Source organism: Benincasa hispida, chromosome 11, assembly GCF_027475165.1.
Source record: "Benincasa hispida cultivar pf3 chromosome 11, pf3_genome.v1.1, whole genome shotgun sequence".
NCBI lineage: Eukaryota > Viridiplantae > Streptophyta > Magnoliopsida > Cucurbitales > Cucurbitaceae > Benincasa > Benincasa hispida.
Genome location: NC_143488.1, coordinates 81816310 through 81888398, shown reverse-complemented (window position 1 = coordinate 81888398; position 72089 = coordinate 81816310). Strand labels below are relative to the sequence as shown.

The 72089-nt window shown below is 36.4% G+C and overlaps 1 protein-coding gene across 2 annotated transcripts; it reads left to right on the top strand.

Moving 5' to 3' along the window:
- Positions 1 to 26397: 26397 nt before the first annotated feature.
- LOC120090407 (protein NRT1/ PTR FAMILY 3.1-like) lies at positions 26398 to 34302 on the top strand. Of its 2 annotated transcripts, none has more exons than XM_039048044.2 (4): positions 26398 to 26557; positions 30633 to 30782; positions 31015 to 31574; positions 33111 to 34302. In XM_039048044.2, exons 1-4 carry the CDS (start codon positions 26480 to 26482, stop codon positions 34006 to 34008), a joined length of 1686 nt encoding a protein of 561 aa, XP_038903972.1. In that variant the 5' UTR covers positions 26398 to 26479; the 3' UTR covers positions 34009 to 34302. The 2 variants fall into 2 exon arrangements, with proteins under 2 accessions (XP_038903972.1, XP_038903971.1); XM_039048043.2 differs by having other exon boundaries at positions 30565 to 30782.
- Positions 34303 to 72089: the final 37787 nt, after the last annotated feature.

The following is a 72089-nucleotide window of genomic DNA, read 5'->3' as shown; positions in this document are numbered from 1 at the left end:
ATAACGCATGCGACAATGCGTTGGAATTCATGCGATTGAAGCCATGCATTAAAGGATGTGGAGAATTCTTTCGTTGTAACTGCGCACCGAGGAGAGTTATTATTGCACCTAAAAAGAGCAAACGTACTACAACCAAGGAAACAGCCGCATATCCAAAATAACAATAAATAAAAATAATAAACTAAACTAAGAAATCAATGTAAAAGATAGAGTAGAAGACGTCCATGGAGAAATTGGAGTGTTGTCACCGCAAGGAGTCTCCCATGCAGGAGATGGTTCTCAACTGCTCGGGTCAAGGAGTTGCCCTGACCATTGGAGCTTCTAGCAATTGTTGGACGTATGATGCGCCTAAAATTGCTTCCAGCTCATGCGACAGATAGCCTTTTTATCTCGGGGTCAATATTTGACTTTCGACGCATAATCTATACTTCAAATATTATTTGCAGCTTAGTCGCACAATCTACAATACGCCTAAGATTGAAAGGGTGCCTGCGAAAACACAAAAACTTCACAAAACATTAGCTGCTAAGTCCCCGACAACGACGCCAAAAACTTGTTGGCTGGAAAGATTATTTATTATTATTAAGGACGGATGGGGTTGTACATGAAATCATGCATTAGACATGGCTTATACGTTTGCACCCATGCGTCTGAGGTCATACATGGGAATGAAAATGCGTTAATCTAGTATGCAATGATCACGCGTTCCTATCACAAGTTTTCTTATGCTCGCACCAAGTATAACGCGAACACAAGTTTTTCGGGTAAACTGAGGTCGAACACAGGGACTTGTCACTCAATAATGCTATTAAAGCAATGCGTTTAAGACGATGAATAAAAAAAATAGAAAGAAGTTTAATGGATTTACACACTACTCCAACTTCTAACTAAACAGATTTGGCAGTAGAAGACTTGTGATGAGAATAGGTAGAGACATAACAACCAATAACACATAGTAATGTTTATTATCTTAAATCGCCCGAGTAATCCCAGCTCATTGCACTAACGCATCGCACACCTCTCGGTGGTCAGCCACATGACTATATCTCTATAGTGCATGGTTGCATCGAGCATAAGATTGTGCCTATCTCTTGGAACAATGCGAACTTTGCTTTAGTGCATTCCATCTCTTACCTTCTCAGGCAGTTAGACGCGGCTATTTAACTTATAGACAAGTAATGCAACATCCCATAGACAAGCGTTGCTACAGCCTTTCACCAAGCAAAGAGGATTAACTCACTATACTCGTACAACGCACACCTCTCGGTAGGTTGCTACATGCGTCCTATCTCTAGGCTACACGATTAAGCATGCGATTGTCTTTGATTAATAAATGCTGATGATAAACTATGATAGAGATGAAGATGATGAAGAAGACGATAATGAATGAGTCAAGATTTGCATTGATCACAAAATGTCTTAATATCTTAAGCTAAAATGTAATACAATATAGAGATTAGAAGAGAAATGAAGAACTCTGCGTCAAGGCTGCCGGTGGTGCCATGGATGAATGGTGGAGATGTCTCTCTCGAGCTTTATCTTCGGCGAAAGCTCTGGTCGTCACTCGGTCTAGTTTGTGGAGATGAAGAATTCTCACTGAAAATCTCGTTCAAGCTCTCATCTGTGATCATAAACATCTGCCTTGAGGCAGAAATTCAGATGTCTTGAAATGAAGGTCCAAAGGCTATTTATAGAGTTTAAACGCCGACAGCTATCATGATTGTTTTATGGCTCACTAATGCTTTTGTCGCGGTATAGGCAATATCACATCGTCTTATCTGGTTGATACTCCCAAGGTATGCATTCGAGCTTGATTCAGCTGAAGCATCCACGCGTTCTACCCATCTTGCGATCGTCCTTCTATTATGGTTGTCACTCCATGGCCGCAATTTCTAATTGATCACCGCATTCGCTTCCATGCGATAGATGCATATGATCACCGCAACTTCCATGCGCATACGTTTGTCTTTGCGATCGCCTGGTTTCAGCGCATGCGTTTGTCTTTGCGATCGCCTGGCTTCAGCGCATGCGTTTGTCTTTGCGATCGTCTGGCTTCAGCGTATGTGTTTGTCATTGATTGCTTATTTCCAACGCACGCGTTTGATTCCTGCGATAACTATAAAAATAGACACTTTGGCATGGAGTAATGCATAATATTGGGGTCAATGAGGATTTAGATGCTAATTGACGCAAAACTCAATTTTTCGCAAATTCTAAGTATTATCACCACATTTTCTACTTATTAGCCCTCATGATTCTAAATAAAAGGCTTATAATAACTGGCATTTCTGCCAGTTATCATAACCGAAGGGTTAAAAATGAAAAAAGATTTCATTTTGAATCGTGCAATCGATATTCATTCTTTTACCCAAAAAGATTTCGTGAAACGATCGCCCGAGAGCCTATACGATAGTTGCTTTTCCACTTAAACGATCGTCCACCTCGCGATTTAACTAAACGATCGTATACGTTTTTCCTAAACGATCGTTTAGCATTTACTACACGATCATGTAGCTCCTCTATGCGATAAGCACTTCTGCTATATGATAGCATTGTTTATTATCCCACTTTCTTATCTCCTACACGACTCGTTTCCTCCGTCCTTTACCAAATTCACCAAAGCCCACTGTTTGGGTTTTCACTCCGAGAATACCCAGGGCTCATTAGTGGTGGTGTCGTCCTCATTGCGGCGTTCGTGTTCATGTTGATCGTGTTGCTGTAGTTGATGTTCCCGTCGGGTGTTAGTAGATCTATTGGAGGGATCCGCTACGTTGGGGTTTTGAAGTTCGAAGATAGTCTTCAACTAGTATGGAACCCTTTCCCTGTTATTTATCTGGTTCTGAGCATGCTGATTATTAGATTTATTTACATAACTATATGTGTTGAATATATATAATTTGTATTTCGGTCGCGGTGAGATCGAAGCAATCTGAACATGCTCATGGAACTCTTGGTATGAGATCCTTCAATTGACCTTCTGCTGATGTTATCACAGTATGAGATTACAAGAATTGTCCTTAATAGATGTTTCACTCTTGCTACTTGGATCTCGCTCTTACTGTCTGTCTATCTTCCATCGTGATATGATTGTTTGTCACTATATGATTGATTTGACAATTTTCACAAAATTTATCTATAACTTAAAATCGTTAACACACAGCAAATATGTAATGGTGAATTCTTTAAAATCTAAAATTCATTTGAACTGTCATTTTGTTGAACGGAGATTTATTGAACGACGTTTTCCATAATTGAGTTTTCCGAAACTAAACGGAGTTTTTAGAATGGGTTTTTCAGAAGGAACAAACTTTTCTTGAACCTGGTTTCATTGGTGTTTGTAGGAACGTGGTCTAAAAAAAGGTATGTAAATAGCATAACGAAAGGGGTGTGAGAAAGAGCGACAACGAGAAAGGTGGAGAAAGCGAGATAGAGCGATGGTGAGAGAATGAGATTGAGCGACAACGTGAAAGCAAGATACAGCGAGAGCGAGAGTCGTAAGAGCGAGAGCAATTGGGAGCGACAGCGAGAGAGATCCATGTGTATTACTATCTGCTTAATAAACAATTTTCTCTTGTTTTGTAGGATGACAGAAAAGTGTGTACTCAATACGGAGGTCATTGAGATGAGAAAAAAAAATTGTATGTTGGAGGCGAGCTAACAGGAATCATTGTGCCTATTACCTTGAAGTATAAAGAACTTAAAGCTCACATTTATAGGGTTGCAAATGTAAGTTGCTCAGAGTTTGATATTGTTATGAGAGTCAAATATAAACTTACTTTGAAGCCCCTCCACAGTACATATGGAATGATGATGATTTTCGCTTCCTTCTTTTCTGGAAAGATCTTTGTAGGGTTCAGTTATATGTAACGCTAAAATCTTACCACGACGAAAATGTGAATATGAGTTATGATGGTACAGGTGTAAACAGACAATATAAGGTATCATATGAGCTTAATCGAGAAAAGGGTGGTATTCCATTGTCTATGAACACTCAATCATCAACATTATCAATAGATAATGACAACATTCATGCAGTGGACTTGGAAAGAGAAACTCAATGTAACGGACCTTTGCTTGGTAATTAGAGATCAAGAGGATTTACTTCAATGAATTGTGGTCCTTCAAAAGAGCATGATCCTTTCTTTGTTGGTAATGAGAGATCAACATGCTTGAATTTTATGGATTGTGATCCTTCAGAAGAGCGTGATCCTTTTTTGGTTGATAATGAATGATTAGTAGGATTGAAGACTGTGGTCCTTCAGAGGTGCATAGACCTGTAGTGGCTGTTAATGAGAGATTAGCAGGATTGAATTCCATGTCTTCATGTCGTAGAGGGCAATTGATTATGTCTGGTACCTTTTCATTTGAGACAGATGTTGAAGGTAGTCAACTTTTTATGAGTAAGAGTGATTTAAAAATGAGATTTTCTATTCTGTCCATAAAAATGAAAATTCCAAGGTGTGACATATTTAAGATCATGAAGTATATGCGGTCATACACATATTCTATTGGAATTTTAAATCATGACCATAGACAAGAAACAACTACCGTAGTTGGTGAACTAATCAAAGACAAGTTTATAGGCATAGGACGTGTTTATAAACCTCGTCACATCGTTGAGGATATGAAGAAAGAGTATGGTGTAAACATAAGTTACGATAAGGCGTGCAAGTGAAACCGCTTGTGCTCTCGCTAAAGGTACTCCAGAAGAGTAATATGCTATTTTACATGCATATGGTAAACCGTTAAAAATGGAAAATCCAGGTACAAGGTTTGAAATTGAACATGAAATACTGTCCATTTCAAGTACATGTTTATGGCATTAGGGTCTTGTATTAGAGGTTTTTCGAGTTGTCAACCTGTGATAATTGTTGATGGATCGCATCTGAAAGGAAAATACAAAGAGACCATGTTGGTTGGCATTTCCATGGATGGTAACAACCAAGTTTACCCACTAGCATATGCCATAGTGGATAATGAAACTGATCGAGCTTGAAAGTGATTTATGTAAAAATTTGAAATGTGCCATTGGAGAACCCCCTAACTTGGTGTTCATGTCCGATCGAGTGGTATCTATTAGCAATGTCATTCGTGTAGTCTTTCCCAAGGCATTTCATAGATTGTGCACATACCACCTAGAAAATAATAGTCTTTCCAACTTTAAGGATGATACGATTGTTGGGGTGCTCAAGGATGCAGCCAGGGCATTTAGCGTGTTAGAGTTGCAAGCACACTAGGACCAACTACGTACTTTTTGAAATGATGCTGTATCAAAATATTTGGAGGATATTGGTCTTGAAAGGTGGGCGCGTGTTTATCAAATAGAACGAAGATACAATAACATGGCGTCCAATAGTGCAGAGTGTTTCAATTCATTAACCAAAAAATATGAACAACTGCCCATAATGTGCTTATTGGAACATGTTCGAGGCCTCATCCAATCATGGTTTTATGAATAGAGAAATTATTGGGCATCTCGAACGACGTCACACTCGGACTACTGTGAAAATTGATTAGCAACTGAGTGTGACAAGGGTAGACGATATTGAGTTGAGCCGATTGATTGCTATCCATGTGCGGGATAATCGATTGGACGGTATTGTGAACCTCCATATGAAGGAATACACATGCAAGGAATTTGACTCACTTGGTTCGCATGCAATTGTGGCTGCGCTAGAACGAAACATCCCCATCCGAGGTTTGTGCCGTCTATTCTATAGCGTTGACTCCCTCATGGCTGCTTATGCAGAGCCCATAAATCCACTCAGTCACATATCTGAATGGAAGAGACCTACGAGATATCTGGAAAAGTATATTGCACCTTCTAGAAGAGTGGTACAGGTCGGGCAACAAATAGTACAAAGAATACCATCAAGAGAAGAACAACACAGACAAATAAAATGTGGTGGGTGTGGGAACAACGGGCATAATCTACAAAACTGCAGTAAACCGCTCATGTCCAGACGACCTACTGATTCTAATCCAAATGATTCAAATGTCAATCGATTGTAATTTTCTATGTGCCACTTGTAATCCTCAAAACTGTAATTTTCTATGTCCACTTGTAATCCTCAAAATTGTAATTTTTTATATGCCACTATAATCCTCAAAAAGTTTAAAATGTCTCGCTTATAAGTTTAATTATTAAAGTTTATCTATTCACGAATCTCTTCAAATGTTTAGCTTATCTTGATCTCCCTTTTATAAGTTTAATTAAATGGTTGTCTATTCATGAATCATTTTGGAAATATCTCATTCTCACTAATCTCGCTATCACTTGTAATCCCTTTTAAAATGTCTCGCTTATAAGTTTAATTACTAAAGTTTTTTTATTCATGAATCTCTTCAAATATCTCGCTTATCTCACTCTCCCTTTTATATGTTTAATTAACTTGTTGGCTATTCATGAATCTTTCTAGAAACATCTCGCTCTCGCTAATCTCGCTATTACTTGTAATCCCTTTTATAGTGTCTCGCTTATAAATTTAATTACTAAACTTTGTCTATTCATGAATCTCTTCAAATGTCTCTCTTATCTCACTCTCCTTTTTATAAGTTTAATTAAGTGATTGTCTATTCATGAATCATTCTGGAAACGTCTCGCTCTCACTAATCTCGCTATCACTTGTAATCCCTTTTAAAATGTCTCGCTTATAAGTTTAATTACTAAAGTTTGTCTATTCATGAATCTCTTCAAATGTCTCGCTTATCTCGCTCTCTCTTTTATAAGTTTAATTAACTTGTTGACTATTCATGAATCTTTCAGGAAACATCTCACTCTCGCTAATCTCGCTATCACTTGTAATCCCTTTTATAATGTCTCGCTTATAAATTTAGTTACTAAAGTTTGTCTATTCACGAATCTCTTCAAATGTCTCGCTTATCTCACTTTCCCTTTTATAAGTTTAATTAACTTGTTGGCTATTCATGAATTAATCTTCCTGGAAATTTCTCGCTCTGTCTGGATCTCGCTCTTGCTAATCTCGCTATCACTTATACAACTTTCCTCAAATTTTTCTATTTATATTACTCTAATGTTTGTCTATTCATATTAGTTTTACACTAACAATTTAAATAACATGTTAGTAAAATTAAATCAATAATATACATGATATACATAATATACATGATATACATAATATACATGTACGTCAATAATATGGAGTGTTCATCCACAATTGACATGCCAATTGCATCCTATAGTCACTCATCTTTTCATGAGTGATTACAGATGGGGCACTACCAGTCACTAAATGTTCTAAGACTCCTCCTCCTCAGGCTCAGGACGTACATCACCCACCAGCACATCATGAAACATATCCTCGTTAGAGGTGAAAGTGGGTTGGTAGATGTTTTGGTCCCCATCAGATTTGTCGTCTCTCATTCCACCTTCTAAATTACCTTACTGTTCACCTTCCCCACCTTCTGAACTATTCCCTGAACTACTGTCACTCTTTGAACTACTAGAGCTCCCTAAACTCTCAGTGTCGGAGTGTACTTGTCTTACGACCCTCTATCAATTGTGGTGTCCTGAAACTCCTTCTCAGCATCAGACATGACAAAACTCTCTTTGATGGTTAGTATACATTTAACAACCCAATAAACATACTGTGGCTAGATAGATTACACATACATTTTGAGACTAAAAAATGTCTCTCTCGAGTACTTTGAATGGCATCTGTAATATACAAGGCACAAGTACCTTGCTTTTTTGAAGTGGCAATGTTCCCTACTATTGACGATAGGATCTCATATGTCCACACCTAAATCCAAAAAACTCGTATTTATAACTATGTTAATGTTAAACAAAAGAAAGAGTTAAGTTAAGGAACATCTACTTGGAATGCTTGGGAAAATCCACGGAGCGAGTACTTCACAACTTAATTTTTATTTCTCCTCACCTTCTCCTTGTATAAACCAACCTTGTCATTCAGTGCAATCTTCATGGTGTCGAGTGTCCTCTCCTAAATAATTGTACCCCAATCAAGATTTTTGTAGTAATCTATGTCTTCAACATCATCAAATAGAGTACGATCGATAACATGCTTTTGCTTGTTTTTACCCATCATTGTAACCTCTGTGTAATATACTAAGGTAATTTTAACAGCATCATCGTCATTTTCAAATACCAAATTTTTATATTCTTCTTCTAGTAAATTCAAGTAGAATGCGTCTGAGGTCGACCAATTACAAAAGTACCTCATCAAAAGTTCTTGTGAGTACTCCTTACTCTGTACAACTCGTGTAGGAGACCACCACAAACTAGCGATCAATAAAAAGTCATCCTTCGAAAATGTGATGACCTTTCCTCTGACAAAGAAACTAATTGAGTCCGCTCCCGACTTCTTCACTTAACAGGTTCGTACTAAAAAATCACTAACAAAACATACTGTTAAACTCTCGCTCTCACCAATCTCGCACATCTTGCTCTCGCATATCTCGCTCTCTCTTATCTCACTCTAGCCCATCTTGCTTTCGCTTGTCTTGCTCTATCCCATCTCACTCTAGCCCATCTCGCTTTCGCCCGTCTCGCTTAGCCCATCTCGCTTTCGCAAAACCCGTCCACTACCTTGTCTTATTCTAACTATATTTTCTTTGTCCTCAACTAATGCAGAACACATCAAAACCTAAAATAAAAACAGACGCGACCGATTAAACCCAATAATAGTTATGAACGTGAAGATCGATCAGACGAAACCAACCTAAACAGATGCAACACAACATGCAAGACAAAAATTAATTCACTTACCCAAGAACTTTGATTATGACAGTAGATGGACAATGGTTTTGTAGAACGAGATTGAACGATACTTGCATGAGAACTTTGAGCGTGGGACGACTGTTGATTTGAGTGCACGAGTATCGTATAGACTAGAGGGGCATTTTTGTAATCTGATACCGTGATGACGTAAGTAGAGGGTCAATTGACAGTTATTTAAAAAATGGGGTCATTTGGCATTATGGGCCGAAATATTAGGTCATCGATCCAATTTCCGCTAAAATCAACTCATCAGTTTCAAATACGACTTATAGTTGTTTGCTCCAAAAATATGAGTTTATGTGTTGTCAAAAAAAAAAAAAAAAGTTATGTCACATTAATAATGGCAACCTGTACTCTACCCATCTTTATGCATTCCCTTTAATTATAGAGGAAAACAAATTTAAAATTTATCTTTTTCAACGAAAAGAAAATTTTTTCAGGCACTACTACAAAATCTACATTAATTAACACTTGTAGTTTTTAATTACTTGACTTTTCTTTTGGAAAAAAAAAACAAGTAATGACTTTTTAGAAAAAAAAAATAATGTCAAGTAAAAGGATTAAAAAATTGGAGATTGACGGAATGTTTTGGATATTTTCACGAAAACCATTACTTGATACGTTTTTCATATCAAGTAATATAAAGTTTTACTTGACACGTTTCGTGTGTCAAGTATAAGAAAACTCTTACTTGATATGTTTTTCGTGTCAAGTAAAATATAAAAAATAATTTCCTAATAATATTTTTTCGAATAAAATATCTGATTTTTCAAACCCTAGCCATTACTCTTCGCCACTCGCTTCTTCCATCGCTGCACATCTTCTCCCTCTCGTCCCTTAGCCAGTCTTCGCCACTCGTGTCTTTGATCGCCGCTTGTCTTCTCCCTCTCGTCTTTGCCCCTCGTCTTCATCGCTTACTCTGCCACTCGTCTTCCATCTTTCTCACCTCCGCTTTTCTCCTCCGTCTAGTAGGCCTTATTTCATTTTGATTGCGTCTACAACTTACTTTCATGTGCCCTGTTTCGATCTCTTTTCCATATTGGTAGTTCCTTCTTAAGTTCTCATAATCTGTTCTCTTTAGAGAGAAGGAAAAGAAGTGGGAGAGATTGTTAAGGAATAAAAGAAATTGGACAGAGAGAGTTGTTATATTATAGTGGGAAAGAAATGGATAAGAGTTTGAATGAGATTCTTTTGTTGTTGAGAATGAGAAATGATATGATGATATTTGAAACCAAGAATTTTGTGTCACATATAAGAATTGGGAGTGATGTATCCTCTCTTTTTCTTTTAATCTTTTGTCTCATCTCTACACTTTTATGCGTTGAAACAGAATAGTATTGAGAGATAGCGTTCCTCTTTCAAACACAAACAGAGTCAATGGACTGAAAATCCATTCCCCTTCTCTTTCAAGACACTTTTTTTCCATGTGGCAATTGCTTTTTCAGGTTTAATGTGGCCACCCCTAAATAAAAACACCATAGAAAGCAGAAAAAGTCAAGAAAAAGATGTGTTGGCTACCCATTTGCCATTTTCTTCTTCTTCTTCCCCCACTTAAGTTTTCTTCTTTCCTTCTCACTCTTCTTATACTACTGTGTGATTGTAAATCTTTAATCAAATTCTTAACTTTTATTTCTTTCCTTATATTGTCTCTTTTCCTTTAAATTAAATTTAAAATGAGAGATGAAAGAAATGTATTGGTTTGAGAGGGAAAAAAAAAAAAAAGAAGCTTATTTTTGGACCATTGTGCTATGAGAAATGTTAACAATTATTTAAAGTCATTCTGATCTGATTAAAGGTTTAATATTTATATGGTAAACATCTAAATCCCTTGAGATTATATTTGTTCCTCTCTCTAATCAAGAAAGATCATTATTTTTTTTTCTTATAAAGAAAAAAAAAACAACAGAGAATTAGAACTAAACTGGGATTAAATTTTTTTAAAATTCAATTAGATTAAACTTAGCACACTTGAGAGTTCAAGTTCTTAAGTTCTCTATAAATATCAATTCCACACAAATTTTATAAGTTGTATGAGTTATCTAATTTGGAATATTGTAAATTTTTTTTTTGTAGTTCCAAGATTAGCTTATTATAAATAAGGATAAATCATGGATGACAAAGAGTAGATTATCTAAAGAGTTTGAGTTAGGTGTGGAAAACTTCATCAAATTTGGATTTTCCAATACAAATAATACTATTATACGTTGTCCTTGTTTGAAATGTGGAAATTGTCAAAGACATAATAGCAATGATATTAGAGATCATTTATATTTTAGTGGCATTGATGAAAGTTATAAGATTTGGTTTTGGCATGGTGAGGAACTTCCTAGTTCATCCTTGCATGGAAAATCCCTTGTTGAGGATCCAAGTGATGGTCGATGGTCTATTGTTCTTAATCTACCACAAAGAGACTTTGAAGATCAATACAATGACGATGAACTTGGAGATACTGCTCTACATTGTCAAGGAATGCCTAAAGCTATGTTAGCTATTGAATCTATAATTGATTTGGATGAGAACATTTCAACATATGTACAAGTTGATTTTGAAGGCACGTGGATTCCTAAAGAGTAAATGTATGGGTGGGTTTTCACTTACTAATTAATTTTTATAATTTTGTTGTATCTGACACCTAACTAAACTTTATTCTATTTTTCAGGATAACTCTTACACCATGGAGATAGCAAGTGATGAGGACTTGGAACTTGGTTTGGATGATGTCAAAGAAAGTTTCGATAATGCCAATGAAAATATGGAACTGAAGCAAGATGAAATACCAAACAAAAAGAAAAGGCAAACACGAGGACCGACTATTATGCATGAGGTAACAAAAATTAGGAGTGTAGGGGAGAAAAAGTTGATTGAATATAATGATGAAGGATTACCGATTGGAGACAATGGATATAAGTTAAAATCTTTCGTTGGATCTATTGTGCATCATCATATCCTGATTACATATACATCTTAGAAGTGTGTATCGACTGACTTAAAGGAAAAACTGTTTAATATTGTTGAGGTATATATATTGTCCTTTGTTGATGTATTATATTAATATTTTACTTGAAAAGTAATAATCAAAATTTTTAAATGTTTAGGGTGCTTTCATAATTGACGGTAGAAGTGAGAAGGCTATTCTCAAACCTGCAGACGTTGCATTTCCTCAATTTAAGTCTTGGTTAACGACACAATATATTATCCCTTTTAAGGATGAACCCCAACTTTTGTTACACCCACCTTCGATGTACTCCCACCAATCTTGAAGGTGAATTGTATAAGTCCCATGTTCTTCTATCTTATTTTGGAATGAACATTTTACTCATGTTCTATCTTAATTGTGTTAGAAAAAAGCTCAAGGACGATGCCGAAAGAGAATGAAGTTACTAGTGCACCATCCAATTTATCAATATCCTTGAAATCTATTCATAGGTACGCTAAAAAGGTAATAGTTTATGGGACTAGTATTTCCTTCCAACTATCTGTTAAGCTCTTTAGTTTTTGCTAAAAAAGTTATGTTCTACGAGAAGATGTGATTGAATTTTTTAGCATGGAAAAAGTGAAGACTTTATCAATGGTGGTTTATATCGTGTAAGTAAATGTTATTTGTTTATGATATATTATTAGTTTATTAATTAGTAATAAGTTAATGTGTTTGATCTATTATTGTAGGTACCTACACTCGTTCATTGTTGATTCAAATAAAGGGTCGAAATATATTTTTGTAGATCCATCTCTTATATCCGTGGGCCAAAATACTGAGAAGTTAGCTCGAAACCTTTTTAGTAGATTAATGGCTTCCGAACACGATCAATTAGTTATTGCTCCTTATAATCCCCAGTAAGTATAATTAGTTATTGCTCCTTATACTCATGTTCTACCTTACTTCTTGGGTGACTTGAAAGCAAAATCACTTCTTCTTCTTCTTTTTTTTTTTTCCTGTTTTTTTCCAATGTAGAATTGTGTTGGGATCATTGTACTTGAAAGCTCCTTATACTCATGTTCTACTTTAATGTAATGAGCAACCTTCATGTTCCATAGTAATTAGTTGTGTATTTTATTCAGTGATTATTGGTCATTAATTGTTATCAATGCGTATGATGACGTGGTGTATTATCTTGACTCATTGAGAATAAGTTTGCAAGAAGATATCAAATACATAACAAATATCTAAGCTAACTTTGCTTGAGTTTTTTCTTTAGTGTAAAGTTTATTTCATTTTGAATATTATACTATACTCTTTGGCGAATGTAGGGTCATGACAATTTTTCAGTCTCAAAGTAATTTGTAAAAGACTCGAAAAACCACATTCTGGAAAACAGTAAAGGCAAGTATAAGAGCGTTACAAAAATTAATAGAATGATGTTTATTTAGTGCATCTGTATGATATGTATTAATTATTGGCTTTATATTGTAGTGTCCTTTACAAGTAGGAATTATCGAATGTGGGTATTATGTTATGAGATATATAAAAGAAATCATGACTATAGAGAAGAATATTATCACAGATACGGTATGTCTTTAAACCACTTATATATATATTGTAACATTATAAATAGTGTAAATAATACATATTTGACTTTTTATGTTTTATAGACTGATAAGAGGAGCTTGTACTCGCAAATTGAATTGGATGAAGTACGCACGGAATGGGCTGAATATTTAGGTCGCTGTATTTGATGGACTTCCTATAAATTTTGTGTATGTAGCTACATGGGAATGCTCAAAACTTTTTTTATGTAAATGTTTTGCTCTACTATTATAGGTTATATACTTCAAAGAAATGTGTGGTGGGGGTTTAGTCTTATGATTTTTGGAATATATAGCACATATAGATTGGTCTTGTAATTTTGGAATTATCATATATTGGGGTGGGTTGATAGAGTATATACTATTGTGGATTGGTCTTGTAAATTTTGGAATCATTAATATACATGAAAGGTGTTCACACGAGGCTTTCGGAGAAACGTACTTCGTGGAGTTGAACTCGAGTTGGTGTTGATGATGAAGTTGATTTGATGCGATGTGGTTCGATCTCTAATACTTGATCCTTTGATTCTCTCTCAGTTGGATGGATGTACTTGATTTGAAGAAGAAAAGCACTGAATGTACTTGAAGTAGAAGTCTTGGAAGCTTGAAGTAGAAGTCTTGGAAGCTTAGAGTAGAAGTCTTGCTTCAAGAGTCTTGGGAGTCTTTTGCTTGTTGATGAATTCTCTCCGGGCTCTCTAAATGTAGAAAATGTTGCCCATACAAATGAAGAGAACTTCTTTATTTATAGAGTTCTCAGGCGGGCTTCGTGAGTTTGGACTTGGTTGGTCCATGGCCCTAGCCCTTGGGCCTAATTAGTTGGTTTTGAGCGGCTCAGTTAGTTGGTTTTGAGTCTGATTTTAAATTTGGGTCCAAATAATATCCAATAATAATATCAAATTGGGCCAATTTAATCTCATCTGATACAACCACATGGGGTCATCGAAATTTGTCTTCAATTCAATTCGGGACATACGTCAACTTCTAATTGGACCCAAATTTAATGATTTAGGAATTCGTTATTAATTTAGTAAATGACGTGACAACTTGTGATTAGTCCAAAATTTTTTATCCAATAAATGCCCCCTTTTCGAGATTTATGCACGTCTATACGGTGGATAGATCTCGAAAAGATAATTCAAAATCAAAGTGGGATTTTAACACCTTTATTTTGATGCATCATTTTGACCAAAATATGATAATTTAGCTCAAAAAAATTGATTTGAAATTTTGTTTGTTTGACACACTTTTGCCAAGAGATGAATTTCAGTCCTTGACTTTCTTGTTCTCGAGTAAACTTTAATTTGAAGTAAAGTAGAATTTATGCTCCACTTTAATTGCAAATTGAATTCTTGAGTAGTATCTCAGATTCTAACAATTCTTTTTCTTAGATTTGGAGTGTACTCAATTCTTCATTTGAATTTAAAGTAGAATTTTGACTTTTCTTTCTTTAATTCGACTTTGATATGGTGGATGTTTGGAGTGTGTCTATATTTTGATTTCAGACAACACTCGATTATGCCACGGTCTATGTTAATATATCTATATTTTGACATATTCGGGTGTAATTTTGTTGGTACTCACGATTTGGAACGGTAACTTTTTGTTTCCAATTTTCATTTGTTGTTGCTAGAATTTGACTTGAGAAGAATTTATTCAATCTAAAATTTTAGTTTGGGTTTGAATAAAACTCTCCTACCATATAAAGATTGAAATATACCTAAAATTTAATAAAATGAAGCTTCTCCTCAAAATTGGCCTTTATTTAATTTGAATTTTATCCCAAATTTTGGTGATTTGGAGTGGAATTGAATTTTTACCCAAAAATATTTTACTTAAATTTGGAATAAAATTTGGGGTATAATTGAATCTCAATCTAAAGTTTGAATAATTGGATATCGCCTGAAATTTAGACTTAAGATTTTGATAAATTCGGAGTTTATTAAGGCTTATAGGATTTGACGGAGTTGAATGTGGTAGAATTTTGATTTGAGACCGAATTTTCTTTCTGGCCAAGATCTTTAATTTGAATTTGGATCCTAATCTGAAAAGGTTAGCCATCAATCAAATGAACATTGCCACTATCTTCAAACCCAGTTATTTTCTCTCTGTCTTTCATACTAATTTTTATGTTCTGTACTTTAATAGATAATTGCAACTTGTGGTCCTCAATGTCTTTCAGCACTAAAAAAAAAAAAGTCACAAATACACCAGAACCCACTGCCTCCGAGCAGAGTATATTGTCTAAAGCCACTCATGATCCCTGAGATCATATCTATCAACAAGTGACAGCCAGCACGACTCAAATTCCATTCCTTCATAAGGTTCAAGATCCAAAAGAAACTTGTGCGGCTAAAATTCAGACAATTTTTTTTTTGAATCTTAACCAATTTCGGCTAAAATCGGGATTCCAAAACCCAATAAGCAGCATTCAGTTCAGATAACTTCAAATTTCAACTGATTAGTAGAAAATCTCGTCCGAACTTAACTATACATATACTGGCAGAACACATGATTTTCTTCATCTTAAAGTGTGATTTTTTTTTGTTCTTATGTCCTTTGCAGTTTACACACCGTTGCAAATCAGACATGGATTGCTGTGGGGAGAAGGCCACCTGTTTGGAACTGCCGTAGGAGTCCACATCACGAGTCGCCGTCGAATCGGTTCGTCGCCTGTTTGGGTGCGTCGACTGTTTGGGCACCTTTTTTTTTTTTTTTTTTTTGCTTTGCCACCCGCACATGGCATCTTCAGTGGTTGCCTTCCGTCTAATAGGATGAATGCAGGAGAGGGAACGGTTGGAGTGTTGAGAACGAGAGTGAGAGATGGAGAAAAGAGGGAAGTGAGAAGAAAAGAGGGGAGGGGGGCGGCTATAAGTGAGAAGAAAAGAGGGAGATGGGAAATTAGGATTTCCCTTCTTTTTGTTTTTATATATTTTTTTTTCTTAAAATTTTTTTCTTTTGTTTTTCTTTCCTTACATTTTTTTCTTTTTTTTCACAATTTCCTTTCTTTTCTTTCTTTCTTCTTTTGTTTTTCTTCTCTCTCTTTTTTTTCTAAAAAAAAACTATCTTATTTTTCCCCTTTTATTAATTCTTTTTTCTAAAATCTTTTTTTTTCTTCACCATCTCCTTTTCTTTTTTCTTTTTTTCTCTTTTTTTTTTCACAATTTCCTTTTCTTTTCTATTTTTTCTTTCTTTTTTCTTTTTTTTTCCTTCATTTTTTTTCACATATTTCTTTTTATTCCCCATTTTTTAAGAAGATTTTTGTTTTCTCTTTTTTTTTTTCTTTTTCTTTTTTTAATTTTATTTTCTTTTCTTTAATATGCTTTTTTCCTACCAACTTCCCCTCTACTTTTTGTAGGAGTTGAAGCGTAACTTAAAAGAGCACAACCAATTTTTTTAAATCTCGTCGGCCATCAGTAATCAGGGTGGGTTTTTTTTCTCTCACGTCTGTGTGATCGGCTCCTTGGTGTACATGTTCTTCCTCGTATTCGTGCATCTTGATCGTCATGGGAGGGGCTCCGCAAAGGCTTACAACTCTCCCATTCGATCACCCTAGGGAGGATCCTCGAAAGGTTTGCCTCGTAGCACCGTTCGTGCATCCTGATCGTCATGGGAGGGGCCCTGCAAAGGCTTACAACTCTTCTATTCGATCACCCTAGGAAGGATCCTCGAAAGGTTTGCCTCGTAACACTGTTCGTGCATCCTGATCGTCATGGGAGGGGCCCCACAAAGGCTTACAACTCTCCCATTCAATCACCCTAGGGAGGATCCTCAAAAGGTTTGCCTTGTAGCACCGTTCGTGCATCCTGATCGTCATGGGAGGGGTCCTGCAAAGGCATACAACTTTCCCATTCGATCACCCTAGGGAGGATCTTCGAAGCACCTATCTTATAACGTCGTTCGTGCTTCCTGATCGTCATGGGAGAGGCCCCGTAAAGGCTCACAACTCTCCCATTCGATCACCCTAGGGAGGATCTTCGAAAGGTCTGCCTTGTAGCACCATTCATGCATCCCGATCGTCATGAGAGGGGCCCTGCAAAGGCTTACAACTCTCCCATTCAGTCACCCTAGGAAGGATCCTCGAAAGGTCTGCCTTATGCACTGCTCGTGCATCTAGGTCGTCATGGAAGGGGCCCCGCAAAGGCTTATAACTCTCCCATTCAATCTCAGAAGGGTCTACTATGGATCCCCCTGTCCCCTTCTATTAGCAAGTTTTCACGGAGGATAGGGGTTTTAATTTTCTCTTTTTTTTATTTATTTTTTCATTGAATGGTTGAAACTTATCCCTCTATGATATTTTTTTTGCAGAACAATAGTTCACTTCACCGAGCATGTTTCATCTGATGAGAGATATCTCGTGATTCTTAAAGACCAAAGTCAGCAAATGAAGGAAGGACTTAGCCTTTCTGTAGCAAAATCATTAGTCGATCCTTTCGCTGATTGTTGGCCAAGTCTAGACGACAACATGATCCTTTCCAAATTGTCGATGGAAGTGACCTTGACCCGAGGAGAGCGTGCATGGATCCTGCAATCTTCTATTCATGAGGAGACCCCAAATCTCGATCGAGTTCTAACTCTTGATCGTCGCATAATTGAGGGTCAGGTCCGCTGGATCGTCGTGACGAAAGTCCCTGGAGAATTCGACTTCGTTGACTGTTATTGGGAGTGGCTTGAGGTTGTGGTAGGTCGAAACGAATGATTCCTTCGTAACGTCAATTTGCTTAGCGCAGTGATGGCGTCCTTGTACATGTATGATCGCAATGGTGACATAGTTCGAGCTTTCTGTGAAACCCGATGCCCTTCAACCAACACTCTCCATACCGCGGTGGGCGAAGAATCGATTTCTTTATGGGACCTCTGGTTGCTTGGGGACCTTCCAGCCAGAGGAAGCTTTTACAAGGAGGTGGTTCCTTCCCTCAAAGAGTTAACCGGCCACCGCGACAAAGAGATGTACTTGCCGAAGACGTGTGAACACCTTTTTCAGGCGTATTTTTCAATAGTGTGCTCGCAGAGATAAAATAGCACGAATCCCTCGAAGCATGACTCCTCAGTGTCTATCAGCTCCTGGATCGCTTTTTGGTTTCCAGGGGCTCACAAATATGACAAGCCCGTTACACGGAAGCAAAAGAAAGCCTCTCGATCTCGGTCCATGCAAAATCCTGACGGTTCGTAGATTGCATTTCGAGATTGGTCAAACAGGGAGAACATGCTATTCGTGGAGCTAGAGGTCAAAGACAAGTTGAAGGATAAAACTTATCTGGCCGCCTTTCTATCCTGTTGGTTATGCCTTTTTGTATTTCCCTAGAAAGGAGGATACCTTTGCCCCAGGGTCTTCAGAATGGCTAGTTTGATGGCTCACGAGACTTTTATAGTCTCGTTGTTCCGGTCTTGGCCAACATCTATCATGGCCTAGGGCTGATAGCAGAGGCTTCGAACCCGATCGGGCACATGGATTTCACTTTCCCATGCATTATGTCCATAGTGGCTGGTTCATTACTTCAACACGCATTACCCCATTCCTGCAGCTGTTCGAAATCCCAAGATGGCCTGTTATTTCTGACGAAGGTGGCTCGATTTATTTCAACGAGTACGAGGCATGGGAATTGATCCATAGCGGAGCCCGTATTCAATGGCACGCAAGCATTCTGAACAGGAGCAGGCATGAACGCCTAACTGACGATAGAGACCTGTCTTTTTTAAAATCCAGTTATTTCTCCAGCATGCGATCAGGTTACTTATCCTCCCAGTGTAGGAATGTCCGAAATATAGAGTCGTATAGTCCTTTTTGCTTCAACCGACAGTTCGGCTTCCATCAGGACATTCCGAATGATATAGGGGGAATACTTCCCATCCCTACATCGAAAAATGTTTTACATTACTGGAGAGTATGCACGAGATGCAAGCCCTCATCTCAGGCATTCCTGCTGGCCCGTACATTGGATCCGCACACTCATGTTACCCCATGGTTCAAGGATTGATGGTTAACAAAGCACAGGAACTACTTCGAAGGGAATCGTCATTTGTTAGTGACTAGTGCTATTCCTCCCCCAACACTGCCAAGATTACCCAAAGGTAGATGGATCAACCATGGGGGGAAGCAACTTCGCCTGACTGAGGAGGGGTAACGATCGCACAAAAAGACGCTTCCAAACCGGTTGAGGAGGACAGTCATAGTAGTACTAGTGATCATTGTTGGAAGCGACCCTCCAAAAAGCACAGGGCCTCAGATACCGATTTTCTTGAGAGGGTTCAGAATGATCTGGTGGCTTCTAACGCTCTCAACCTACTGGTATGTCGTCCCTTTATATAAATATAAGTCCTCTCGTCTCGTCTCCTTTTTTTTTTTTTAAACTGTACGGTTTACATTTAGTCTCCCCTTTTGCAGTCACCCCTAAACCTCTCTCTTCAAGGACTTGAAGCCTCACGAAGCGAAGAATCTTTGGTGGGCCCTTTTACCATTGACTCAGTCGTTGAGGGCGTTGGTACCTCCAAACTGCTGCCGGTGGATCCCATGCCAAGATCCTGTCTAGTACATGCTATCCTCGGTGACATCCCTCATGTCAAGGAGGCGGTGGTCGTTGGGAACATCGAGGCTTCAGATTTTGTAGCCAAGGAAACTAATTCCCCCTCGGTGTCTGTGGCAGGAAGGGTTCTCCAACCCGAAGAAGCGTCGAGGGTCTTGGCAAGTCCAAGTGATAGTGAGTTCCCGAGGAAAGTAGATAAGGCACCATCCCGGGTCGTCCCCTAAGTTTCCGAGTTCTGTGCTAACACTGTAGTTTCCGACGTTCGGCGCCATGCAGCCTTGGCCATGTGGGAGACTATGCACAAGAAGATCATGCGTACTCCTTTCGTGAAGGTTCTTAGCCTAGAGAAAGAAACATATGAGATATTTCGAGCCATTTATGACATTTGTGGTGCCAACCTCCCTCCTCTCAGAAAACTTGTCGATGAGTACTTTCGAAACGTGGAGAAGTATAATCAGTTTCAGTTATTCTATTCCTCTCAGTTAACTCAAACAAGTAAGGAGCAATGTCTGAAGGAGGCTAAGTCTGATCTGGAGAAGATACTATACGATGAGAGTAGTGCTTTTGCTAAATGAAAGGCGCTATTTGAACGGGATTCTCGGGCCTTACAAGAAGAAGAGACAATACTAGTCAGGTTGGAGGCCATCAGGGCCAAATAGGCCAAAATATCGCTACTGATTTCTGAGAGCGAAGGGCTTTTGACTCGGCATAAGCTTGAGGCCTCGGAGATGCAGGGGGGCGATAAACAAGATTGAGACCACCCCAATCCTTTCTGACAAGGATGTCAAAGCTTTGGATGTCCTAAGCCATGTGTTAGAAGCCATGCAGCATGAGCTGGGGAACTACTACTAGGTACCTTAACTTGATGTTGCTCGTCTTATTGGATTAGGCGTACTCCTAGGCATAGCTACTGGATTCAACTATTGTAGTGTTGAAATATCTTAAATGGAAGTTTTTTTTGTCATTTTCTCGGTGATGTTCTCTGGCGCCTTGTAGCCTCCTTTAAATTTCTGCTTCTCTTATTTGTTTATTTATCTATATTTTTTTTTATTCATGTACATACACATATATTTTTTTTTCATCACATGACTGAACTTAAATTTCTTTAAGCTGCCTACGTACCCTTTATAATGACAGGGATCAAGTCGTAACGTAGTTCATACAAAGGTTTTTTTTTTTTTTATGCGTAAAACTTCTTGAGAAACTTGCCATTGATTGGGCCAATTCTTAGCCCATCCTGATCAACTATCTTGTACACTTCGTTTGTGTAGACTTCTTTGATGACGTAGGGCCCATCCCATTTAGGTGTAAACTTATTCCCCGTATGTCTTGTCGTGATAATTGGTCTCCAACTTATTCCCCGTATGTCTTGTCGTGATAATTGGTCTCCTTACGGCGAGCACTAGATCACCTACTTGAAGGACCGAGGCTTTACATGCTTATCGAAGGCCTTAGACATTTGCGCCTGGTAACATTCTAGCGCTTGCTGAGCTTCTAATCGTTTTTCATCCAGTGCTTCCAACTCTTGGAGCCGTAGTTTGGCGTTGTCTTCTGTAGTCAGCCCTTCTTGCACTGCCATTCTTAGCGATGGAATTTCTCTTTTCAAAGGAAGGACAACTTCTACCCCATAAACGAGAGAGTACGAGGTGACTCCTGTAGGGGTACGGTGAGTTGTGCGATAAGCCCACAACGCTTCACTGATCTTCTCCTACCAATCTCTCTTCAACTTGGAAACAATTTTCTTCAGCAGGTTGCACAATGTCTTGTTAAATTCCTCAGCCAACCCATTTACGGCGGCGTTATATATGGATGACTTGTACTGCTTGAATTTGAATTTTTCACACAACCTATCCATCAAACTATTGGAGAATCCATCATGATCCGATAGGGAATACCGTACCGATAAATGATATGAGTGCAGATAAAATCCACCACGTTTTCTTTCTTATCTTCCCTTAGTGCGACAACCTCAGCTCATCTTGAGAAGTAGTCAATGGATGCGAGGATGTAGGAGTGCCCTGCTGTCGACTTAGGCATTATAGAGCCGACCAGATCGAGCCCTCATGCTTCAAAAGGCCACTAGGCTATGGTCGGATGTAGAGGCTCGGGCGGTTGATGAATGAAATTCGCATGATATTGACAGGTTTCACATTTCTTTGCATAATCCATTGAGTCCTAGATCATTCCTAGCTAATAATAACCCATTCTTTTCAGCTAGAATTGTAGCTTTGGTCCCGCTTGATGCGCGCCGCATACGCCTAAGTATGCTTCCTCCAAAGCATTCGCTGACTCTTTCTTACTGAGGCATCAAAGGAAAAGTCCTTCAAGGGATCGACGGTATAAGACCCCTTTGTAGTAAATGAAATGTGCGGCCCTCCTGCAAACCTCGATTTTATGGCGGGAGTCATCCGGGAGCCTTCCATGCTCAAGGTAATCTATGATGGGCTGCTGCCAGTCTTCCTCGTCGGTTAAGTAGACTGATATCGCATTCGTTTCCCCATATACAGTCCCAATCGGAGGTACAACCCATCTCCGCCAAAGTGATATATTAAGGGGCACATTATCCAAGTCCGTTAAAGTAGTGGCTAGGTTTGCTAAGGCATCTGCTTTCTTGTTCTCCATCCTCGGGACATGTTCCAATGCCACGCTTTCGAACTTCTCCATCAACTGGCGAGCGTAAGTAAAGTAAGGTTTCAAGTCGTCATGCTTCACCTCATATTGGCATAAGAGTTGATTGATTATCAACTTTGAGTCGCCGAAGATTTCTATACAAGCTACTCCAATCTCTAAGGCCATTTGGAGGCCAATTATTAAGGCTTGGTATTCGGCGACATTGTTTGAACATGACTTGGCAAGTGCGAAGCTATAAGGCAGCATGTGCTTTTCTGGCGAAATGAGGACGATACCTGCCCCCGCACCACTTTTTCGTGCCGCACCGTCAAATAACATGACCCACAGTCCTGAAGTCTCTGTGAAGAGAACTTCGTCATCAGGCAAGTCTTCACTTAACTCCTAATCTGATGGAATCGGGTGATCTGCCAGGAAGTCGACCAATGCCTGCCTTTTAACTGCCTTTTGTGGTATATAAACAATGTCGTACTGTTGAAGCATGATTGCCCATTTGGCTAAACGTCCCGAGATGATTGGCCTGGACAACACGTACTTGATGGGGTCGACTTTCGCAATTAAGTGGACTGTGAAGGCCTGTATGTAGTGCCTCAACTTATCTATGGTGAAGAAGAGCGCGAGGCACGTCTTCTCTATAGGGGAATAATTGATCTCGACTCCATTCAGAGTTCTACTCAAGTAATAGAGAGTGCATTCTTTTCCCTTTTCTCTTTCTTGTGCCAATAGTTCCCCTAGTGACCTCTCTTGCGCTACCATGGCCACTTCCGCCGTCATATCCGCCATCATGACAGAAATCACATCTGGCGGTGAATCTCTTTTCAGCCTACTGGATGCGGTAGTAGAGTTGTCAAATAAGGGGTTTTCCTTGATGACAACCCCACTTTGTGGGGATTCCATCATTTGCCTCAAGATGTTGTGGACGATGAGGGAGCTCTGCTCTTGCTCCTGTGTGACTTCTCTTGAGCGGTCGTGGGTGACAGGTCCCCTGTACGAGCCATTTGTGGAGGAAGCTTTGGATGTCATCTTCTTAGGTGCCAACAGGTCCCCTGTACGAGACATTTATGGAGGAAGCTTTGGATGTCATCTTCTTAGGTGCCATTTGGTTTGTTTGGATGCTGAGAGAGAGATGAGAGGTAGAGAGGTCTCACTGGGCGTGCTAATTTGTTCACACGAGGCTTCCAGAGAAACGTACTTTGTGGAGTTGAACTCAAGTTGGTATTGATGGTGAAGTTGATTTGATGCGATGTGGTTCGATCTCTAATACTTGATCCTCTGATTCTCTCTCAGTTGGGTGGATGTGCTTGACTTGAAGAAGAAAAGCACCAAATGTTCTTAAAGTAGAAGTCTGGGAAGCTTGAAGTAAAAGTCTTGGAAGCTTGGAGTAGAAGTCTTGGAAGAGTCTTTATATCTTCAAGGGTCTTCTGTCTTATAGGAGTGCAGCTTCAGGAGTCTTGGAAGTCTTTTGCTTGTTGATGAATTCTCTCTGGGCTCTCTGAATGTAGAAAATACTGCCCCTATAAATGAAAAGAACTTCTCTATTTATAGAGTTCTCAGGCGGGCTTTGTGGACTTGGGCTTGGTTGGTCCATGGGCCCAATTAGTTGGTTTTGAGTCTGATTTTAAATTTGGGTCCAAATAATATCCAATAATAATATCAAATTGAGCCAATTTAATCTCATATGATTCAACCACATGGCGTCATCGAAATTTTTCTTCAATTCAATTTGGGACATACGTCAACTTCTAATTGTACCCAAATTTAATGATTTAGGAATTCGTCATTAATTTAGTAAACGACGTGGTAACTTGTGATTAGTCCAAAATTCTTCGTCCAACAAAAGGTAATAGAAAAATGAAAATGTTAAGTTACGTTGGATATATTGGGCTGATATATAGACCTGAAATACGTGCAACTGTTTATTTTAGTTGATGAAATTGTCTTATTGGAACACATGTAATGCAGGAAATGAGAAATGTAAATTAAATTCGAATGTTTTATTTGAAAAAAAAAAACAGAGATTACATTGGAAATGTATCAAGAATTAGATTACTTGTCTATTATTTCGTATAAAGATAAAAATATATTTGACAAGTAAAAATGTCAAGAGTAATTACATATGATACGTAATAAGTGTCAAGAATTAATAAACTTGACATGTCATCAGTGTCAAGTGTATTATATTTCTTGACCTGAAAATTGTATTAAGAAATATTTCTCTTGATGCTTTTTCTAGTCAAGTGTATTAATTCTTGACACTTATTACGTATCAAGAAATATTTCTCTTCATGTTTTTTCATAATCAATTTATCACCTTATAAAACGTCAAGTATACCCTTTACTTAACATTGAAAAAACGTCACGTAATTCAATTTCTGTAGTCGTGACGTAACAATTTGTGTTGGACACAAGAGTGGATTACACAAAGATAGATGGAGCTTGGAATGATTTTTTTTCCTTTAATAATTAGCATTCACTCTATGCCAACAAAAAAAAAAAAAAAAAATCAAGTCTTTTTAGCCAAGCCTGAGAAATTGTGAAAGTAATGAAAAAATACTGGCTCAATTTTCTGGCTTTAGTAAACATGTCACAACTACATTAATACACATACTTGAAACTAGGTCATTATTTGTTCAAACATTGGACCTGGTTTTTTTTTTTTTTTTTTTTTTTGGCTTGATTTTTTTGTTCACCTTATTTTTAGCACTTTATTTGTGTTTTGACTCCCAGCTGTTAAGTTCATTTTTTCTTTTATTTCAATCCAATACCTTTGTGAAAAGAAAACAGTGGACTTGAACATACATAACCAAGACTTTCTTTTTCCAAAAAAAAATTACTTGGCTAAATTGAGATTTAAAATAGGGAAAAATATATTTTTGTTACCTACGTTTTGGACTTAGTTTTCATTTGGTTTCTAGGTTTCAATTTATTGCACTTTTAGTACTTTGAGTTTTGAGTTTAGTTTCAATTAGTCACTAGTTTCAAAATATTATAATTTTATATTTGAGATTTGAGTTTTATTTTAATTTGGTCCCTAGTTTTCAAAATTTATACTTTTAGCTTTAATGTTTCATTAAATAATCCATTTAATCTTTGACATTAATATTTATTAATTAATTTGACTAATTATATAGTGAAATTTTAAAATTAATTTTAACAATGATGAAAAAAATAATGAAACTTAATTAGTTAAAAAAGTTTTAAATATCATTTTAAATTAATTAATAAACATTAACATTATATATGCATAGGTATAATAATGTCCACAAAGAAAAAATCTCTTTTAATTTTACTTAGCTAAATTGAGATTTAAAATGATATAATTTAATATATCAAAACACTTGACCAATAATATCTCACACACACGACACACATAGTTCTTGTTCTTTACACCAAAAAATCATACCACAAACATTAGAATGAAGTAAAAAATTCACATATTTTATCGTACAACACAATCTTCACTAACGTTAAATTTTTAAAACGCATATATCATGAAGAACAACTAAAAAGTTGAGAAATACAAATATAATATAACACAGAATAAAAAATCAGGTCACATAATCTCAAGTCAAAATCATTGCAACAATGACACATATATAAAATCTAAAACAAATTTTATTTTAGTGAAAATGGGAAAAAAAGCCAAGACCTAGAAGCTGGAAGGTAAGAACAAAAACTTATACCAATAGTAGTGTATGTGTGTGTGATCCATATGCAATTTGGAGCTTTCTTTCACACATCATAAATTAAAAGGTATTTGAATCAAGACGAGAACTCTCTCAATTATTTGGACCCAAAAATTACCAAAATAAATAAATAAAAAGTGGGTGTGGCAGAGAGGGTCACATGCCATTGGCCAAAGTGGGGTCAATTTTGGGAGGGCCCCATTTTTTTGATAATGAAAGGACCATTATTAAACGCACCGTTTTGTCTCTTAGAGCCATATAAATAGAGCCAAAGAGGAGGGTTTAGAAATGGGGTGAGAAATTTATAAGAATGGAGATTGAGTCCTTGAGAGTGAGTGTTGATGAGAAGATTTTGAGAGATGAAGAAAAAGATGAGAAAGAAGAAATTAAGAAGAAGAAGCAGCTTGGTGGTGTCAAGACAATGCCTTTCATTCTTGGTACTTTTCTCTCTCTAAAATATGGGCAATATAGTTTTTTTCTTTTATTGCAATAAATTATTTCATTTTTAAAAATAATATTCTAGTTTTGTTTTCTAAAACCGTGATTACTGAAGAGTTTGAAATATCCATCAAGGAATCGATATATCTATAAATTGAAAGATTCCACATTGATATTAACAAGTAATGGATATTGCAATACGAATAGAGATACTATTAATTTCAATAGGGATATGGATACTAAAAACCAGATCTATTAGGAATAAGAAATAATAATTATTAATTTATATAATTCTTTTTTTTTTTTTTTACATCCATTATATTCAATATTATTTGATATCTTATTGATATATTTATCGATATATCTGTAAAATGAAAATTCTTGATATCAACAACAATATTTTAATGCTTGATATGGATATCAAGTTATTATGAATCGATTAATGAATTTAAAAACATCTTTTTCTTAAAGAAAATTAAGATAAAAATTACAGTGGCAGTGAGAATTTGAAAATTTACCTTTAAGAACAGTATAGATTCCCAAAAGGGTTTATAACTTAAAAAATTTTAAATCACACCAAATTGAAACTAGAAAAGATAACTTTTTGGAGCTAGTTGTGTTTAAATATTATTATTTTTTCTTCTTGTGATTTTTCTAAAATAATAGTTTGAAAAATAGAATCTTTCTTCTTACCATTTGGACTTAGATAATTCAGCCACGAGTTAAGTTTTACCCTTTTTTTTCTTTAAAATGAAGTATATTACTTTTTATAGGCTAGAAAAATGAAGTATATTATTTTTGCTCTCAGTTTTTTTATTGATTGTTTTTAAATATTAAAAGATGAACTAAAATATTTACAAAATATAACAAAATTTTAGAACTATCAATAATAGACACTGATAGTTCTATCTGTGTCCATCAATGTCACTAATGTGTCTATCAGTGTCTATCAGTGTTTATCAACGTCTATCATTGATAGTTCTAAAATTTTGTTATATCTTATAAATATTTTCAACAGTTTTACTATTTAAAATAATTTTTTTTTTATTTTTTTTATAGTTTGATTATTATTTAAAAAAAAAAAACGTTGTAAAAAAATTTAATGATAAAATGATTATTAAATTGACGTCCTGATTTTTCCTCTATTTTTTTCTGATATTTTAGGAAGGCTTTGGTATTGCGTAGAGAATAAATTTTCTGTCTCAAACATAAATATCGATTTATAGAAAGAACAAACTATTTATATTTAATTTTTGGGTAAAATACATTTTTGATCCCTAGATTTTAGTTGTAGTTTCTATTTGATCCCTAAGTTTTCAAATATTATATATTTGATCCTTAAGTTTTGAGTTTTGTTTCAACTTAGTCCCTAAGTTTCAAAATATTATCATTTTATCCTTGAGATTTGAGTTTCGTTTCAATTTGATCATTAGGTATCAAAATTTTACATTTTTAACCTCAATTTTCATTAAATATTCACTTTCAATCATTGACGCCAATTTCTATTAATTAATTAAAAAATAATTATGAAGTGAAATCTTGAATTTAATTCGAAAAATGATAAAAAAAAAAAAAATACTGAAACTTAATTAATTATAATTATTTAATTTTTTTTAATTTATTAACATAAATTAATACTAAAGATGGAAAATGAGTATTTAGTAATAATTGAGTTTAAAAATGTAAATCTTGAAACATAATGTCCAAATTGAAGCAAAACTTGAATGTCAAGGGTAAAATTGTAACATTTTGAAACATAGGGACTATATTGAAACCAATCTCAAAACTTAAGGACTAAATGTATAATATTTTGAAATCTAGGGACTAAATAAAAACTATATCCAAAACCTAGGGACCAAAAAGATATTTTCTCCTTAATTTTTTAAAAATAACTACTGATGGAAGATTTAAACCTTTAATCTCGCAGAAACGACTGAATGGCTCACTTTAGTATGATTTATATACTAGATAATCATAATAAAAAAATTATTATGATATTTTGAGTGAGGATTTATATAATAATAAACTATGTGCATGCGAGTAAAAATTAATAATTAAGGCTCCGTTTGCTAACTATTTTATTTTTTATTTTTTTTTTCAAAATTAAACCTTATAGACACTAGCTCTATTTCTAATTTTTTCCTTTATTATCTACTTTGCACGAATGGTTTAAAAAACCAAATCAAATTTTGAGAACTAAGAATAGTAACTTTCAAAAAGTTATTTTTATTTTTAGAATTTGGTTAATAATTCCACCATCGTAAGAAATTTGGATGAAATAAGCTTAATTTTTCAGAAAAATAAAACCAAATGATTGCCAAATAATTAGCTAAGGCATTGTTTTATAAAAAATATAATATATATATCATATATATTTGGACGTATACATAAATCCTTGACCTTGACCATTGTCTTTTTCTTTCTTTGTCCCATTCTTACCAACAAACTACTCGTCTCTCGTGATGTCTGAATTTATTTACTTTTACAATTAAGATCTTAATTAAAACATATTTTTAGTCATGTACTTTGTTATGGTAACATTTCAATTTTCATACTTATAATATCTTCTTGAAATCGTTTTAAATCTTATACTATTAAGTTAAGGGAATGTAATTGGTTAGTTATATTGGAGTTAAACGTATGGATCAAACAGAAAATAATTTAACTAATATGTGGGGTGGGAAATATAGTCTTTTTAATTTCGAGATTGATAATACAAGTATATGTCAGTTAAATTATGCTCATGTTGTCCGCCAGATCTAATTTAAATTATAAGTAATGGAATGGAATATGGAATAAGGACTGCGGATGTATAAACCCCAAAATATTTTTCTTTTGTGAATAAATGGATTATATAATGAGCATGGACGAATAGATAATGCGGTAAAATTACAAGTTTAGGCCCTAATTATGAATATATTTTTTGTCCTTAAAATTTTAAAAGTATTTATTAGGTTTTTGAATTTTCAAGTTAGCGTATCCTAATATTTAACTTCCTACGGTACTACACTTTAAAAAAGTATTTAATAGGTTTTTTAACTTTCAATTTTTGTGTTCAATAGGTCTTTGAAGTTTAAATTTGTGTCATTGACCTACCCAGTAGACAAAAAATTGAAAGTTAGACATAAAATTGAAATGTATATCTATTATTATTATTATATATATATATTTTAGAAAAATGAATTTTAGTTAGTGAGTTATGAGGTACAAAGTTGCAAGTTGAGAGGCGTATTAAATATTTTTTAAGTTGAATTAGCACCAAATAGACTCAAAATTAAAGTTTTAAATACTAAACTTATAATTTACATTTAAAAAAAAAAAACACATACACAAACCAACTTAGTGATTGACAAAGGTAGGTGGTTGAATAACAAACAATAATTAATTTAGTATGAACAGAGATGAGAAGAGTAGTTCTTGGATGCATCTCGAGATGCACCATTTTTGTATATATCTCACTCTCATCATAAACTATCATTTGATAATTTATTAGAATGCATAAATATGAGTGTAGCCTAAAATACATCTAAGTATTTTCAAATAAGAAAGTAGTTTGTCTTGTCTAATACTTCTTTTAATCGATGTTTTTGTTCATCAATTTTACCTACATACCCTCACGGCCAAGCCACCTCTTACCATTTCATCTCACAAATCATCAATTAATTTAAGTGCATAGTTAATTTAAATAGAAAAAATCTTGGTGTTCTTTGGACTACACCTATCTTTATGCAGCCTAGACATTTTCCCAATAAAATTTTTCGATGTGGCTAAATCTTTTTTTTTATAAAATAATTGAATTGTTTATATATATATATATATTTCTACTATGTATTGACAAGGTACTATATAGAATTAGGTACACTCTAAATTGTACCTAATCATTGTTCGTTTAAAAATAAAATAAGATATAATAAAACATTTATTACGTTTCTTAAGGTTAGAATGTTTCAATTCTATGTACATTTTATTTGTAAAAGTTTGTTTTTGTGTGAAAATGCAATTGTAGGAAATGAAGTGTGCGATAGATTTGCAAGCTCAGGGTTCCATGCCAACATAATAACATATTTGACACAGGATCTTAACATGCCTCTCGTTCCTGCCTCCAACATTCTCACCAACTTCGCTGCTACTTCCAGTTTCACTTCCCTTATCGGCGCTCTCATCGCCGATTCCTTCACCGGCCGCTTCTGGACCATCACCGTTGCATCCATCATCTACGAGCTTGTACGAAACAAACACCTAACTTAATTTTATAAGATACACGAGTTACTTTTTTCATTCTTAGTTAGTTTTAAGAGTAATGACTAAGTGCATGTATTATAAACAATTTATTTTTTTTAAAATATTTGTTACATGTCAAATTTTTATTGGACAATTACTTAGTACAAAGATAGGTGCAATCAGACAACACTAAATTTTTTTTTTATCTAATTCTAATCCTTGTATGTTGTTGTAGGGAATGGCCACCATCACAATTTCCGCCATACTTCCATCGCTTCACCCGCCACCCTGTCCCACCCAACTCAATTGCACCCAAGCCTCCGGCATGCAACTAATGGTCCTCTACCTCTCCCTCCTCCTCACATCCCTTGGTGCAGGCGGGATTCGGCCCTGTGTCGTCGCATTTGCCGCCGACCAATTCGACATGACAAAGGTCGGTATCGCAGGGCGGACATGGAACTTTTTCAATTGGTACTATTTCTGCATGGGGATGGCTACTCTTACAGCCTTGACCGTGGTGGTGTACATCCAAGACAACGTGGGGTGGGGTTGGGGGTTCGGCCTTCCCACCATTGCCATGGCCTTGTCTGTTGTGGCGTTTGTTGTGGGTTCGCCCCTTTACAACAAACTCAAGCCGGGTGGGAGCCCTTTGGTTCGATTGGCTCAGGTTGTGGTGGCGGCGGTCAAGAACCGAAAGGCTATTCTGCCCAATGACTCTAAGCTTTTGTATCGAAACCATAAGCTTGATGCTGCCATTGCCGTTCAAGGAAGGCTTGTCCACACGGATCAGTTCAAGTAAGCCATCATAATTTTCATTCGATTAACTATTTCAAAATTTTGTTTTTTTTGGATGTGGTTAATACAATTATAAGTGATATAAATGGAAATTGGATTATAGTTAGTGATGATTTTTAAAACATAGGCAAATGTAAAATACATTTTAAATCCAATCATAAAGTAGCTTAATTAATAAGGCACCTTTCTCGTTATCGATGATTTGAGAGAAAATTTCTCATACCTAAAAATTTTCCTTGGTTTCTTCTCTCACTTTTGTAATCTATTTTTTCGTTTACAATATGGTAGAGATACACGATTAAATAATCGATATCCAAGATAGTAATTGGTGTCTTGTTTGTCAAAGTATACTAGGATAGACTACATGTAATATGCATTGAATATAATTAGCATAAACATTAAACTAAAAGAATGGATAATCATATAACTTAATAAAATTTTGATAATTTTGATAACTATTTTATTTTAATTTGTTGTTTTTAAAAATTAATTAAGTCTATAAGTACTACTTTTTTATATACTTTTCTTATTTTATTACCAATTTTATAAAAATGTTTTAAAATACCAAACCAATATTTTTAAAAATTAAAAAAGTAGTTTTTGAAAAACTTATTTTGTTTTTGAAATTTAACTTAGAATTGAAAGGTGTTTTTAAGGAATATGAAAGTCCACCAAAATATTGACAAACATAATTTTTAACTAAATACAAAAAATATGATGGCTATCAAATGAAGTTTTTTTAATGTATATTATCAATTTGTAGTTGCTTAATGATTTTTTTCAGAGGGGTAGATAGCTTATTCCCTGTTTGGTTACTAATTTTTTTTTTTTTTTTTAAAATTAACTCTATTTTCTCACATACAATAATTTGCATCTTTCTTGAGTACAAGAATTGAATTCTTAACCAAATTCAATTTCCAAAAAGAAGTTTTTAATTTTTTTTTTTCAAAATTTGGTTTGGTTTTTGAAAATATGGATAAAAAGTAATAAGAAAACAAGAAATTTAAGAGTGAGAGGGATGTTTGTAGGCTTAATTTTAAAAAACTAAAAACTAAAAATAAAAAACCAAATGATTACCAAACGAGATTTTAATGATTCAATTCTATTGTCGTTGGATTAAGAAAAGGAAAACATATATTACATTTTTTTCACGTGAGAACTAAACCTACATATATAAATCTCTTTTCATTGGAAAATACCAGTTTTTTTTTTTTTTTTTAAATGGAGTCTAATTTCCATTTTGTCCTTAACTTTCTAGATGACATATTTTTATTCTTGTATTTTTTTTTCCAATTGATCCCTAGATTTTTTTAAGCTTGACTTTTATCAAATACTTACATTCTCATTTGATGAAAACTAATCTCAAAATTTAAGAATAAAAATGTACTTTTCCCTGACACCTTGTAACTTATAATCGTAATTTTTTTTTACAATATATCGAATTGGGAGGACTGAACTTTTGATCTCACATCGATGGTACGAATTTTATTTCAGTTTAACTCTATTCAATAACTTACATGTTTGCAACATTTTCAGGTGGCTGGACAAGGCTGCGGTCATAACAACTCCAGACTCAACAACTGATCAACCAAATCTGTGGCGGCTTGCCACCGTGCACAGAGTCGAAGAGCTAAAATCAATCATTAGAATGCTGCCAATATGGGCGGCCGGAATCCTCCTAGTCACAGCCTCATCCCACCAACACAGCTTCACAATCCAACAAGCTAGAACAATGAACCGTCATCTTACACCCACCTTCCAAATCCCACCAGCCACCCTCTCCATCTTTGGCATCATATCGATGCTCACCGGTCTCATCCTCTACGACCGTCTCCTCGTCCCCTTCGCCAAAAAGCTAACCAACAACCCCTCGGGCATCACCTGTCTCCAACGAATGGGTGTCGGTTTTGCCATCAACATCCTTGCCACCCTTGTCTCGTCCATTGTCGAAATCAAACGAAAAAAAGTGGCTGCACTCCACGGTTTGCTCGACAATCCAACCGCAACAATTCCATTCAGTGTGTTTTGGTTGGTACCACAGTTTTGGCTTCATGGGATTGCGGAGGTTTTCATGTCGGTAGGGCATTTGGAGTTTATGTACGACCAGTCACCGGAGAGCTTGAGGAGTACAGCTACGGCATTGTACTGGCTAGCGATATCGGTGGGGAATTATATAGGGACATTGATGGTTTATCTTGTGCATAAGTATACTGGGGAAGAGCATAATTGGTTGCCTGATAGGAATTTGAATAGAGGGAGGTTGGAATATTATTATTGGCTAGTGAGTGGGATCCAAGTTATGAATCTTGTGTATTATGTGATTTGTGCTTGGTTTTATACTTATAAGCCTTTGGAAGAGGAGAAGATCATAGAGAATAATAATGGTGACCAAGAGGAGGAGAGATGTGAAGAGACAATAATTAAGACAGCTTAATTTAATTTAAAGGCCTTCGTAATTTGATTAGGGGGTCAAGGACTTGTTGAAAAAGATGGAGATTTGAAATGTATTTTTCTTTAGAAAGAATTGTGCTTAATTGTATGGTAGTAATGTGTGCAATAGTCGATGGTTTTAGGGTTTATGTATTCAAAGAAAAATTTATCAAGAAAAGGTTATATCAGGTTTCACCACTAAGAAAGGGGAAAGTGAAGAAGGGCCAACCTTCTAAAGAAATAAAATATCCTAGCTTGACATCATCTCAAGTTTGACGAGATGGTATTACGTATGAAATTGTTTCATAACAACTATTTCATTAACTATGTTATTATAATGGCTTAGGGAGTTGTGAACTCTTGGAGTTTACGATATAAAGAGTTGACAAGATATAAAATAGATTTTCTAGTGGTGGGATCCACAACTCCGTAGACCAAATAAAGAGTGGAATTCACAAATTCCTACTTTTCAACTCTTTGAACCAAATACACTCAAAAGTGTTAAACTTGGACCTATACTTTGAGTTGTATGAAAAGATTATTATAGGGTTTTAATCATATTTAACAATGATCTCTATATTAGAAATGGGAAAAGAAATTTTGGAAATTGAGTTTTACTTGAAATGATTGGGTGAGCCACGTATTGTAAGAAAGGCCCTGCATTAATAAAAATCAACAACCTTTATAGTCATAAGAAAAACTAAACACTAAAAAAGTTGAGGTGTTAAAGGAGAAACTACATAAGAGTCTGATATTGATCGAGGATCCCACATTGAAAATATGAGTATAATACATCACAATATTTAAAAGATACATGAGTTACTCTTCCTATAGCCAATTAACATTGAGATGAAACCTCATGCTTATCCTAACATATTGTATGTATGTATATATATATATATAAATAAGCTTTAGATAATATTTTGAACTCAAGGGTCCCATTTCACTACTACAAAAGCTACATTACTTAACCTTTTTTTTTTTTTTTTTTAAATGTCAAGTAATATGTAATTTTTAAGAAAAAGTAAAAAATAGTGAAACAAAAGCGGATTGGCATTTAAGTAAATAACAATTGATGGCATTTTTGTAAATAAGTGGTCTTCCCTACTTAGGGCTTCCATCGTGAAAACCCTTATTGAAAAAAAAAAAAAAAAAAAGGAATATGCAATTGTGCAAAGGAGGACACACTGAGAGTGAGAAAGTGAAAAAATTGTTGCAGCTGTGCGAAGGAGGACAAAGTTGTTTCAATGCCGGTCTCGGTTCTGTCCGGTCTTCATTCAGGGACTTCGTCTGGTTGGGCATTCATCGGCAATGGGTGTGCCACCAATAGTCTTTATATAAACCTTAACATCTCTTTCTCTGAGTTTTCCTCCCACGCAAACTCTCTCTACCTCTCTTTCTCAGCCATCTGCAGGAACCTCAATCGACAGCCTCCATCACCTCCACTATTGTCCAGCCTGTTGGGATTGGTGTCCTAATTCTCCCGGAGTCTCGTTGTTTGTAATTATACACATTATTTATGAATAAAATAAATTGTATTTCATTCTGGCATTTACTCATATCCAATAAACAAAACTTCATGGTTATCTTATGTAAACTTAAGCTTGTATATAAGATATACAAGTGGATCATGCCTTAAGTGATAATCTAAATAGGTCTGTAGTATAAGGATTAAGGTGGGATACCTGATATTGGTGACACTACAGATACAGCCCGCTTTGTAGAGGTTTGCAAGTGTTATAAACTACTACAGATGGTAGATCTTGGCCATTCATGTAGAGACATACGAGCAGGGGTGTCCTATACAAAAAGTTTGTATAAGATCGGACCACGAGATGACTAGACTCTGTATATAACACCGTTGATAATGGAGACTTACATCTCACCTAAACGACCATAGCTGACATGACCTCAATCCTGAGTGTTTTGGAAACTCCTGCCATTGAGGTCGGTTCTTTGATTAGTATGGGTGAGAGTGACCAGATTGCCAACTCAACATGCCTACTTTTTTGGGGACTTGTCTAATCTGGGAGCTGGGAACTCAAATACACAAGATGGAATTCACTCCTTCCCCGAAGCAGGGGTAAGTAGATAGATTGCTCCCTTAAGAGTTGATTCCGAGGCTTGAACATAGTGGCCACAACTTCTCTTTGGAAGAGAGGACTCAGTCATAGTAGGACTATGACTTATGTTCATTGGAGGGATCAATGGTACTTAAGAAGTTAGATGTAACTACAGGGGCATAACGGTTATTGGCCGAGTTGTACTTATGAGCGATCTATGAAGGGTTATGGCACTGTTCATTGGTTAAGATGGACACATAATATATTTGTAATAAAGAGAGTTTAGCTGTTGGTCTTTAGTGGAGTGTCTGGCAGTTAACGGATGGTAGATCTTGTGACTAAAGAGTTTAGTCAGTTATTCATGTACCGTTGGAGCTTCGAGCTATAGGTCCATAAGATCCCCTTAATAGCTTAATGGATTCAAGTTGAGGATCAGTTCTTGGTGTTGATTTGAAATGTTCAAATTGACAAGAGGTAATTCGATTATATATGATATGATCGGTATGGTGTATGAGATACATCAAGTGGAGGATTAATATAATGAGATTTACATTAAGTGCCATGGAATAGGAAAAGAGCTACGGTTCGTATGTTTCATGAGATGAAATATTAAAACTATAGGTTACAAATATATTATGGTAAGTTAGTTATCATTTATATTTATAATAATATTAATTATTGGATAATTATCTATTTTTCTCTAATAACTAATTGAGTGGGAGGTTATTGGTGGTTTCATGGTAACCATGAGATAAAAGGAAAAATGTTTTCCTAATTTTGGTAAGTTTTTAATTTGAGAATTCCAATCTCGGAAAGTTCTCATGGATAGATTGTCAAGTAAATCAAATTTACTAAACGCGTGGAGTGTTCTTACACGATAGACACTTAGTTGGACGATGAGCTAGACGATCACATAGTTTTTGCTGGACGATTGCATAGCTTTTGTTAAACGATTGGACATCGACCTATACGATAGGATACTTCTTCTCCCATTTGCTCAATCGTTTACACGATTGTTTCTCCTCCAGTTTCTGCCTCTAACCAAGTCCACATAGAGCCCACCCTCTGGATTCTCACACCGAGAACACTAAGGTAACCTTCTTCGTGGTGTCATACTCAACTCGACATAGTCGAGGTTCTTTGGAGGTCGTTCAAGGTGATCGGGGTGTTCGTGACCGTGGTGATCGCTTTGTTCGAGTTCGCTGTGATCGTGCAATGTAGTGATCGTGTTGTACAAGTGTTCAAGTGTTGCAGTGTTGCGGTTTGTTTGAGCGTTTGTGATCAAGGAACTTGAAGATGCATCTCCAAAGGTTTGTTGATTCTGGCCCTTAATCTATAGTAAAGCATGCTGTAATTTTGTTTTATGCATAACTGTATGTTTCCATTTGTTATTGTAATTGTAATGTTCTACAATTGAAATTTTGAAAGATCCTTCCACTGCTCATGAAAATCTTCATGCACGATTTCCTTCAATTGCTATCAAAGCCAGGTTGTTCTGATATTCCAAAATTTCAATTCTGTTTTGAATTTCTTTTATAGTCGTGGTAGGTCTTCTGCATTTTTTTTTAATTGTTATATGCTTTTGTGGATGACATTGATGGATGTTTTTGGGTTTAATTGCCTCTGTTTAAAGCTTTCTTCAATTAAAAAGTGTTAATTTGTAAGAGTCCCTATGTTTTTTGGCGTAATTAACTTGTTATCGAGTCTATAATTCAAAGAGTTTGAGTTAGTCGAGTTGTACGTAAAAAAGTTTTGAAGCATGGAGATGCAATTCTCAGCGAGGAAGAAGATCAAGAGTTGGTCGTGTCGTGTAGCCTCAGGTAAACGATCATTGGGATTTATCTAAACGATCGTGTAGATTTTTCTATATGATCGTGTAGTATTTACTAAACCATCGTTTAGCTTGGGGTAAATCGTTTACTCTATCGCGTAGGGTTGATTGCCCGATCACATAGACACTGGAGGTTGGCGATTGTAGTAGGAGCATTTGATGTTCATTGTCTAGAAAAAGGCGTGTGCTAAACGATCATGTAGTTAGCATGCCTCATCACATAGTCACTACCTACGCGATCACGCTTTATATGATACAAAGGCGCACGCTCAGCGATTATTTAGACGATTGTAATGATAAATTATATGAATATGTATGTATGACGTGTTGTCGTCAAACCAGTTGTTAGGCTGCTAACGACGTATGAATATGTATGTATGTGCGTTTTGCGACAATAATATGCGATACTACATTCTAAATGAAGTATGTGGTGATGCTTAAATGCTTTCGAAGTATGTGTTCGTGTATTGTGCGTGTCATAAGTTTTCTTACGCTAGAACCAAGTACAATTCCAACACAAGTTTCTCAGAGTGATCTGAGGTTGAACACGGGGATTGTTGTTATTAATGTGATACTAATGTGGTATATGCGACCGGTTAACATAAAGAATAATGAATAGGTTTTGAAAGTAAAATGCGGTAATCAGTAAAATGTGATAATAATAGTAAAATGCGATGATAAATAAAGTGCGATAAAATAAATTACGGCTATAAGTAAATTGCGGTGATAAAATAGAATGTGGAAAGAGATAAATGAATAAACAATTAAATGTACAGGTTGAGGACTGGCTGTGAAGATGTGCAAAAATATCAGATGAATGCGGTGGAAAGTCTTGTGAAATGTGTTAGAAAGAGAATGGGTTGAGGGAAAGGATATTGCAAGTTCATCAATCTTGTTGAGGACGCAACTAAGGTTTCGCTTTCCCTTGGCTTACACCTTGTGGTGATCGGCCGCATTCCCATATGTGTATGGTGAAACAGGGATGAACATGGTGAACGCAAGGTTGTGTCCATTTCTGGAAATACTTCTCGCTTTAGTTAACGCATTCGATTCTTTTGAGAGGCAGAATAACATCTTCACTTCTACTCTCACAGGTGAAGATGCCGTCGAGCATGCTTTAGCTAAAATTAGCCGATTTCTTCAACAAGGATTAACTAACTCGCTTAATCCTTCCCTTTATCCTGGGATTAGTTACACATGATGAAGAAAATGGATGATGAATGTATGGAAAAGAATAGAGAGATGATGATGAATACGATAATGATATTAAAATCTAGAGATCAGCGTTTGTTACAGATAGTGAATGAAAGATTAGAGATAAACACAGTAGATTAATAGAAAATAAGAACAAATACAGAAAGAGTGTCAATATCTTGACACGGATCCCGATTGGAGATGATTCGCTTGCCGGCGTGTGGTAAAATGGAGTGGAAAGCTTCCCTCTCAGGCTTCTTTTCCATGTAGAAGTGACCTTTTGCACAGAGCTTCTTCTTCGGGAATGGAAATAATTGCTTGCTCTAGAAACTTACCTCTCGGTCTTGTCTCGTCTTTCTCCCTGGATTTTCTCTAAATTGTCTCTTCAGACCAGCCTCCTTTCTTTGAATTTGAGCTAGCTATTTATAGACCTTGGCTCCTTCTATATTAGTGGTCCCGCTCTAAAAATCTGATAATTCCTACCATGGCTTGGTGGAAATGTCCGCTCTGCTCCACGATTGATTTCTCAGAATCGTACAATAGAAAAGCTGTACAATGTTAGAAGTCCTTGCGAATGCGTCGCTCTTTACATCTATGATCAATCTCCGCATGCGATGTAATTGCTTTGATCTTTTATCGATTGCCGTATGCAGGAGAAATCCATTGATCATTTGAGTCCATGATCGATCGTCGCAGGCGCTGCAATCGCGTTGTTCTTTTTCGTTCTTGATTGATTGCCGCATGCAATGTGAATGCATTGTTCATTTTTGTTCTCGAGCGATTATCGCATGCAGTGACCTATTTCCTACAAAACAAAGACTTGGACATTCCATTTTGCCATCGCAATGGGGTTAGCGGGTGTGCTTACGACACTTTATAATTTTCGCGATTCTAAGCCAATTTCTATACGGTTGACGCAACTTTTTCTTCTTTTTGCCACATAATCTAAATAAAACGGTATAAATAACTTGTATTTCTATAAGTTATCAACGATGGTACTTCGCCACATCGTAGACATTTAGACAATCGTATAGAGTTTGCATTGTGCAAAGCGCGCTGCACGATTGCGTACCTCGTGCTTCATCGCATAGTAAAAGGTACATGATCGTTTCTAAACGATCATTTAGTTCTGTGAGCGTTGGTAAACGATAAAGCAAAGCGTTTGTTCTTTCATGTAGATGATTGTAGGGTGTTTGGTGCACGATGAGTGGAGACGTGTTGCTTCACCTGGACGGTTCAAGACCCAATTCGCCTGGTTGAACCGGAGACTCCCTATTTGTAATAGTTAGCTTGTTTCTTTTAAGGATTTGAGGAAAATTTATCCGGTTCATCAACATTTGTTTATTATACATGTGATGTATGATTTATATGGCAAAGTATTTGACATATAGTTTTGAAACCCACCTTAGATTGTGCAATCATTCATGCATCATGTATTATAAGTGTTATAATATTGCATGAAGAAATTACATGAAAGCATGTGCATGCATCATGAAAATATAAGAGTTATATTTATGCATGCAGTGAGCATATTCATGCATCATCCTTTTATTATAAGCGTTATAGTATAAGGGTGAATGGAAGCATGTTGTGCTTATTTTCGTTGCTGTTTTGTATAAGCATTATATAAAATAAGTAGCAATGAATGAACAATGCATTGAGCATGACACTTAGGTTGTTTATAAAAGTTATGAATGCCTTGTATGTGTTTAGCTTTGCGTTGTGGTTTTGGTTATTTCCATTATAAGTGTTATAAAGGAAATTAGAACTAAAATCAATAAGAAGGAGTTGCATGTGGACTCAGGGTGAACTCATGTTTCTAAAAAAGTTTTAAAATTGGATTGAGATAGAACTAAGTTCATATGGTTCTAATGAGATTAGTAACCTAGATTAATCTTTTAAAATCGATTTAATAGGTTTAAATTGATTGGCAAAAAAGATTAAATTTGCTTTAAATCTATCTATAAGGGGGGTTCGTCTAGGCTGGGGTTCTTAAGCTAATGAAAATGGAACACCCCTACCTGGGAACCTACCTGGAAATGCGAATTAGATAGGTTTTCTACAAGCATACGAGAATTGGTCAAACACTCCGTTAAAGATTCTAGTGGATGATGATCAAAAGTTATTTAACTATCTGATGACGGGCAGAAATGCACGTCATCTTAGGCCTTTTATTTAGAATTATAAGAGTTGTTAAGTAAAATATGCGGCAAATATGTTAGGAATTCATGAGAAAACGAGTTTGCGTCGATCGGTATTAAGAATCTCGGCTAACCCATTATTATGCATTTAATTTTTCAGGAAAGATTCGTATCCAAGAATTGTATACACGACCTTCTATCCAACCTGGAGATTTTTTTCGCATAGTCATTTGTCATGCCAATGTTTTGTGCGTTCCTTGTAGATCTTGGCATTTTCGTATGCTTGAATTCTCCATTCGTCTAGCTCGAGGAACTGAAGTTTTCTTGCTTCCCCTGCAGTCTTCAAATCAAAATTGAGCTTCTTCACAGCCCACAGTGCTTTGTGCTCTAATTCCAGCGGTAAGTGGCATGTCTTTCCAAACACCAGCGCATACCGGGATATGCCTATAGATGTTTTATAGGCGGTCTTATGTGCCCACAAGGAATCGTCCAACTTCATGGCCCAATCTTTGTGAGAAGAATTCACCACCTTCTCTAGGATCATTTTGATTTCCCTATTGGACACCTCGGCTTGGCCGTTTGTCTGTGGATGGTATGCGGTGGTGACCTTATGGTGGATATTGTACTTGAGCAGCAATTTGTTGATGATGCCATTGATAAAGTGGGAGGCTTCGTCACTTATTATAGCACGTGGGGTGCCCAAACGAGTGAAGATATTTCTTCGCAAGAATTTGAAGACGATCTTCGTATCGCTTGCGATGCATGACCGCATCTACCCATTTAAAGACATAATCGACGGCCAACAGAATGTACTTGTGACCATTTGATGGTGGAAATGGTCCCATGAAGTCTATGCCCCATACGTCGAATAGCTCCAATTCTAAGATAATATTCATTGGCATCGCATTCTTCCATGAAATGTTTCCCGTGCGTTGGCACCTATTGCATCTCATAAAATAATCTCGCGCATTCTTGAATAGAGTCGGCCAAAAATATCCACTTTGTAACACTTTTGCTACGTGCGTTGACCTCCAAAATGTCCACCATACGGTGAGTCATGGCATTGGGACAGTATGCACTGATGAGCAGTCTCTGGTACACATAGACGTAAGATTTAGTCTGACCCTCTCTTGTAAAGATTTGGCTCATCCCAATAATAGGATTTACATTTGTGCATAAGCCGCCTCTTTTGGTGGGTTGTGTATTCTTCTGGAAATTATTTACAGACCAGATAATTTACCACGTCTTCGTACCATGGTAATTCTTCAATTTTTAGCAGCTGCTCATCTGGAAAGGATGCATTCACCTCCGACTGGTTGCAGTCGACTTCTGGATTTTCTAATCTTGATAAGTGGTCTGCAACCTGGTTCTCCATCCCCTTGCGATCAATGATTTCCATGTTGAATTCTTGGAGGTGGAGAACCCATCTAATTAACCTCGGCTTTATATCTTTCTTGGTCATTAAATATTTGATTGCCGAGTGGTCGGTGTGAACGATCACTTTAGATCCTAGCAAGTAAGCTCTGAATTTTTCCAGCTCAAAGATCACCGCAAGAAGTTCTTTTTCAATGGTAGTGTAATTTGCTTGGGCAGGGTTCAGTGTTCTACTGCCATATGCGATAGGGTGTAGCATTGTCTTTCTCTTTTGTGATAGGACTGCCCCCATCGCATAACCGCTAGCATCGCACATTAGCTCAAACGGCTTTGTCCAATCAGCTGCGATCAACACAGGTGCGATTATCAATGCGTTCTTCAATATCTTGAATGCGTTGAGACACTTTGTACCAAAGTCAAACGTTCTATCGGCCTCCAACAACGCAATCAATAGTTGAGCAATCTTTGAAAAGTCCTTCACAAAATGATGCTAAAATCTTGCATGTCCTAGGAAACTCCTGACAGCCTTCACATTTGCTGGCGTTGGAAGCTTTTCAATGGCCTCAATCTTCGCCTTATCCACCTCCAACGCTTCCTTGGAAACTTTGTGCCCGAGCACAATACCTTCATTCACCATGAAGTGACACTTCTCCCAGTTCAGCACAAGATTTGTCTCTTCACATCTCCTTAGTATCTTCCACAAATTGTTCAGAAAGACTTCATACCTTTGCCCGTAAACCGAGAAATCGTCCATAAAAATTTCCACTGAATCTTCAAGATACTCAGAGAAGATGGCCTTCATCCACCTCTAGAATGTTCTCGGCGCATTGCATAATCCAAACGGCATGCGGTAAAAAGCAAACGTTTCGTAGGAGGTAGATGAATGTGGTTTTCTCTTGGTCTTCAGGAGCAATCATTATTTGGTTGTAGCCCACATACCTGTCCAGAAAACAGAAGTAATCATTTCCTACTAGGCGGTCTAGCATATGGTCAATAAAAAGCAAGGGGAAAAGGTCTTTCTTCGTCGTCGCATTGAGCTTGCGGTAGTCCATGCAGATCCGCTTGTCAGTGACGGTCTTCATTGGTATTAATTCATTGTTTGCATTTAGGACCATCGTCATTTCTCCCTTCTTGGGCACACAATGCACGGGGCTAACCCTCGTGCTATCGACGATTGGATATATAATGCCTGCGTCCAACCATTTAATTATCTTCTTTTTCACAACCTCCTTCATCGCAGGGTTTAGTCTGCATTGAGGTTCGATAGACCCTTTTTTATTTTCTTTGAGACGTATTCTGTGCATGCAATATGCAGGGCTGATTCCTCTTATGCTACTAGCGTCCACCCTATTACTTTTATGTACTTCTTCAAGATGCTAAGAAGCACATTTTCTTGTTCTTCTTGTAACACAGAGGAAATTATCATTGGCAGGGTTTCATTTTGCCCCAAGAAAACATACTTCAGATGGCTTGGCAAGGTTTTTAATTCCACGGTAGGTGGTTTTTCTAAGGATGGTTTTTGTGCTTTTCTCTCTTCATTCAACGCCAATTTTTCTTCTTTGTTTGTTGTTTCCATGATCACATTGCAGATTACTACGGATGCGGTCGCATCCTCTCTTTCATCTTCATCTTTGGACTCTTCTTCTTCATTACAACTGGGTTCATTGTCGGAATCGGATAAGTCTTCATCTTTCGAACATCCTTCAACTTTCCCTTTGGGTGAACAAGAGACCTATCCGTCAGCTGGAGAGTCGCCGTCATGGGCACTAGTTACCCCACATTCAACTGTTTGGAAATTGAAAGGGGCATTAAGTTGATACTGGCCCTAAGATCGCAAAACGCTTGACCTATATATATCTCGCCAATTGAGCATGGTATCGTGAAACTTCCAGGGTCGCGCATCTTCGATGGAATTATGGTGTTTGACCTTTGCGTTAACGTCACCATTGTGAACTTCCCTATGCTCCTTTCTTTGTTACTGTGTCGTTCAAAAACTTAGCATACTTTGGCATTTGTTCAATCGCTTCTGTGAACGGGATGTTGATGTGTAACTGTTTTAGCATGTCCATGAAGCGATGGTACTGCACTTCATCATTTTGCTGCTTCTTAAGTCTTTGAGGGAATGGTGGCAGTTGTATTGTCACAATTCCCTGTTCCATTGGCTTAGAAGTGGACGCAACTTCTGGTTCCATCGTCTCATTTTCTTTTGGTTCATCCTATGTCAATAGGGTCTTGGATTCCATCGCACTAGAGTAGTCCTTCTTGGCTCTGTCTTCTCTTCCACAATTGTCTTTCCACATCGCAAGGTCACGGCTTGACATTGCTCCTTTCCTTTATTCCCCAGGTTGCGAGGGAGCTCAGTTGAACTCGGCAACGCCCCTTGTGGTCTACTTTTAAGTTCGCCCGCAATCTGTCCTATTTGGATTTCGAGATTGCAGATTGAAGTCGCCTGATTCTGGAGCACCATCTCATTCTTTTTTATATACTGTTTTAATAAGCTCTCTAGGGAAGAAGATGGCGGCGCTTGTGCGCTGCTCACTTGATTTTGAGATTGACCGCTTGTTCGCGGGAAAAATCCTTGCAACCCTTCTTTTTGCGCCATGGGTTGATAACTCTGTTGATTATTTTTCCACGCGAACTTGAGGTGGTTTCTCCACCCGAGGTTGTAAGTGTTAGAGAAAGGATTGTTCTTTACGAAGTATAAAAATTGCAGGTTCCTCGGACATTCTTCCATCGGATGCGAATCTCCACAAGTAGCACAACTTATGCTTGTCTGCTCGATTGCGTTCTTGGGCTATTGACTATGATGCCTTGTATCAGATTCATCATCGCATTCATTTGATTTTCTAGGTACGCGATGGACCCATTGTTTGCGTTGCCTTCTCGAATTTTTATTCGTTGATCGCTTTCCCTCCAATCTTCATGATTTTTTTATATGCAATCAAGAATTTTTTTAGCCACATCATACGTTTTGTCAAGTAGACCTCCAACTGTTGCCACATTGGTAGCCGTTTGCGATGCAAGGTTCAAACAATGATAAAAGATCTCCATCTGGAGACAGTCAGGTAAGCCATTGTGCGGACAATCTTGTACCAGTCTCTTAAACCTTGCCCAGGCATCGTTGAACGATTCGTCAATGTCTTGTTCAAAATTTATAATCAACTTCCTCCTTATTGCATTCTCAGTAAGGGGGAAGTATTTCTTCATGAACTTCTCTACTACTTGTTCCCATGACATTATCTCCCTTGGTTCGAAAGAATAGACCCATTTCCTTGCTTGGTCGCGCGAAAATTGGAACAACGTTAGTCGAACTTCTTCAGCTGAGATGTTTGGAAACACAAAAGTATTGCAGATTTCAATAAAACTCTGGAGATGGGTGATAACGGGCAGAAATGCACGTTATTACATTACTAAGTTATTAAACAATGAGGGTTTGCGATGATGAAATATGCTAGATTGCGTCCAAAAAGCATAAAGTTTATAACATTGCGGTCGCATGCGGTCATCGCATAGAAACAGTTAACTTTTGTGTTTTTATACAGAATATGCGTTGACGCGAGGTGAAAAGCACGATCACATGAAATCAACGAACGAGTGCAGCATTACCGCAAGGCTTTGCGGTGATTTGTGCTCGCAAACATCTGCTCAAGAAGGAATGTCGCATAGAGCTGGCGTAACTTAGTGGGCGTATCTGGGTGAAAGGCATAATTAATCACGATGGGACATAAAGCTAATGACTGTCGAATCCGAATTAAGTCGACAGTTGCTAACGATAACAAGTACACTCAGCTTTTCGATGACAAATATTCGGCGCATCAGTCAGAGAATTAGAGTCATCCCATATGTGTAATCATAAAAGAGAAGTCGCCTTTCACCCCAGAAGCTCTATAAATATCGAATGCAGCCTTTAGAAAAGAAGTTCGGAGAGTTAGAGAATTTTTCCTTAGATAGTTTAGCCTTTTTCTTAGATTTTCTTTTGTTTTAAGGCGAAAGCGAGAGAAGGAGGTTGTGCCGACAGATCGTTACGGTAAGCTTGGGAGAGCGCCAGAAGCTTCATGATCAGAGAGAGGGCCAGCTCTTATGGATGCAGGAATATCTTTTGAACCGAATAGAGTTTCTAGTGTAAAATCCTCGGTCAGCAAGGGATTGCTACCAGGCTCTCTACCTTTATCTTCCATTATTATTTTGTATCCAAACTCATTTATAGAAATGGAATTTACTTCTCTATATCTGTTCACTCTCTGTTTGTCATGCATGAGTAGCTAAATCTGTTGAATGGGTTAAGAAGCAATTAGTTAGCACAACTAGGGATCTTCATTCTATGCGATTATCTTGTATTATGTATGCTTCATTCGTCCATTGGAGATACTCGGGAGGGTAGTCTAAGGACAAGATCTAGGCTTGGGAAAGTCAGGTTAGAATCTAGTCTTGGGAGAGTCAGATTAGAACGCATAATCAAGAGATAGGAGCTTAGGAATAAGCACTATTTTCTATTAACGTATCGCATGCATCCTAAAGATAGGATATGATTGTGTGCGGTCACCTTGCCTTCGTGCATCTTGCATCATCGCATAGGAAAAGAGTAGAGACTTAGGAATAAGCTCTATGGACACTTTTGCACTCAACACATGCGTCCTAGACTTAGGAGCACTGGATTTGCATTGGAAAATGACTTGCTGTGTATAGGTGTAGCATGATCGCATGTCTGATGCATTCCCAAGTAACGCTAGCTAAAGACTTTCTCAACCCGTTCATCCGCATACTCAGTGCATCTATCACACAATCAAACTTTTCTTAAATCTGTCGCATTTGTTTATTTTTCAATACCACAATCAACAAAACCAAACAACTATTTGAGTTACCGGTTACCGCAAAGTTTTCTAAAAATTACCACCGCAACCTGTTTTTCCAAGTCCCTGAGTTCGACCCTGGACTTAACAGGAACTCAGTGGGGTTTATACTTGGATTCCACTAAGAAAACTTGAGTGCTCAATGTAATTCCATCACCGCATTTCTTCCATAATTTTACATCATAAAATTGATTCGAACACAGGGACTACTGAGTTATTATGCGACAGTAAAATTGATTCCTTTGTAGTGGCAAAAACAAATAAGTTGGTTGGAGTTTTGTTTAAGTATAAATACTATGCGACAGATTCAAGTAAAGAGTTGATGAAATCGATAGTTACAATGAGTATGCGGTGAAGAGGTTGAGAATGGATTTGGCTAACACTTTCTAAGATTGCGTTGAAGTTATGCGATTATGCTACACACACACAACAGCAAGTCATCTCCCAATACAAATGCCATAATTCCTATTTCTAGGACGCATGCGATGTATACGATAATGTCGATAGGACTATGTCTAAACCTTTATTCTTGTCTATGCGATGATGAATGATGCACACATACACAAGGTGACCACATACTATCATATCCTATTTCTAGGGTGCATGCGATGTGTTAATAGCTATCAGAACTTATTCCTAAGTTTTTATCTCTTTCTTATGCGGTTCTAATCTGACTCTTCAGAGCCTAGATTCTAATTTGACTTTTCCAAGCCTAGATTCTATCTTTAGACCACTCTTCCGAGTATCTCTAAAGGATGAATGACGCATACATAAGAAAAGATGATCGCATAAAGTGAAGATCTCAGGTCATGCTAGCTAAGCACTTCTCAACCCATTCGAAAATTTAGCTACTCATGCAAAATGTGGAGAGATTGAACATAAGTTGAAATGAGCTTTCTATTGTCTAAAGATTAAATGCAAAATACAGAATAACAACAGAATATAGGGATAAGAAACCCGGTAGCAATGTCTTACTTCCCATGTCTTTTTACATTGTCTTTTCACTCCAACTCTACCTAGAAGAATATTCTTGCTCCCGCAAGTGTTGCCCCTCTCTCCTTTTGTTGTGCTTCCCGATAGTCTTCCGAGCTGTCTGAGAATGATCTCTTGGCGTCTTCTTCTCTTCGCCCGTCTCTGTCTTCTAAGTATAAGAATAACTATTACGGGCTCACGGCTATCACCAACCAAATCGAAAACTCAATATGATCTATCTTCTATATGTGGCGAACTTCTTGAACGATGGCGACCTTTGGTATTTATAGAACTCAAGGTGAAGAAGCTTTTCTCTCTAATGATTGCAATGATGGGAGGTCATTAAATCTTCTGTCTGATGCGTAGATTAATGGTCACCGAAAAGTTGAATGTACTTGTTACAGTGTGTCGTTAACGGCTTGTCAACTAAATTCAGATTGACCATCATCAGCTTTCCGTCCCATCATGATTTATTATGCTTTCACCTTGATGCGCCGTCTTTATGTGACCACCTTCTTGAGCAACTCCTCGCGAACGTATATGATCGCATGACTTTGCGATCGCAATCTATCAATGCATGTGGACACCGAATTCTTTGGATCGCAATTTAACTTGCGCCAACGCATTTTTCTTGTGCAAAATAAGTACATTAGTTGCTTTTATGCGATGGGCGCATGTGATCGCAATATTTTCAGTTTACTGCTTTTGGACATGATTTTGTATATTTTTATTGTTTCATCCTCACATTGTTTTATATCTTTGTGCTGTAATAACGTGCATTTCTGTCCGTTATCACCTTTCTTAATGGTAATCTTGAGGAGACCATCTATATGACTCAACCAGAGGGGTTCATAGTTCCAGATCAAAAGCAAAAAGTTTGCAAGCTTAATAGGCCCATTTATGGGCTAGAACAAGTGTCTCGATCATGGAAGATTAGATTTGACACTGCGGTCAAGTCGTTTGGCTTTGATCGGTATGGTGTATGAGATACATCAAGTGGAGGATTAATGTAAATGAGATTTACATTAAGTGCCATGGAATAAAAAAAGAGCTATGGTTTGTATGTTTCATGAGATGAAATATTAAAACTATAGGTTATAAATTTATTATGGTAAGTTAGTTATCATTTATATTTATAATAATATTAATTAGTGGATAATTATCTCTTTTTCTCTAATAACCAATTTAGTGGGAGGTTATTGGTGGTTTCATGGTAACCGTGAGATAAAAGAAAAAATGTTTTACTAATTTTGGTAAGTTGTTAATTTGAGAATTCCAATCTCGGAAAGTTCTCACGAATAAGTTGTCAAGTAAATTAGATTTACTAAACAATAGCAACTTGCAGTTTTTCATGTTAAACATATTCTATTATCAATAAAGATGTTATTGATGTTTATTCAATAAAAATGTTATTGAACATGTGAATTGCACTTGTAAAGTCTAAATTCAATAAACTAAAGATCCATGGCTATTATATGAATACATGAACTTTATGTGGAGACATAAGAGTGGATCAAGTTCAGTAAATAGCCGAAATGGTCTATAGTATATGAATAAGGCTAAGTACCTTATTGTGGTAACACTATCGGATGCGGCCCATGATACGTGGAAAATGGAGTAAATAAATATGCATTCATTGTTCGTTCTCCATGCATCGCTAGTCATGCGTTGGACTAAGGGATATGCAATTTGCGTCTAAAAATCTATGTGATGACCATGCGTTCCTGCCACAAGTTTTCTTGCTCTCTCGCCAAGTATAACGAGATCGAAAGTTTCTCAGGTGATCCGAGGTCGAACTCAGGGACTTGTAGCTAAATGTTATAAAGTAATGTGTTACGGCGAAGAACAAAAGAATATTGAAGTTTAAGGGCTATGCGCTACTCCTACTCCTAACTAAACAGATTAAGCAATGGAAGTATGGCTATGAGAGTTAGAGACATGAAAAATGTTAACGCGTAACATGATGTAAGAAAAAATAGATAAAATGGTGGAGGGGATGACTTCACCACATCAATAAATTTGATCGCAAGGGTAACCCCAGCCAACGCAAGTTATGCGATTATGCTATACACAATTGACTAAGACGCATATGATGCATTTGTGATAGTGTCGATAGGACTTATGTCTAAGTCTCTATTCTTGCTCACATGCTCCCACACATAAACAAGGTGACCGCATATCACCGTATCCTACTTCTAGATGCATGCGATGTGACCGCATACTTTCTTATCCTATCTATTGCATTGTGTAATAACAAACAAAACTTATTCCTAAGCTTTTATTCTTGTTTATTCGATCCAATCTAACTCTCTCAAGCCTAGATTTGGTTTTTAGACTACTCTCTCAAGTATGCCCAAATGATGAATGAGGCGCTCATAAGACAAGGTAATCACATAAGGCATGGTTGACATAAGATTATTCCTATCTTTAGGAATACTACTTACTTCGCTTGGTGAGTTCAACTACTTACCCTCTCGGGCAGTTAGTCGCTACTAATTCTGCTCATAGACAAGCATTGTGATCACTCATAGACAAGCATTGCTACAGCCTCACACTAAGCAAAGAGGATTTTCTCACAACACTCGCGCAACACACACCTCTTGGTGGTTTGTTATATGCTTCATATGTCTATGCCGCATGATTAAGTATATGATACTCTAGCAATCTTACTTAGTCATTGCAATGAAAGTAAAGGATGAAAAAACAGAGGTAAATGAAGATGGAATCGAAGGAGATAAAGAAATGCATTGATCACAAAATGTATTAATGTCTTAAGCCACAATGTAATACAATACATAACTAGAAGAGAAATGGAGGGACAAATGGGCAATGTCTTGCTTCCATTAGATGTGTTTCAAGGCTGTCGGTGGTGCCATGGATGGGTGGTGGAGTAGTCTCTCTGTAGATCTATCTTCGACGAAGCTCCAGTCGTCACTCGAAATGGTTGGAGGAATGAAGAACTCTCAGAGAATGTCTTTTCACACTTTCGTCTGGATCACAAGGATCTACCCTATGGCAGAAGCTCGAATAATTTCAAGTTGGGCTCTAAGGCTTCTATTTATAGAGCTTGATCGCTGGCAACATTAATGGTCCTTCTCTGAATTTCTACTGCTAACGGCGTGATGGACCTACTCTGTATCTCTGCTACTAACGGCGTGGTAGGTGAAATGTCAACATCATCTTTTAATACTCCTGAGGTATACATTCATGCTTGGTTTCTGAAGTATCATCGCATTCCACCACCCTTACGTTCATCTCTCTTTTAATACTCCTGAGGTATGCATTCCGCAACCTCTATTATGGTTATTACTCTGTAGCCGCAACCTCTATGCCCGTCTCTGTTAATGGCCGCAAAATAGACAATTGGATGCAAAATAACACATAATAGTGGGTTAGCCGAGATTTTCATTGCCGATCGACGCAAGCTCACTTTCTCATGAATTCTTAGTATAATCGCCGCATATTCTTCTTATCGGCCCTCAAAATTTTAAATAAAAGGCCTATAATAACATACATTTCTACCCGTCATCAACCCACTCTGCAGTTGTAACAATTTGTTGTAAAGTGCTATAAACAAAGTGATCCTGATTTGTTCATGTATTGACATGAGGAATGGGGGCATCTTATGCAATGAGTTTGCATAGGATCGGACCAAGAATTAAGTCACTCTTACTTTATAACGATGTTTACTATTTCAAAGCGATGTCCTAGGTAACTTGACCTTAATCTTAAGCTAACTATGAACTCCTGTTTATTCGGAATTATCCTTAAATTTGCATGGGTGAGGATTGGCTCAACAACACTAGCTCAATAAGCCTCCCATTTCAAGGGTAAGAGCAGGCAGGTAGTTGGGGACATAGGGGCTCCGCCCTCTCATTGGCCCGAGAGGGACTAGGTTTAGTGATTAGATCACAAACCAATTGTTCATTAGAGGATCAGTGAGACTTAAGAAGCAAGATGTAATCTCGGGGGTAAAACAACTTTTGACCGAGTCGTTCTTATGAACAACCTGTGAAGGGTTGACTTGTTGGGATTTGTATCCTAATTCTCCCGGAGTCTCGTTGTTTGTAATTATACACATTATTTTATGAACAAAATAACTGTTATTTCATTTGACTTGTTTTATGAATAAAATAATTGTTATTTCATTCTGGCATTTACTCATATCCAATAAACAAAGATTCATGGTTATCTTACGTAAATTAAGCATGTATATGTGATATAAAAGTGGATCATGCCTTAAGTGATAACCTAAATAGGTCTGTAGTATAAGGATTAAGGTGGGATACCTGATCCGTGTGACACTACGGATACAACCCATTTTGTAGAGATTTGTAAGTGTTGTAAACTACTACAGATGGTAGATCCTAACCATTCATGTGGAGACATGCGAGCGAGAGTGTCCTATACAAAGAATTTGTATAAGAATGGACCATAAGATGACTAGACTCTATATATAATGCCGTTGATATTGAAGACTTAAATCTCACCTAAACGACCATAGGTAACACGACCTCAATTCTGAGTATTTTGGGAACTCCTGCCTTTGAGGGCAGACCTTTAATTAGTATGGGTGAGAGTGGCCAGATTGCCAACTCAACATGCCTACCTTTTTGGGGACTTATCTAATCTGGGAGCTGGGAACTCACTTACACAAGATGGAATTCACTCGTTCTCCAAAGCAGGGGTAAGTAAAGAGATTTCTCCCTTAAGGCTGATTTTAGGGCTTGAAGATAGTGGCCACAACTTCTCTTTGGAAGAGAGGACTCAGTCATAGTAGGACTATGACTTATGTTCATTAGAGGATTTAGTGATACTTAAGGAGTTAGATGTAACTACAGGGGCATAATAGTTATTGGTCGAGCTGTACTTACGAGCGATCTGTGAAGGGTTGTCGCACTGTTGATTGGTTAAGATGGACACATAATATATCTGCGGTAAGGAGAGTTCAGTTGTCGGTCTTTAGTGGAGTGCTTGGCAGTTAACGAAAGGTGGATCCCGTGACTAAAGAGTTTAATCAGTTATTCACGTACCGTTGGAGCTTCGAGCTACAGATCCATAAGGTCCCCTTGGTAGCTCAATGGATACAAGTTGAGGATCAGTTCTTAGTCTTGATTTGAAAAATTCAAATTGACAAGAGATAATTCGATTATATATGATATGATCGGTATAGTGTATGAGATACATCAAGTGGAGGATTAATGTAAATGAGATTTACATTAAGTGCCATGGAATAGAAAAAGAGCTATAGTTTATATGTTTCATGAGATGAAATATTAAAACTATAGGTTATAAATATATTATGGTAAGTCAGTTATAATTTATATTTATAATAATAATAATTCTAGGATAATTATCTATTTTTCTTTAATAGCCAATTGAGTGGGAGGTTATTGGTGGTTTCATAGTAACCGTGAGATCAAAGGAAAAATGTTCTCCTAATTTTAGTAAGAAGTTAATTTGAGATTTCCACTCTTAGAAATTTCTCACAGAGAAGTTGTCAAGTAAATTAGATTTACTAAGCAACAGCTTGGAGTTAACTAAATGATCGTGGAGTATTTTTACATGATAGACACTCAGCTAAGCGATGAGCTAAACGATCACATAGCTTTTGCTAGACGATCGCATAGTTTTTCCAAAACAATTAGGCATCGACCTATACGATAGATTGTTGCATCTCCCACTTGCTCAATTGTTTAGACGATTGTGGTTTCTCTAGTTTTCTACCTCAAACCAAGTCCACACAGAGCCCACCTCTGGATTCTAACACCGAGAATACCGAGGTAAACTTCTTGGTGGTGTCATACTCAACTAAACACTACCGAGGTTCTGTGGAGGCCATTTGCGATGTTCTGGGTGTTTGTGACCTTGGCAATCACTTAGTTCGAGTGTGTGGTGTTCGTGTAGTGCAATGGTCGTGTTGGACGAGTGTTCATGTGTTTCTGTGCTGTGATCGAGCGTTCGTGGTCAAGGAACTCGATGATGAGTCTACAAAAGTGTGTTAATTCTTGTCCTTGATCTTTTGTATAGCATGTTGTAATTTTTGTATTTCGTATAATCGTATGTTTTCGTTTGTGATTGTAATTGTAATGTTCATATACGATTGAAATTTGGAAAGATCATTCCGCTGCTCATGAAAATCCTCGTATTTGATTTCTTTCATGACTTACTTATCATGATTATATCAAATGGACACATAATATATCTATAGTGAGGGGAGTACAACTAATGGCTATAGTGGACAGTCCTGTTAGTTAATGAATGTTGATTAACTAGGTTAAAGAGTTTGACTGGTTAGTCTCGGATCGTTAGAGCCCATGATTTGTAGGTCCATCGGGTCTTCTTGTTAGCTTAATACAGACAAAATTGAAGAACTAAGTGAAGTAAGAATTTGAAATGTTCAAATTCTTGCTTTAGGAAAAATTGTATTTTAAATGAGATATAATTTACAATTAAATAATTAAAGTTTTGATTAATTATTTTTTGGAGTATACTTGATCATTAGCATGAAAGTATTTTTTAAACTTGATTAATGTGATTAATCAAAGCTACGTGTCAAAGACAATTTAATATGTGATATTAAATTTGTTTATTTTATTTAGTTAAAATTGTTTTGGTTAAATAATTTCTAAAATTTGAATATTGTATATCACTTTTTTTACTAAAAAAATAGTTAGTGGAAAAATCCAATTGTTGGATTTTCCACTAAGTGGACTTAGAAGTGACATTTCCCAAGCTTGACGCCTAAAGATTACATGCTAGTAGAGTTTGAGATGGAAAACATGGAAGATAGGATTTTGCATGTAGATTTTCTATAAATAGTTTTGGTTTTTTGAATTTTGTAAAATCTAATGCTTCTTTGACCTTTGACCTAACTCTTCCACCAAAATCTCTTCTCTCTCCTTTTACTAAAGTGAAATTCCCTTATTTTTACAAATAAAACAGTCCCACGATCGTATTTTTCAACAGGAGAATAGCGAGGATTTTCTATTGGTGCTATCAATCGAGCTCGAGAGAGGAAGATTGTGGTAGATTCTATAAAGGTTGTACTTTCTAACCCTTTTTGCTTGCTTATTCTTGTTTTTATGTAATTAGAATGTTATCGATCCTTGCTTCCACTATGCATGCTATTCTTTATGTTTCATCAATTGGTATCAGAGCATGCTTATAACGTTCTATTGCATATTGGTGGGTGTTTTTTCATTTATTGAATGTTTGGTTGACTAAAGTGGATATATTACGATTTTGGCATTAGTTTTCATTTAATTTCTTGTTGAAATTTGTAATTGCTCACATGTATATGAGCTTTAATGTGTGGCAAAGGATCTGTAAATTTTCTAGTCATTAGATTCGTTATTAGGCTATAATTTCTCGGTTCCGAGAAAGAGGACAGCTTCATTTTGAAGAAAATAAGCTCACAGACCCATTTTTTACTCCCAGACCCACTACCAGACCCAAGAACTCGATTCGTCCTCGACTTCTTGCGCGTGCCTACTTCCTTGTTCGATCCGACCCGTCCATATGCCCGACCTGACCGGATTCGTTGAAGCTTCCTTGCACGCCTATCGTCTGTGCACCCTGCCCGCACACCTCCTTCGTTAATTGACTATAGTGTGTTGACTCAGTCGGTTCAAATGGTTTGGACCGGTCCAATTGACTTGGTTGAGTCAGTTTGACCAGTTCAACCTGGTTTTTGGAGTTTTTTAGCCTGTTCGAGTGGTTTTTGTTTAGTTTGGGTTGGTTCAAAGAGTTTGAAGCCGGTTCGAGGGACCTGCTTGTTGTTTTTTGTAATAAATTAGTTACTTGTTTGCTTTTAATGCCAAAATCGATCCACTTTATTTCTGTTTCAGTATTATGCATGTAATGTATGATATTGTTTCATTATGTGTGCATAAAGTATGCCATATAATTTTTTTTTTAAACTCAACCATAGGATAAGCATGTGGCATGCATTTAATATATATTATAAGTGTTATAAAGTATATAGTATGCATGCTAGGTTTTAATATAAATATTATCTTAAAACATGTCTTTTAAGGAAGCGGATTATAGATGAATGTTCTAGGGTTACAAATGTTATAATTTATTTTCTAATTGTTATAAAATAACCTGGACTTTTAAAAGCTATAACAAAGATAAGATGCATGCTCATCTAGGGTTACCCAGTGCAATTCAATCACCCTTTTTAAGAGTTAGAATAGGTCGATTACTTGTAAAAAAAGAGTTGTTTACTTACTCGGGGAGGTCTTATCTAAGGTTGGGGGTACATAAGTTGATGGTTTATAGAACACCTTCAGTGGGAGTTTAATAACATATATGATATGTTTTTGGAAAGTGGGAATGTAATAACATATATGATATGCTGTTAGAACACTTCAGTGAGAGATTAATAACATATACGATATGTTATTTTTTAGCTCTCGCATCCTTAAGAGTTCACATCAAGATTCATGCTTCGCTTCGTGTCACACTGGAAATGACCTCCTTTCGGAAAGTGTTTGCATGAAACAAGATCTAGGTAAATAGGGGAAGTTGTTAACAGTAAAATCAAATATACAATGTTTTGATTTTAATTCTCACGTCTCTAGAGAGTTCACACCGTGAGATTCATACGACGCTTCGTGTCACCCTGGAAGTAACCTTCATTTGGAAAGTGTTTGAATGAATCAAGATTAAGGTGAATAAGGGGATGTTGTTCATTATAAAATCAAATATATGATATCTTGATTTCAACACTCACGTCCGTAGAAAGTTCACATCGTGAGATTCATACTGAAGAAACTCTTGTACAAGAGTACCTATGAGCAGAAGCGAATCTTTCCAATTCATTGTGACAGAATTTAACAATATACATTCAAACTCACAGATATGCATTGATAACTCTTATTTACTGGCATGCTTAAAGGATAAAAAAATATTGATAACTCTAAATTACTGGTATGTTTCACAAAACTCGCTCTCTCCATGAATGAACTCCTCTTGCTTTTCTAACAAGTAATCGCCCAGCAAAACCTTAGTCGTCTACACGAACAGCTTCACACGAACATCAGGCAATGGGGACGACACCACCACTCGGAGCCGTCAGTATTCTCAGAGTGAGAATCCAAAGGGTGGGCTTTAATGGAATTGGTAGAGGGGAGGAGGAAAGGCTATCGTGTACTACGATCAAGTAAGTGGGAGAAAGGAAAGACTATCATATAGTCGGGTGCTTGATAGTTTAGAGCGCGGTTCACGATCGTGTAGTAAAAGCTAAGCGATCATCTATACGATCATTTAGTTCAGCTCAAATGCTAAGCGATCATTTAGTAAAAGGTAAGTGATCGTTTAGGAAAGCGCGGGCGCATGTGTGCGATAATTTAGTAAGCAGGTGCTATCGTATAGGCTCTCAAACACTAAGCGATCAAATGCTAACTGATAACTTGTAGAAATACAAGTTATTTATACTGTTTTATTTAGATAATGCGACAAAAAGAAGGGAAAGTTGCGTCGATAGTAAAAGAATTGGCTGAGAAATACAAAAATTATAAAGTGTCGTAAACACACCCACTAACCCATTATGATGGCGAAATTAAATGTCCAAATCTCTGTTTTGCAGGAAATAGATCACCGCATATGTTAATGGCTCGAGGAAAAAATGCACAACGCATCTACATCGCATGCGCCAATCGATCAAGAACGAAGAAATGATCAACGCAATGGTGACGCATGTGACGATCGATCATGGGTTATAGAGATCAACAAATTTCCACCGCATGCGGTAATCAAAACAACAACACCGCATGTGGAGATTGATCGAAGATGTGAAGAGCAACGCATTCGCGGTCGATTAGGACAAATGTACAGCTTTCTGTTGTACAATTCTGACAGATTGATCGTGGAGCAGAGCAGACATTTCCACTATGCCATAGTAGGAATTATCAGAATTACACAGTGGGACCACCAATTTAAAGAGCCAAGGTCTTGTCTATAAATAGCTTCCTTGAATTCATTACAAAGGAGGCTGGCCTGAAGAGACTTTACAGAGAAAATCTGGGAGAATGACGAGACAAGGCTGAAAAGTGAGTCTCCCAGCAAGGAATTTTTTCGATTCTTGAAGCTGAAGCTCTATACAAGAGGTCACTTCCTACCGAGAAAGGAAGCCTGAAAGGGAAGCTTTCCACTCCACTTCATCCACATGCCGGCAAGCACAACGTCTCTGATCAGGATCTGTGTCAAGACATTGACACTCTTTCCGTATTTATTTCTATTCTTTCATTTCATCTACTGTGTTCATTTTCTTTAATCTTTCATTCACAAATCATGTATCAAATGCTGATCTTTAGATTTAAATACTATTATTGTCATCATTATCATCTCTCTGTTCCTTTCCATACATTTATCATCCATTTTCTCCATCATGTGTTCTTAATCCCCTGGGTAAAGAGGAAGGATTAAGCAAGTGAGTTAATCTTTGTTAAGGTAAGCAGCTAAGTTTAGCTAAAGCATGCTCGACGACATCTTCACCTGTGAGAGCAGAAGTGAAGATTTTATTCCGCCTATCGAGAGAGGGTTGGAAGAATGCGTTAATAAAGCGAGAAGTATTTCCAGAGATGGAAAAAACCTTGCGTTCATTACGTTCATTTCTGTTTCACCATAGACGTATGGGAACGCGGCCGATCACTAAAAGGTGTAAGCCAAGGGAAAGCGGAACCTTAGTTGCGTCCTTAACGCGATTGACGAACTTGTGATGTTCTTTCTGTCTACTCATTCTCTTTCTGCTTCATTCACAAGACTTGTCATCGCATTCATTATATTCTTTTGTACAACTTCACATCCAGTCCTCACCCTGTATCATAGTAATTTAGACATTTATTTACAACGCATTTTACTTTCAACGCAATTTACATTTTCGCATAAACCAAATTTTATATTCTTTATGACAACCGATCGCATTTACCACATTAGTATCGCATCTAAATGACAACAATCCTCGTGTTCGACCTCAGGTCATTCTGAGAAACTTGCATTGGAATTATACTTGGTTCCAACGCAAGGAAACTTGTGACACGCACTACATCATCGCATACTGCGAAACATATTATCATAAACGCATACAATTAGAACGTAGTATCGCAAAATATCTTTATCGCAAAGCACTTGAGCGCATAGCACATCATCAATTTTAATTCATAAGCCATGCGTTAGAGTTAGATAAAGAACATTATAAATTTTAGTCATCAAGTTTATGGCTTCATCATTGTCCATATGCTTAAAGAATAAAATTTCCGTTACAAGTTTATGGTGCCATTGTCGGGGACATGAGCTTGTATGATTCATTCTTTCATCAATAGTGTGCATAAGCGATACAATAACATAGCATAACACACCGTGAGCAATTATGCGTCTCTAGCGCAAAATGAAAACAAATTTCATTTTATTCTTCAGTTACCATGTAACACCCCGCATATTTTTTTATAATAATGTGATTTCAGTAACGTTATTATTTGGTAATTTATTTTGGATCTCAAGTATAAATGCGGGAATTTAAGTTTGGCGGAAAATTATTCTATTCTGAATTTCAATGTGAAAGTTATGGCAGAAATCAATTTTCCTTTTGAAACGGCAATAGTTTATTATAATTATACCTTCCTTTTTGGTTATTACATTTATTATTATTTTTTAAAAAAAACCTCCCACCAACCCTTTTCCTTCTTCTTCCTCGCACCGCATGGCAACACCACCATCCCTAATTTTTTTCTATCTTCTTTCCTCCCAACCACACGCCACCTCCGTCCAAACCCACGAACGCTGCGCCCCCTCTTCCAACCGCGAGCATCTGTTCAGCGGCGTGCCTCCTAAGTCGACTCGACTCCCTTCAGTTGTCTGGGCCACAAAGCAGTCACCGCCACTCGATTCACGAGATCAGTCACATCTCGGATCGTCGAATCCCGACGGTATCTCTCGCCAACCCGCGTTGGTCTCCGTGGATTGCAGGTCGTCGCCCAAAGTCTCGAGATTCCAAAGTAACTCGCGTCCAGGTCTGAAGATTCACAACCGACGGCCAAGTCGCTCGCCGCCAGTCACGCAAGGGTGCTTCGAATCCGTCGTATCTCGTCGTTCGTGCTGCCAACAATAAGGGTCATCGGAACTTGTGGATTTGGGTAAGATTGTGCCATTTTTTTAATTGGATTTATTGGCTAATGGTGTTCTGCTTCAATCTATTAACACATATTTGTTTGGGCTTTAAAAATGAGGTTTTGGAGAATCTTTGAAGTTAAAAGTGTGTTGTCAAGAGGATTTGATTGTGGTTTCGACAAGCTTTTGGGTAAGATTATTGGGAATTATTTGGTTAATTTGGTTATTGGAACTTAGCTCTTTTATTAATTGCAATTTGGATTATGTTTAGGCCTAATTCAAGATCCATCTAAGCTAGAAGGAAGATTAATTTGCTTGTCGCTTAGACATAATTTTGACTTAGAGGTAAGTGATCTTACCACTGGAACTGCCCACAGGCCAGGCTTTAGTTGTATGCTAGCATGATGAGTGTATGTTATGGTAAATGTTAGCATGTTGATTGATAGTACGACCTGAATCAAAGTATGTTCTGGCATAAGTTCTGATTTGTTTAAATATACACTTAGGCACTTGATTGTTAGTATGAGGTGGTATATGTGTCCATATGTTGGTATCTGATTTGCTAATGTTGAGGCATACCTGTATGATGTGGATCTATGATGTTAAGGTATACATGAATGTTGTAGAATATGTTGTTAAGGATTATGTGTATGTGGTACAGCCATGGTATCGAGGATTACATGTATGTCATAGATTCGTACGGTGTTGATTTTTTGAATGTTGAGGCTGTGTGAATGTCCTCACTGATTGATGCTCACCAGTTTGTGTTTCCTTCGGGATTCACCAGTTTATGTTTCCTTTGGGATTCACCAGTTTGTGTTTCCTTCGGGATTCACCAGTTTGTGTTTCTTTCGGGATTCACAGTTTGTGTCTCCTTCGGGATTCACCAATTTGTGTCTCCTTCGGGATTCACTAGTTTGTGTCTCCTTCGGGATTCATCAGTTTGTGTCTCCTTCGGGATTCACCAGTTTGTGTCTCCTATGGGATTCACAAGAGATAGTGGCCATACTTAACTACAGTAGGATAAGACTCAATCTCTTACCTGTTTCATGTGTGTATATGTGCCATAGGTGGGTATCTAGAGGACATAGATGCCTAGCCTGACCCCAGTGGTGGGGTTACTTATTGAGTATTTCATACTCATTCTTTCTTACGTTGATGTTTCAGGTAAGGGTAGAGATGCACCGGCGATGGTGCAGCGGAATTCGTGATCGTGCCACTGGGACTAGTTTTTACGCTTCCGCATCATGAAATTTAGAGTCCTTATTTTTTCCTTAATGTATAGTTTTACTGTTTGAAACTTATTATTAAGGATTTTTTTTTTTTTTACTTTTAATAGTCTTTACGAATTATGGGTACCCTATTATTGTTTTAATAATTGCATTTAATAAATGGCTTTTGAACTTCTCTTGTCTATTTAGCATTTATTTCAACATAACTGAGCGTCGTTTCAAATCCTATGCATGCATTTATTTTAGTAACGGCCTAACCTAAGTCCTAAGGGGTCGGGTCATTACATACTAGAACTGAATTGAACTTCCCACTAACGCACGAATTCGGAGAAAACGCCGGCCACTTATCTCATAACCGCTCAATTAATAAAATAATAAATATAATCATATTATATTCATAACCTATAGTTTGATATCATATATCAACTATAGTGTTTTCTTGTCTACATGATATAATTTATATTTATATCCAATTTTCTCCAAAATAATATATCTCAGACATTTAGTCAATCATATCATATATAATTAACTAGTTCCATTATATCATATATAATCGAACTCCCTCTCGTCAATTTGAACACTTCAAACTAACCCAAAAACTGATTCTCAACTTGTATCCAAGATACTAAGGGGACCTTATGAACCTATGGCTCGAAGCTCCAACGGTACCTGAATAGCTGACTAAACTCTTTAGCCACGAGATCCACCATCCGTTAACTGTCAGGCATTCCACTAAAGACCGACAACTGAACTCTTCTTACCATAGATATATTTCTATATCCATCGGATATAACCAATCAACAGTACAATGACCCTTCACAAATCGCTCTTAAGTAAAGTTAGGCCAATTTTCCATTTTTCCCCTATAGTTACATCTCACTTCTTAAGTACCACTGATCCCTCTAATGAACAATACAACATAGTCCAACTATGTGTGAACACCTCTCAGGCCATGAGAAAGTGTGTGGCGCCACATCATTCAAGCCCTAGAATCAGCCCCTAATGAAGCTATCTATCTACTTACCCTCTCTTCGGGGAAGGAGTGAATTCCATCTTGTGTAGCTAAGTTCCCAGCTCCCAAATCAGACGAATCCCCAAAGTGGTAGGTTTAAGTCAGCAGCCTGCCCACACGCACCCAAGCAAATCAAAGAATCACCCTCAATGGTAGAAGTTCCTAACTCATTTAGGATTGAGGTCATGTTACCTATGGTCATCCTAGTGAAGTGAAGTCTCTGTCATGAACGGTGTTATATAACGTGATATTAACTTCGTGGTCAGATCTTATACAAACTCTTTGTATAGGACGCCCTCGCTCACATGTCTCTTACAGAATTATCAAGATCAGACCATCTGGACAAGTAATAACACTTGTAACTATTCCACATAGCGGGTCGCATCCGTAGCGTTACCAGGATAAGATTTTCCTCCTATATCCATATACTACAAACCATTTTGGTTATCACTTAAGACATGATCCATTTGTATGTCACCACATACATGTTTAAGTTACATAAAGAATACTAGGGATTTTAGTCTATTGGTTTGTGGTAGAACAAATAAAACATCCAAATGAGCAAAATTAAGAAGTGAAGTAAATATCATATATTATACATCACAAGCGTTCGTACAAACTGTTTTAAAACTACAGGACACGAGACTTTAGGGCATCAACCCCAACACATACGACGCTTCGTGTCACCCTGGAAGTGACCTTCATTCATAAGTGTTTGTATGGATCAAGATCAAAGTGAATGGGGCAAGTAGTTTATAGTAAGTGGGTGAAGGATATGTGTCAACATATCCTGCAGTCTCTTCCGTTGGTTTGAAGTGTGAGATTCCTATGTTGCGCCTATTGGTTTGCTTTAAGTGGCCCTTGTTAGTTGTTTAACGACGACTATCCTCTCAAAGAGTTGTAACATGGGATTCGGAACAACTCAAACTCCCAAAAATGGATAGGATTTCTTAGGTCGTTTCCCAACTTTGACTCTCCAATGTGATAGTACGTTGGGGCCGCTAATCTCTGAGATCAAAAAATGAAGGGTTATAATTATAGAATTACTAAATGTTAGTAAGTTCTTGACCGAAAACGGTAGCTAAATGACTATAGGAATATGAGTTATTCTGGAGATAGTATTTAGTCAAGAATGTCTTACTTTAGTGAAGGAGTATTTGACTGCTCCTCGGTAGCACTTATTCTGACTCATTATAGTATCGTTGCAACTAAAATAATGAAATTTGGGTTATTATTACTTTGATAAAATTTGATTGGGTTTAAAAGAAATTCACTAATTAGAAATTGTTTATAGTTTCAGCATGTTGAATTCTTCAAATTTACTCGCTTCTAACACTTTTAACGGTAAATCAGCATGGAAATCGAATATACTAGTAGTTGATGTTTAGACAATGTTTTAATAAAGGCATGTCTTCTATCTCCCAATTCTGCTACTTACCAGAAAGCACAACAAAGTAAATATGATTTACTTGTCATTGAGGCGTGCTTGATGGAAAATGATAAGTTAACCTGGATAATGGATTCAGGACCCACTAATCATATATGTACTTTTGCTCAGAAAACTAGTTCTTAGAGACAACTTATAGAAGGCGAAGTACTCTTTAAGATAGGGACTGGGGAGGTTATTTCGGCTAAAGTAGTGGGAGATATAAAGTTATTTATTGGAGATGGACATATGTTACTTGAAAATGTTTATTACATTCCTTTTATGAATAGGAATTTAATTTCTATCTCATGTTTGCTAGAACAAAATTACAAAGTTTCTTTTGAATATAATGAAATGTTCATTTTATTAAAAGGTAATATAGTATGTTCTGCAAATCTAGAGAATAACTTATACGTGTTAAAACCAACTAACGTAAAAGCCATTTTAAATATAGAGATATTTAAAACAACTAAAATTCAAAATAAGAAACGAAAAATTTCTCAAAATACTTATCTTTGGCACTTAAGACTAGGTTCCATTAATCTCAATAGGATTGAGAGATTGGTTAAGAGTGGACTTATAAACCAGTTAGAAGATAGCTTTTTACCGCCATGTGAATCTTGTCTTGAGGGTAAGATGACCAGAAGATCTTTTACTGGAAAAGGTCTTAGAGTTGGTACACTCAAATGTTTGTGGTCCGATGAATGTTAAAGCAAGATGAGGGTATGAATATTTCATCAGCTTCATCGATGATTATTCAAGGTATGGCTACATTTACCTAATGAATCACAAGTCTGATACACTTGAAAAGTTCAAGGAATATAAGGCAGAGGTTGAGAACCAATTAGGTAAAAAGATTAGAACACTTCTATCAGATCGAGGTGGTGAGTACATGGACTTAAAATTCCAGGACTATTTGATAGAACATGAAATTCAGTCAAAACTCACAAAACCTAGCACACCTCAACAAAATGGTGTTGCAGAAAGGAGAAATAGAACCCTATTGGACATAGTTCATTCTATGATGAGTTATGCGTAGTTACCAAGTTCCTTTTAGGGTCATGCAGTAGAGACTGCGGTGTATATATTGAACATGGATCTCTTGAGAAGTGTTTTAGAAACACCTTATGAGTTATGGAAAGGACGTAAAGGTAGTTTACGTCACTTTAGGATTTGGGGTTGTCCAGCACATGTGTTGGTACAAAACCTAAAAAAGCCTGAACACCGTTTAAAGGTATACCTATTTTTAGCCTATCCCAAAGAGACAAAAGGTGATTATTTTTATTATCCTCGGGAAGAAAAAGTATTTGTTTGACAAATGCAACATTGCAGTAAGCTAGTATTATGTGAGATAACTAGAGAAATTACAAATAGATCAACAAGAGTTGTTGATCGAGCAGGTCCTTCAAAAGAGTTGTTAATGGAACTGCTACTTCACATCCTTCTCAAGAGTTGAGAATGCCTCGACGTAGTGGAAGATTTGTGCAACAGCCTGACTGGTACATAGGTTTAACTGAAACTCAGGTTCTCATACCTGATGATGGCTTAGAAGATCCATTCACTTTTAAAAAGAAATGGGTGATGCGAATAAAGGCCAGTGGATAAAAGCCATTGACCTCGAAATGGAGTCAATGTACTTCAATTTTCATTTTGGAATCTTGTAGATCAACCAAAAGGGTAAAACTCATTGGTTGCAAATGGATCTCTAGAGAAAACAAGACCAAGCTGGTGAGATATAGACTTACAAAGCTAGACTCGTGGCAAAAGGGCTTTCCCAAATAGAGTGGGTGGACTACGAAGAAACCTTATATCTACATGAAATTGAACATCAGACTTGTTCCTCGTCTAAAATAAATTATTTCCAACTTTTAATCTCTTATCGGTGATATAGACTTATCGTCACTTAAGTTATGTTTATAGGTAATATAGACTTATTATCGACATATTGAACATTTCAAATCCAAAAAAATGGATTTATTTACAAATTACATATTTTAATTATATCATTAAAAATAACTTTCCCAAATAGAGTGGGTGGACTACGAAGAAACCTTCTCCCCGGTTGCTATGATCAAGTCTATTAGGATACCCTTGTCCATTGCCGCTTTTTATGATTATGAAATCCGACAAATGGATGTCAAGACAACTTTTTCAATGGTTATTTTGAAGAGAGTATCTATATGTCTCAACCATAGGGGTTTATTGTACAGGGTCAAGAGCAAAAGGTTTGCAAGCTTAATAGATCCATTTATGGGCTAAAACAAGCATCTCAATCCTGGAACAGAAGATTTAATACTATTATCAAATCTTATGGCTTTGAACAGAATGTTGACAAACTTTATGTTTACGAGAAGATTGTCAACAATACTGTAGCTTTTCTGGTTCTGTATGTTCAAATCGGGTTTTAGTTAAAATTATATTTTATATGAGATATAATTTACAATTAAATAATTATTTTTTAATTAATTATTTTTTAGAGTATACTTGATCATTAGCATGAAAGTGTTTTTTCAAACTTGATTAATGTGATTAACCAAAGCTAGGTGTCAAAGACAATTTAATGTGTGATATTAAATTTGTTTGGTTTTATTTAATTGAAATTATTTTAATTAAATAATTTCTAAAATTTGAAAATTTTATTTTACTTTTTAATAAAAAATTAGTTAGTGGAAAAATCCAATTTTCGGATTTTTCCACTAACTAAGTGGACATTGAAGTGGCACTTCCCAAACTCGACACCTAAAGATTACAGCTAGTAGAGTTTGAGGTGGAAGACATGCAAGATAGGATTTTGCATGTATTTTTTCTATAAATAATTTGGTTTTTTAATTTTGTAAAATCTAATGCTTCTTTTACCTTTGACCTAAACTCTTCCACCAAAATCTCTTTACTTTCCTTTTACTAAAGTGAAATTTCCTTGTTTTCACTAACAAAATAGTCCCACAACTCTGCTATTCAACAGAAGAATAGCAAGAATTTTTCGTTGGTGGTGTCGATCGAGCTCGGGAGAGAAAAATTGCGGTGAATTCTACAAAGGTTGTACTTTCTAACTCTTTATGCATGCTTATTATTGTTTTTATGTAATTAGAACGTTATCGATCATTGCTTTCGTTGTGCGTACTATTCTTTATGTTCCATCATGATTTGAGTTGTTCAAATTAATTTGAAGAAACTATATATTAATGTGATTAATATAAAACTTATTATAAATACGATCCATAATTCAAATTAAATTGGAAAGAAACATTTGAATAAGATTCAAATAATTAATTCAAGTGAATTAGATTCATAAAGAATTAATTAATAAAGAAGTATTGTACATAAACATATGATGTTTACAATAATTAAATATATATACATTAAATTGGATTTAATGTATAAATAGTTATTGAATTAATGTGCAAATTAAATTAAATAAGTGCTATTTAATTGTGCTAATTAATTAATTAATTATGGAAAAGGAAAATAGGAAAAGGATTAGGAAAATGGTTTAGCCCTTTTCTATATAAAGTCTTTCTTATGACCCTTTTGGGGTATGAGTTCATTGTGCAAATTTTTCCCTAAGCTACAAAGAAAATCATCTCTACTCTTCAAAAGCTTTTTCTCCTCTCCCTCTCCCAATAGTTGGATACCACCTATCCCTCTATTGGAATCCTAGAGAATAATGTGGTTACTCTTGTGGTTGTGTTCGAGATTGTTTAAGAAATCATTCGTGACCAAGATCGTTGGTGGAGCCGTTTGTTAGAACTTCGAGAGGATTGTTCTTGGAACTTGGGAATCTTTAAAGGTAAGAATAATTAAGAATAGTTCTAACCTTTGTCCCTAAAGCATGCTATTTGACATGTTTATTCCATATATATTCATGTCTTAGAATACCAAATTTGTTTGTGTAAAAATCGATTTTCAGGATGCAAGGCATTTACAACGCTTCCGTTGCAGGATCCAATCCCTACAATTGGTATCAGAGCCAATTACTTGCATCTTCGTTCTTTGCATTTTTCGAAACAAAATCAGTGTAGAGGTGAGTTTAATATTCTACATTTGGAATGTTTGAATGTCTGTTTGTAAGATTGGATGTTTTCGATTTTGGCACTTAGATTACTTTTAATTTTGATTAAAATGTAAGGGCTCGTTGTATTTTTTGGGCATTTTAATTCTTGCTCAAGTCTATAAGTCCGTGTTGATCGATAGAGCAACAGTTGCTGAAGAGATAGGGAAGAAACCGAGGTGTTTGAGGAAAGTTCAGAGCTGAAAATGTGCAGATAATGAGCGTCCTACCACTCAGTGTCGCGACGCTGCTATCGCGGGGTTGCAATGCTGAAAGGTAGACATAACGCGTAGCAGTTGTAGTGTTGCAACGCTGCCCTCAGCGTTGCAACGCTCCAAGATTTGACAAAGTGCAGGCAGCGCACACGAGGACTTTCGGCTGCAACTGTTTTTAACTTAATTCCTTTGTATTATTTAATTTATTATTAATTAATTAAATTAATATAATAGTTATATTAATTTAATCAATTAACTTTGCATTAGAATGTCAAAATTGGTCCAATTTTGTTGTTTAATTAATTTAATTGTGCATTGGATGCATATTTAAATTAATATTATATATTGTATGTCATATAGATTCAAAAATACCTACCTTAGGATAAACACGTACATGTATCATAATTAAATATAGGGGTTATATTATATAAATGCATGATTAAATTAGCATGTTCATGCATCATGATATAAGTGTTATGTTAGTGATATATGATTAACTTAAGCATGTCCATGCATCCTACTATATATTAAAATTGTTATAATAAATAATGGAATGATGTATGTGAATGCTTGTTTTTCATGAATGATTTATATAAGTGTTATATCTATCAAATGAAAATTAAATTTGCATTGAGCATGACATTACTTAGATAAATATAATTGTTGTATTTAATTGATGTCATTAGATGCAACTTTATAAATTTTAATAAATCATTAAAATATAAGTGTTATAGTTTCAATGAGATAGTTTGAAATCTATAATTAAGAGTTGCATGCAAACAAAGGTCCAAATTACTTTTAAATAGTTTAAAATTAATCAACCTAGACTTATGTATTTCTAATGGGATTAAGAATAAGTTAATCTTTTTATTTTGTTTTACTAGGATTAAAATGAATTTAAATAAAATATTAAATTTATAATATAATTTTTCATAAGCGACCTTTGTCTAAGGAAGGTTCTGTTTAGGATGGGGTATTTAAGCTGATGGAAATGAAACACCTCCACCTCAAAACTGATCTGGAAGGTGAATTGAGCAAATATTTTATGAGTATGCAATAAATGATTGATTTTATTAAAAGAGCTTAATAAATGAAATCAAGTATTGTAAAATTATTCAATATAAATGTTATATTGAGCAAATTTAAAAAGACTTAAATAAATTCATTAGTTGGGTTTTAACTAAGTATAATAAAATCCTAAAAATATTAGAATACTTTAGTGGTGGGATATTGGTATATGTGATATATCAAATTTCAGCTCCCACGTCCCCAAGAGTTCACACCGTGAGATTCATACCCTGCTTCGTGTCGTCCAAAGCGCGGCCTTCCTTCAAAAAGTGTTTGCATGGGTCAATAACAAGGTGAATGGAGAAAGTGTTCATAGTAAGTAGGAGAGGAACGCGTGTCAATGTATCCTACGGTCTCCTTCATTAGGTTGCATCGTGAGATTTTTAATGGTCCACTTGCATGTCGATTTGGAGAGACAATCCCTTCAGAAGGCTATCATAGGGTTGGAAGAACACAAAATCCAGCAACGGATAGGGTTTCTTAGGTATTCAAAAGTTGTCTTTCCTTTCGGTAGCCTGTTAAAGCGTACCTCTGAGATCCGAAAAAGGGAGGGTCACACTTATGGGATGAATTAAGTTAGTTAATGAATCCTTGACCAAAACAACGGTAGCTAAAAACTATAGGAATAAGAGTTATTCTGGTGTTAGTGATTGACTGAGAATTTAGGGGAGGAATAGCTGATTACCCTTTGGTGGTTGTTGCTCTAAACCTCTGAAATATCGTTACAAAAACGAAAAATCAATAGTTTAATTAGGGTTCTATGATTACATATGTTTTTGCTAAATTGATTGGATTATTAAGTAATGGGTTATGTCAAATATAACTAATACGGTCAATTGATTGTTGTATGTTTCAGCATGTCTTCCACAATCATATCTTCGCTTAAAAATGAGAAATTAACTGGTGAAAACTATGCGACATGGAAATCTAACCAGAATACGATTCTGGTTATTGATGATATGTGGTTTATCTTAATGGAGGAATGTCCTTCAGTCTCCCACTCAAAATGCAGCCCAAGCGTTGAAGGATGCTTATGATCGTTGGACAAAGGCCAATGATAAGGCCCGAGTCTACATCTTGGCAAGTTCGTCTGATGTTCTTACCAAGAAGCATGAGACCATGATGTCTGCACGTCAGATCATGGAGTCCCTCTAAGAGATGTTTGGACAATCGTTCATTCAAATACGGCACAAGGCCCTCAAGTACATTTACAATGTGCGCATGAAAGAAAGCCGATCTTTGAGAGAACATGTTCTCAACCTAATGGTCTAGTTCAATGTCACCAAAATGAATGGTGCGGTCATCAACAAGCAGTGTCAGGTGTCTTTTATTTTAGAATCTCTTCCAAAAAGTTTTCTTTAATTCTACAGCAATATGGTTATAAACAAAATAGAGTACAAGCTAACTACCTTTCTAAATGAGTTACGGACTTTTGAGTCCTTTATGAAAGGTAAGGGACCAGTAGAAGGAGAGGCAAATGTTGCCCATTCTAAAAAGTTTCATAAGAGTTCATCCTTTGGAACTAAGACTGTTCCTTCTTAATGAACTCATTTTTAAGAGATCCTTGAGCGGAAGCGGATCCTCCAAATTCCATTTTGATTGAAAAAACAAATTTCCAATAAACATTCAAGATATGCATTCTAAACAAAGTACAACATGCTATTTGTAAAGAAATAGAGTTCAAGAGATTATACCTTTGAAGAATGTTTCTTCGTGTAAACCCCTCGAACTGTCACGAACTTAAAAAACAACAAGAAATTTAAGATCCTCTTCAAGAAGACTCAAACCAACAAGAGATACAACCACTGGGAGTCTTCGGTATACTCAGTGTGAGAGTCTAGGAGTTGTGGGCTCTGTCTATTTTGGTTAGGAGGGTGAGTTTTAGTTTGAAGGAGAAAGAAGATTAAGGAAGTACACATAACGATTCTGTTCTTTTCCCTATCGTATAGTAAATGGCCTTCAATCGTGAAGTGTTTCTAGACCGTGTGGAAGAAAAGAAAACTATTTTTCATTTATTCCAATTGTCACAAAAACTAATTAACCACCCATTAAGGTGGTTGGAGAGAAATTAGAAAAAATAATAAAATAAATATAAATAAATATGTTAACTAACTTATCATACCTTATTTATATTAAACTATATATTATATCAAATATATACATAATCTATAATTTTAATATTGTATCATATACAATATAAACTATAGTTTTTTCCCTCTAGTTTTATGGCATTTAATATAAATCATATTTATATTAAATTTAACAACTATGAATCACATTCATAGAAATTATATTTGAATATTATAAAAATATTTATTTCGTCCAAATAAACTATAATGTATCAAATACATTATAACAATTATATCATATATAATTAAATTCCCTCTTATTAATTTAAAAAATTCAAATTAATCTAAAAACTCATTATCAACTAAATTCTTTTGAGCTACCAAGGGGACCTCATGGACCTGTAACTTGAAGCTCCAACGGTACATGAATAATTAATTAAACTCTTTATTTACATTATCCACCATCCGTTAACTGT

Coding starts and splice junctions, on each gene's coding strand:
- LOC120090407 (XM_039048043.2), top strand. CDS start 26,431: ATGGAGATTGAGTCCTTGAGAGTGAGTGTTGATGAGAAGATTTTGAGA. Junction 30,783..31,014: donor CATCCATCATCTACGAGCTT/GTACGAAACAAA, acceptor ATGTTGTTGTAG/GGAATGGCCACCATCACAAT. Junction 31,575..33,110: donor GTCCACACGGATCAGTTCAA/GTAAGCCATCAT, acceptor CAACATTTTCAG/GTGGCTGGACAAGGCTGCGG.